We start from the raw sequence: 61,944 nt of genomic DNA on the forward strand, positions 1-61,944 counted from the left end.
ACCTGTTGCTGAGTACCACACCCAGCTGTTCACAGATTGTTTTTTATCACAAGCATCTGTTATAACACTTAATCCATCCTTATTGATGGGCAGCCTTTTGAAGGGGAACCTTGAGATGTTACGCTTACTCTAGGATGGAAGCCAAGTTCTGTCCTCCCTTACACTGAAAACTGGCTGTTCCTAGGAAAGACTGCAGGATTTGCCCCTTAACTTTGTAGCAGGTGCATAATTAACTTGTAACAGAGTTAAGTGACGCTCCCTAGTTTGGGGGTGTAGTCTTTTCCCATCCTTCTTTCATTTCTCTCAGCTGTTAGTACTGCACTGCGTGACACACTCAGTCACTTCATTGCCTTCTCAAGTCTACAGCAGTCAAAGCTAACGGCTCTTCAGCAGCATGAATGGACCCTTTTATCTGGCCTGCATAACCGTATAACCAAAGGGTAGATTCCAGCCCCAAATATTTAAATCGTGTATATGTTCACCATTACTCTTAATTTGTGTTTTCTTTAAATCTTTCATGAAGTTACTTCAGTCATTTAATCCTCAATTTTCAGGTGCACTGTTTGATTTTAAGGGACTAAAAAGCCTCTCTGAAATTGCGCCCACTCTACTTTTGAAGCCAGTTCAGGGACTCTTACCACTTTTCCTTACCACTCAGTATTCCCTCCACTTTACCCATGACAAGGCAGATATATTGATATTAATGCTACATAAGGGAAGTCAAGGGCAAACTACAGAGGCCTGATTTGCCTGAACATGGTTTTTCTGCTACTGGCCTCCGGAAGTCCTGTTAAACTCTGTGGACATTCCATTAATTCCATAAGCATCAGTGTAAGTTTCCTTCCTTCACTAAATTTTATTGAACAAACAAGCCAGCTAGAAAGTTTCATGACCTTTTACGGTATGTTTAGAAACACGTGAAATATAATTGTTGCTTAATGGGCTCATAGTAACTCAAAGTCAAGTCCTTTGACTACCATTCTTGGAGAAATAAGAGTAGTTGACTGGCTTCTTCTGCTGGAATAGACCTGATTCAAATCCTATTGAAGCCAACAGATTTTTTTTTTTCTGACTTGTGGGATATGGCTCACACTCAGCTTATGTGACTCACAAGGATTTCAATTATTTTTATGCTTTTGAAAAATAAGCCCAGTCACAAGTAGTGGCACCTCCTTTAAACCTGAATTTTCCTGGTGATAAAGAAGATTCAGAGAGTGGATGTTGAATGAGTAGGGCCTATCTGCAGCTTAACTCTCACAAGTGCCGAGAGTGATAGCAATGGCATATATTTCCTAAGAACTTTACCCTACAACAGCTAGAGATAACTTATCAGAATAAACACTGATGGGACAAAGTTCCCATCTAGTAAGTCCATGCCAGCCAGGAATCTCGACATCTCTTATAAAGCAGCAAACTTAGTTTTTCACTTCTGCACTTTTGTGCAATAGTTTTAACAAAGGATGCTGGTCGGCTCCCTATGTAAATTCCTTAGAGAATCAAAGTTCATTGTATAACACTGTAAGGAAGGAAAATAGTATTGTAATGTCTTTCTGCAAAATAAGTGGTGGTTAAAATGTACTAGCCAGGGGGTTTTCTTAGAGTCTTTTTTCAGTTTGATTTATGTATCGGCAATGCTGGAGGATTAGGACAGGTTATAATGAAATGTGGTTTAATTTCTCCACTTTCGTTGCGGCATCAATGCTCTAAATGTAACATGCTTTATTAAAAATAACGTGAGTACTGTTATGTGATATTTTAAGTGGAGCAGTAGCTACATGTTCCAGTTTAGCTACGTGCTTTAGAAGCATAAAATAAAAGTCAGACCTGTCACAACACCTGAAAGTGGATATATATGCTTAACCATGCAATTGCAATAATGTCAATAATGTGTATATTGTACACAGATTTAGACATGACCATAACTCATTGCAAGATTCAGACTTAACGTTGGAACAGCAGTAATTTTTTTTTTTTACTTTTACTGCCAGTTTAACAAGCAAAAGCAGAGGGTGGTGGGAAGATTCAAAGGTTATGCTTCATGCATGCTAAGGCCTGATTATGCGTTGCACAACCTAGTGATGATTCCTGTTACATTTGTGGAAATACCTGAAAGAGTCTGCAGAGCTGTTTGGGTAGAAGGAGCTCAGGTATTTATGGAAGCTCCCTGTGTTGGCCTTATGGTGGCTGGGAGAGTTAAACTTTTCCCACAGTGCTTAACTTCTTCCTTACAACCTGCAGGTATTGATTTACGCAATTCAGCGTTGTTGATTCTTGTGATCATGTTGCAAGTTCTTTGATACTTGGTGCTTTTCCTGAAATCCAAGTCCTTCAGGCAGGTGAATCTGTGAGAGTTTCTCTTGGCAGTGCTTTGTGCTGATGGGGGAGGATGGAGTTAAAAAATGTGGCCAAGTACGGCCCCAAAGCCTGAGCCAACAGAACACATAACACTGAGGAACAACGTTCTCATTTAAAAAAGGAAAATCCGTTATGAATACTTTCACCTACAGACTTTGCTTTTTCTAGAGGTGGGGCTTTTTTTAAAAAAAAATTGGTTTGCTTCCTGAATCAGTTACTTTGGTTTTAGTGTGGGTCAAAGGTTTGGCAACCCTTTCCCCTCATTTTTATTTTAATTAGACTGTCCCTGATTTTTATATTCTCTATTAAAAGAATATTAAAACCCTGCAAATTCTGCAAGGCCTACTTTTCTGGTCAGTACAGAGTGCCCTCACATCACATTGCTCTTAATGGAAATTAATTGTATCGCGCCTATAGACCTTGGAGCAATTTTGTAGATATTAGATTCTTAGACATCTGTGGTGTTTTATTATTGATTAAAGAATGAGAGGAAATCTCATGGCTTAAGACCTTGTGCTGGGATTTATGAATTACTTTTTTTGCTATGTGACCCTCGACAGGTCATTGAATCTGTCTTTCAGTTTCCCATCCGTGAAGCAGGGAATAACGATGATTTTCTGCTGCTGCTCTTTGTCCATCATTCCTGCTTAAATAGTTCGCTCTTTGGAACAGGTCTTGTTACTTGCTAGGGCAAAGAAATCTCATTCTGAGTTGGGATCTGGAGCTGTAATACAAATAATTAATATCAGCATTAAACAGTCAAAGGTATTACATCCAAGATGCATTTGGCCTGAGGCCCGCAGAGTTCTTAAAATGATGGATTTTTAATTGATTATTTGGAATGAGACCTTTTCTCAGACTAGCTAAATCGCTTAAGACCCACGCATGCTAGCTATATTTAGAGGCGAGGAGGTGGCAGAGTAATTCTTAAAGTGCTCTGTTTCTAATAACCCAGGTGAGTGACAGTCTGGGAGTGCTGCCTCTTTTCAAACAAACATGACTCACAGCCCCCAGGCAGCAAGCATGTACAGGTTAGAAATTGTATTGAACTGTCCACATTCAAGAAACAATGAAATACAGCCATAATCATAAACATTTAATTTAATAATTTTGGGTTAGGGCAAGAGGGAAGGCATGCTAATGGCTCAGCATCTATAATAGCAAATGCAAAAAGGCCGTGTAAAATCTGTGGTCGGGGTTTAAGGCGAATCTGGAGTAAACAAGGCAATATTTTCATCCCATACCACAGTCCCATGCTTTTAGGAAGCAGAGATGTAACTGGAGTATCAGGCTTTGTTATCAATTTTGCATAAACTACATCTTTACAAGAATAAGATTCTCTCCAGTGTCCCAATGGAAAGCAAAATATAAATGGCCTTTGAGATGTATTGATATTTGATTCTCGTCGAAATAGACACCACACATATGGCTGTTTCCCAGGCATTTCTCATCCCAAACAATTACTAACACCCATGAACGATCTTTGTCTTCCTCAGAAAGCATACATGGTGAAATGAAGCTCTGTCCTTAGAAATTGCCAAGGAAGTGCAGTGGAGGCGCGAGCACCACCCTCGCCTTTCCATATCTCTGACCAAAGCTAAAAACAAGCAGCAAAACAAGGAGAAGCTTGTTTCCCAGTGGGAGAAGAATACTGCTGTCTTCTTGAAAGATGCTTCATGTTCCTTGTGCTCCTGGGGACAATGGGCCCAAGTGATTCTTATTTTGTGTCCTAAGCTTGTCACTGACCTCGGCATCCAGCCACGTTGCGCTGCTTTCTGCGAGATTACCCAAGGCAAGTTCATCTCTGGGAATCTAAGACAGTATTGTCAGGAACTCCCACTGATGCAACAACTTTCTTTCATCACAAGCTGCAAAGTTAAAAGCACGCTTCGGTCTTAACTGCAATAACAACGCTCGGCCAGGCTCTGGAATAGCTGTGCCTTTGTTCCAGCACATTCTCGTTAAAGAAGTTAATGGCCTCACAAAAAATGAGGCCAGTTCTAATTACTTACCTTCTTAAGGTAGTTTCAGTAGAAATTAGATATGGTCCTTCTTGTCTCAAATCATTGCCTCTTTTTTAATAGTTCCAATGTTTCATTTCCAAGAATTTGCATTCAATGAGCATGAAGTGAATTTTGTGTAGTTTGCCAGTTAGTGCAATGCGTGTAACAACACTGAAAACAAGCTAGGTCAAAGATACAACGCAGAGGCTTTGGTTCAGAATTTCCTCACCTCCTTGCTTCCTTGAGAGCAAACACAATATTGATTTTGTATTAGCCTCCTAGTTCTGTTTCTCGGCATTGAACTCGGTGACAGGTGAGAGCTAGGCGTGATTCCTGCTTAACAGCAAGTGCCCGCCCAGCTCTGCTACTGCTTATGAAAACTCCTCATGTCAAAAAATCAGCTAAACATTACTGAGTGTTTTTGCACCAGACTAGGAATGTGTGCGTTTTAAAACATCTTCTTCATGTGGACTTGAGGCAGCCCGACAGCCCTGGAAAATAAAGACCCAGCACCACATAGCAAGGAGCTGGTAGCGGAAGCTGTTCAGCGTCCTCCCACCTATCTGCAAATGTGCCTTCAACTCTGACCCACTTTACTGGGTGGTGTCTTGTGTAATCCTTTGTCTTTTTAAGATTTACATGTGTAAATAACTGTATAATGCTTATATATAATCTCCTCCAGCAATGTAAATAGGCTGCCAAGCTCTGAAACTATCAGGGTGTACTAGGTATAAGGTTCATCTGATTCCTGGAGGTGTTGTACAAGCTAAGATCAACTTAATAAAATTACAGAAAGACTGAGAATTAGTAATATCTGCAATGTGTAGTGCTTTATGTAATATCTCTTTAACTGGCAGTATTTCGTTCAAGTTATTGCCTAACGTTCAGATTCTGTTCTACTTTCTGAAGTTCCTTTATTTCCACACCACTCTAGTTAACTATTTATTTGCAGCTAACCAAATTGAACTGCTTATTGTCTTTGTCAGCTTGGGCAGGTCAGTTTACAGTTGGTAAATATCTGAATATAAAATTTAACATCTTTTCCAAATGTTTGTTCCTGAAAATTAATAATTCTATATGTAATTTTCATTGTCTGCATGAATATCCAGTCCCTTCTTGTATCTTGTCAAGTTCTTGGCTTCCAAGAGAAATTAATTTCAAAGCTCAATTATACGCTGGGTAAAAAGGTATTCTTTTTTCAGGGTTGGTTTCTAGTCTTCCTAATGGCATTGAATTGAATTTGTCTTCTGATTCTGCATTATGAGACAGTGAGAAAATAAGCTCCCTATATCTTAGTTACTGATACACACTTTCAGGATTATCTGTTTTATAAAGGACAGTCTTATTGTGCTTATTTAAATAAGAGACAACAGTTTCAGGGATAGATGCAGTGATTAGCAGATGAATCATACTTACATTTCAAGTTAATGTTCTCAGGGTTTTTTTTCTTCCTTAATATTTCCTATTATCACTACCAACTTCCAAGAAAGGCTTTCCATCTGCTGCCTGTGACCCCCCCACTTTACCTGTTACAGCGAACCCTTCTCTTCTAACCACACTGGCTCCAAAGTCCAATAGAAATAATAGAAGATTCCTATTGATTGCAAAAAGCCTGTAATCAGGTCATGGTGAAGTGCAGTGTTAAAGGGACAGTTTAAATAGATAGAATAGAAATAGAAATAGTTCTCTTTCTTTTTTATTTTTTTGTTTGTTTGTTTGTTTGGGTTTTTTTGTTTTGCCTTCTTACTCAGCCTGGGAAGGTTTGACACCATTTCCAGACTGCTTCAGTCTCTCTGAACAGGATTTACTTTTATTAATGTGTGTAGAAAAAGTATAATATGCAGGGTGACCTTTTCTCCTAAACCTGGGATTCTTTTGGTGCCTGTTTATTCCCTTTAAGTTTCTACTTAATAGGCTGTTGCCCTGAGTTTTAGCTTCTGTTTCCTAACTTGCTTCATTTGTCTGCCCCCATGATACAGGACTTTTCTCCTGAAATCATACCCCATATAAGCCATTAGTCTAATCAGCCCGACTCTTGAGGAAGCTGATAAATCAACAGTAGTCGAACCCCCAGCCTCCCTTGAAGTGCCAGCCTATGTCAAAGGGCTTTGGAGTTCATGCCATTCTGTGTAATGAGCTCTGCCCTGGGAGGACGGAGAAAATACAGCTTGATAGCTGATGAACGTTTGAGGTTCTTTCTCCTTCTGAGCAGGACTGTGATTTTCCTGCATTTCAGTAAAATGCTTAAAAGCTAATTTAGTCAGTGTGTTGGTGGTGGTTAGATGTGGATGCTTGACCACTAAAAACTGAACTGGCAAGCTACACGCTCCTTTCTCCTTAAAGTCACTTAAGAGAAGGGGAAATGATTATCTAGAGTGAGCTGTCAACCTTTATGCCAGCTTTCCTCCTGATATGATTTATAAAACAGCTAAGATAACCTCTGGGGGGGAGCTTTGCAATGGAAATAGCAAGCGATTCTTATTCTAATGAACATAACACTGTCACAAGTTTAAAGTTCAAATCTGAGGTACGAAGGTTTGGGGGAAAAAAAAAGCCCGTAAAATATGAATGTGACAGCATATGTGTTCATTGCCTGCACAGTGTATGAAACAAGAGATATAGGCAAACTTGATTTTTCTAATGAGGTTTAAAATTTTTCTCAGTCTTTATCAGGCAGAAGTTCCTCAATACGGGCTGGGTTTTTGTTGCAGTTTTTTTTTTTCTTCGCTTCACACTCTCCCCTATTGAGACGAGGCATTTTTCTCAGAGCAAGTTGTGCGCCCTTTGGTCCTTCAGCATTGCAAAATGTACTGTCACAGTTGGCACTCATTAAATAAGCCTTTGTTGGTCGCTGCAGCCAACAGGCAGAAGGTTGAATGGACTACAGGAATTTAAACTCCTGGAGGAGGCTTGTCCTGACCAGCATTTAGAAACACCAAATGAGGATTTATTGGAGAATTTATTTTTTTCCCATTCTGTTAAAAAAAAACAAAAACAAAAACAAAAAAAAACCCCAAACTACAAAACAAACAAGGAAAAGAGAGAATCCCATTACTGGGTATCTGACAGCTTTCACTGATATCTAGCTCACTTCAGAACTGCTTTAAAAATAAAAACAGACCCTTTTCTAGAAACTGTTACATGCAAAACAAACCAAAACAAAATTAGGAAGGTTATAAATCAATGGCAGGTTAACCTGCCCCTGAACTTGCCCAGCATATTTCTTATGACGAGAGCTGTATGAATGCAATTTAGATAGTCAGTGAACCATAGTATCTGTAGGTTTGCTGAGGCTGATAGCTTTTCACTGTCCGGTCAGTATCTTTCTGTCTCAAGGCTGGAGTGGCACTAGATCCTTGCTATCACCTGAACTTGAAGGAATCAGCTGAGTAGAAAAGGATGTCATGATAAAACTTTAAAAAAGCTGTGAAAACACTTACAGTAATTCTGCTTAGTAGCCTCGCTTTCTGAAGGTGTATCTCACTTTGAAGCCTTGTATTAGTAGGAAGTTCACATGTTGTACTAGCTCCTGGGTGCACTGCCCAGTTGGAAATGGTGTGGCGGTGTCTCATGGGCTTCAAGAATTCTGTGTTGGTCTCTTCCTCAATGGCCCAGCCACCCCCATCCAGGTACAGAAGGGAACAACGTGCATGTGGCAAACTCCTGCTCAATGGAAGCATGGAACTTTTCAGTGGGACATCAGTTGAATGCTTATGACGTGGAAGCAATATTGAATGTATCAGAAATCAAAAAAAAATCCTTTCTGCTGGTTTGGTACGGTCTGTGAGTTGTACAGAAGGTGTTCACAGCCGGTAGGAATACATGCCACTGCTGTGTACTTGCTTGCAGTGGAGTCCTGCTGTGCTGAAATTCCATAACTAGCAGGAATATTAATTTCATTCCACTTATTTCTCCTTCTCACACGTATGCTATGTACTTACAAATAGGTACTGAATAGCCTGAAGATACAAAGAGTTAAAAATGAGGAAGTGTAGAGATAAATTGTGTTCTCCAGTGTGGCACGTGATTGCAGCTCACTTTATTGTGTTGTGAAAAGTAGAATACAGTCTAAACTACTTTTGGAAAAACCAAAAACGTGCTTGGTCAGTATTTTCTTAAGCCTTATCTGCTTCAGTAACTAACTGGTGGGACAGGTGGTAGATAAAAAAAGCTGGATCTTCAGGAAACTCAAACATCCCCTTTGAATTTTGGGGGAAAAAAAAGAAAATTATCAGATCCTATCGTACTCCAGCTGTTCCCAAATGATAGACACTACCACAGTATTAGGAGGTTTGGATTTACTCTGGGAACCTGGCTGCATGTGGGACATAGCTGACATTCAGGGAGTAGCAGCCAGGTGGCAAGTACCCTGTCCCTCTGTGGCACAAAATGCACACTGAGTGGGGGCAATGTAGCTCAGTATTTCTTCCCACAATAACGTCTCCTGAGATAGGGTCAGCGCAGGTTTGGATTAGGGAATACAAATGCTCAGTATCACTGCTTGTTGAAAAAAATCAGGAAAACACTGGAAATTCTTTCTGTTTGTTTTTCAGTAAAGTTTGAGTTTCCACAGGGGAAATAAAATCAGTAATTCCTGGTAAATACAAAGCTTAGTATCAAAAAACAGCTGGGTAAGGCTTATTTTAATGCCTGATTTTGGAAAAATCAGATTCACTTGAATTAATTGCCTTTTTGCAAGGCAGAGCAATTTAGAGAACATCTGCCTGGGAAAATTCGGTGGGTTCAGGACAGAAGTTATTCTCCCAACGAGACAGACATCAACATAATGCTCAGTACCAGCGACAGAAAGGCTTTACACAGTGTGCCCCACACATCAAGCCCATGGTCTGATGGTCACACTGATATTTTGAGAGGCTTTTTTTTCCCCCTCTCATGTTAAATTTGGAATGGCTTTGATTTCATCCTTATGTGAGTAGAGTCATTATTTAGGACCTTAGTCTCTCTCCTCTGATCTTATTTAGGATTTTTCATTTCTATATTTGGCCCTGCTGTTGATTTGCAAAGGGGCCACAAATTCTCCGTGTCTTAACTGACCCACCTCTAATGTGGCAAATAACATTCCCTGCCTATCTGACAGAAACGTGCCAGACTTAATTAGCAACAGACAACGTTTTCAAAAGTGACTAGTTAGAGACATCCTGTGAAAATTGAGAGTCTTGAAGACTATCAGGTTGAGCCTCTGGATACGCATTCACACTTAAAAATTGACAAATAAATTTTTGAAAAACACTTCGGGCTCTCATAAGGTGCATTTTAAACACACTACTATATATCATAGTGAATATGTTAATCGATACTTTCATACATGTATTCTGAAACCTAACTTTTACTCTTTCCATTATTCAATGCCAAAGACTTGAAATCGTACCACTCTTGGTTGATATATTCCATTTGCTCTCGCAGAGAAGGGCAGACTCTGCCAGGGTTACCTGGAAAACCCAGAGGTGAAACTCACTACGGACTATGAGAAGAAAGAAGTTTTAAAACTTAAGATTCAAGTTTAGATCTGCTCAAGATTTCACAAGCCCATGAAAGCATTCTTGTGTGACTGCCAGAATCCTTCTCTGTGAAAAATATGTATCATGATTTCATCACCAAACTGGAAGCAGCAGCCACTTGCGCAGCACATACAAGTGCTATACAGCTGTTTTCGTGATGGATTTCTTGCTTGCTGACCTGATCTCAACTGGTGTCAACTCAACACAACACTGTAAACTTCTTTGGATGGTTAGGACACATTCCTCTGAAGTATGTGAACAAATGTGAGCTGCAAGCACTGTGTTGGAGATTATCTTACAAATGTAACATCTCTGCAGTGGGACTATATAACTATGCTATTTTTTCTTCCGTCAGCTGCCTGAATATTAACAGTTAGTTGCAATCATATTAAACATCTCGCTAACATTTTTTTTCAGCAGGAAGCCTGATTCTTTTCTCTTGGAGAGAACCAGACCAAGTTATGTGCTCTATGAACAATAAGTAAATGTAAAACACAATCTCAATTCAGTGTTTATTTTGATGTCGTAAGGTATGGTAATCTGGGAGAAATAAATTCATTGCAAGTTTTCCATGGAACATGAACTTGAAATTATGGAAAGGCACTGGAACCAAAGGTGCCTTCCTCATCCCTTGAAACACTTGCCAAATATGCTAAATATCTGTCTGTATTTAGTAACCGCATATTCCTTTGAAATCTTAGTTTGTATGCCCTGGAAGGATTGTTGAACTTGTAGCACCAGCATCTTCAGAAGATTCCCTTTGCACAGGGCATACTCCATCCCCTCCCTGCTCCTAAGCTTGTGCCAGACTGCAGGGAGCAACTACATACATTTTTGCTGGTTTTGGTGCTTCTGGCCATCAGAAGCCACTGGGTCTCTGAGCACTGGAACACGGAGGAGGAAAGTGCCATTTCCCAACTGTCCCTGCTAGCCCCTAGACAGCCTGCAGCGTGCAGAGGACTAAAAGCATAATAATTCAACTTCATGGAGTTAGTCAGTATCTCAAAATTGGTTTTGTGGCAGCTTTGGAAAAATGTCCAAACATTTTTAAGTTCTCATCAATGGAAACACCCATGCTGGTTGGCCTGAGGATTCCAGCCCTGGTAGATGGTTAAAGAGATGTAGGCTCTGGAGCATCTGTCACTCCTGACTTGAAGGCAATCCACAGGCAGCAGGTTGCCATGGGAGTGGCAGACTGTAAGGCAGGCAAGTTTTGCACAAGTCTGGCCTGACAAGCATGAATCTGCTGGATTTTTGCTCATCTGGACCCATGTAGTGTAATTGTTCAATTTTTAAAGAACTGGCATATTCGAAGAAAATAAATTCTCACCAGCTTCTGTTTTTTTACATCTTTCTTTACCTCTCCATCCCCCTCAAAGAAAAGGCAGCATAAGTGTAGAAAAGAAGAAAGAAAAAGGTAGTGATAACAAAAAGGAGTCTGGGAAAGGCTGAAGAGGAATAATGGTACAGAAATCTCAGCTCCTGCTGCTCTCTGCAGAGGAATAATAAGAGTGTGCAGGGATAGAAAAATAAATAAAGGCCAGGTTAAATTGGAGGTAAGTAAAAGTAGCAGGAGGGCAGGGAAATGGAGAGGATGGGGTGGAAATTATAGCAAAAGAAAAAAGGTGGAGACTGGAAGGAAAAGGTGGAAGCCAACCTGATTTCTTTAGCTTAGCACATGAGGTTAGTAGTAGTCCATACCTCTACTTCATCCACTCCACACTTTCCACGGTCTGCAAAAAGTAAAGCTGAGTTTTACAGGGACTCTCATTTCATGGCAATTATCTCCAGAGTAAATCCATCTTGTGCTTTGAGATTATTAACAAATTTTATTTTTTAATTAAAGGCTATTCACAATCCAGGAGAAGAAAAAAAAGACTGAACAGATTTGCACAGGTCATCCGAAGTTTAACGCTTACTATTTTTAAAGTCCTTGTCTTAAACTCTTACTGTTCTCTCAAGTATGTCTGTGGTTTGTTTGGGAAAGGGGACTGAAGGGACTTGTGTATAGCAGGTAGAGACCACCATGGTAGTAAAAACTAAATACAATCTTTACCAAAAGTCTGCAAGGTGCTGAGGTGTTCGTTCCTTTTCATGTGTGCAGGCTGATTTCTTGGGCCACTTCCAGACTTTTTTCTGTTACAACCTGAGGTCTTTCCTGCAAAATTCATGCCCACTGTTACACATGGAGCAAGGCAAGCATTTTGGTGATATGGCTCTATCATTGTTAAGCAGTGTAGCCCGTGTGGTCCCCTTGTGCATCGCTTGGCATGTATGCCTCTCCTTCACCATTCCAACTTGTCCTGAGGACCTGTCTGAGGAAATTAGGGTGTCCCTTTGCTTTTCTTTTCCTGTCAGATTGTGGTGTGATAACCAACACCTGGTTTGCATTCCTCCACCTTCATCTCTTCTGCCACAAGTATAATTACTTGATGTACGGCTCACTAAGAGATTCCATATCTAAGATCTTCAAAAAGTCTGTCAAGGAGAAAGCAATAAGAAGGAAAGCTGAGAAACTCAAATGTGGTTTTAGGTCAATATGTAGTGTGAATGTGACAAAACTTTACTGATGTACAAATGTTTATGTATCTAATTGTAAAATACGAACACCTAATAACAAATTTATTTGTTATTATTCCCTCTCTGTCTTTCTTCTTCAGTTTAGCCTTTCTTCCTGTAACAGTATCAATTATTTTTCAATAGTGTCTTGCATCCCATTCTTTCTCATCTTTTTCAGTACTACCCTTTTCTCTGCTAAATCATCAAAGATATTTTTGTTCTTTTACCTATTGTGGCAGAGTCTGTAAACACAATCCTACAAAGAGAATTTCTAAGTGTAAGCATTTGTGATGCATTTGCACTAAAAGCTTTGAATTGCTGTCTTTGATAAAGCTATTTGGTCCGATTATATTGTTTTAGAATCACACATTCAAGCGCACCTCTCTGAAAAATGAATTTTTCAAAATGTAGTACATTGCATGTCTCAAGATGAGGGAGGGTTATTTTTAAATACCATGTAATCTACGTAATCAATTGTATTTCTATACTGAAATTCGCACACCAGCAATTAAGAGTGAAATTTAAAGACCAGTGTTTAAAAGCCAGCAACTCCCAATCTTAAAGATGCATCAAATATAAACAAAGTTAATAATAATTATTCTGGTATTCATTGTCTTAAATTGCTTCCATGCTTTGAAGACTGCACAGACAGATATTGCAGGCAGTTCTTGTATTGAACACGACAAGCGTTCTGCGTAAGCGCTGAATAGCAGGTGTAACAGCCATTGATGGTTGTAGTATATTTTTTAAGCAGGAATTGAAAACAATATTTCCAAATACAAATTCAGATCTCATAGACTGGAATTTAGGTGGGAGTAACTATACTTCCAGAAATTCAGTGATGTCTTTAAACTGCCGTAAGTAGTTAGGAAAAAGCGTATTCAAGTCATCGAATAGCAGAGGCCCAGAAGCAGAGCTGGCCATAAAGTTACACGATGTGTTGATCTCAGCATTTGAGGCATGGGCAGATGCTCTCTTCATAAACCTTTGTGGTTGAAGGCATCACTATGCTGGGACAGACATCACAACACCCACCAATTCCGTCAGTGGAAAGGATTATGTGAGCCGCCTTTAATCTGTTTCAGTCAAAATCAGTCAGGTTAAACAGTAACTGAAGCTGAAAAAAGTTAATCCGCTATGTTTAAGTTGAAGTTAATTACCAGGTTTTTTGCACCTGCCATATTCAATGTCAAGACATCTAGAAGATTAACTATAGATGCTGCCCACACTTACACGTTAACAAAATATATTTCCTTACTCTCACACGTCATCAGTGCAAGCCATTGAACACCCTCTGAGTTTCATAATGTCTATTGATTTTCAAAAGCACCTTCCTGATGGAGCTGAGCACCCTCTACTGGGATTGTCAGTGGGCCTTTAAAAATCATGTTTCCGAATGATGATTCCTTTGCTATGTTCTACAAAATTAATTTTTTTTTACAGCAATGTCCTGATTTCACTCGCTAGTAAGTCAGTATCTGGTGTCCCTCTCCCTATACTAGGTATTGATGGTTTTAAAACAAGGAACTGAACTGCGCTTAATAAAAAAGCATGCTTTGTTTGAAATGATAGCCAAATCACTCAAAACATGAAACAGATACTAGTCTCTCTTGTCTCCAGTAATAAATATCATACATGCTACCTTATCAACTTTAAAGACAACTCAGGGTGCTTTACTATAAGCTGTACAATGGTTTAACACTGTGTTTTACTCCAGCTAGCCAATGAAAGTCAGAGAGAAAATGAGCGAATCAAGGTTTCCTTCTCTTTTTGCCTATGTATGGCGTACTTAACCTCTCCATTGCATCTCTTTGAAGGCCTGTAGGAAGAAAGTAGTAGGTGGATTCAGTGACAGTATTTTAGTACAGCATGAGTGAAACTCATAAGCAGTCAGCGTCAGCTGAGGAGTTGGGTTGTGTTGAAATCCGGAGGCCTCGGTGCCAGAAGATTGGTGTCTGAGTACATCCTGGCCCTTCCTTAGGCCCCAGGCAGCCATAGCTTTTGTGGGTTGGTGTGAAGACTGGAGGTGCTCAGCACTTCTGATAAAGCAAGCCGTTCTTGCATTGAGACTCATATCTGGACCAAGGATTCTGCCCTTTGCTAAGGTTCCTCTGTGCTACTGGACTAACATTTGGAGGCTCTGAAAAATCCCAGAGGCAGATATGGTGAGAGCTAGGCCTCTGTGCAGCTCCTTTCTCAAACTCCGGTACAAGGGTACTGGGAAACGGAACAAGGAAGAGAAGATGGAGAGTTTATGGCCCATACCACTGACTGAAAATTATGTGCTATCCCAAGCACCGGCTGACTTCCTTGGAAACTGAATAAAGCAGTTTATGTGACCTGCTGCTGCACACAGACTGTGGTTTCAGAAGCTGTGCATGGAATTCCCCAGAATTATTAGCAAAATATTGACTGACTGCCATCTGCATTTGAAAATCAGAGTTCAGAAGAGCTGATTGGAACAAAATGTGTACACGTATGTCTGCAGAACATGCTTCAAATAACCATATGATAAGGGTGGCCTTTAGTCACTTTTGTGGTCTCGCTATGCCATACAGGGAGAAGACAAGCAGAAAGAAGGCTGATTATTAGGATGCATATGCATCTACATCTAAACATGTGGAAATAACATGACACAATCCTCCTTAGCAAGTAGGGAAACTTCTAATGACCTGCCTATTTCAAATTAGGGATGAGTCTCATTCCCAAGGGGTTTAGATTGAGAATTCTTATTCAGGCTCATTTTTCTTCACAAAGGTTTCAAAAGACCAGAGGAAATAAAGTAAGAGCTCAACCTGGATTGTATTGTCTGTAGACCTTTGGTTTCTTATTTCCATAATTAAAAGTACAAGTGCAGCTGCATATTTACCCTTCCTTATGCTGGATTATATCCTAGCAGCAGCATTCAGGGCTCAGATTTGGGGCCAGTTTTGTTTAATTTCTTTATCAATGATCTGGATGAGGGCATTGAGCGCACCGTCAGTAAGTTTGCAGATGACACCAAACTAGGTGGGAGAGTTGATCTGCTTGAGGGTCGGAAGGCTTTACAGAGGGACCTGGACAGGCTGGATCAATGGGCCAAGGCCAACTGTATGAGGTTTAATAAGGTCAAGTGCCGGGTCCTGTATTTCGGTCACAACAATCCCAAGCAACGCTACAGGCTTGGGGAAGAGTGGCTGGAAAGCTGCCCAGCAGAAAAGGACCTGGGGGTGCTGGTGGACGGCCAGCTGAATATGAGCCAGCAGTGTGCCTAGGTAGCCAAGAAGGCCAACAGCATTCTGGCTTGTATCAGGAATAGCGTGGCCAGCAGGAGCAGGGAAGTGATCGTGCCTCTGTACTCGGCACTGGTGAGGCCTCACCTCGAGTGCTGTGTTCAGTTCTGGGCCCCTCTGTACAAGAGGGACATAGAAGTGCTGGAGCGTGTCCAGAGGAGAGCTACCAGGCTGGTGAGGGGTCTGGAGACCAGGTCATATGAGGAGAGGCTGAGGGAGCTGGGCATGTTTAGCTTGGAGAAGAGGGGGCTGAGGGGAGACCTCATCGCCCTCTACAACTACCTGAAAGGAGGTTGTAGAGAGGTGGGTGTTGGCCTCTTCTCCCAGGTTAATAATGACAGGACCAGAGGAAACAGTCTGAAGTTGTGGCAGGGGAAGTTTAGGTTAGATATTAGGAAGAATTACTTTACTGAAAGAGCAGCCTGCCCAGGGAGGTGGTTGAGTCACCATCCCTAGAGGTATTTAAGAAATGTCTAGATTTGGCACTTCAGGGCATGCTCTAGTGGCAGAGACTGTAGGTTGTTTGTGGTTTTTTGGGTTGGTTTTTTCTTTGTGTGTGTATGGTTGGATTCGATGATCTCAAAGGTCCTTTCCAACCATGAAGATGCTATGATTCTATGATTTTCTACTACTTGTAGCTTGCTAATTCGGCGTGCTGGGACACCCGACAGAGGTCATTACAATAGTTAAATGCAGGTGACATGGAGGCCTTAACGTAGCTGTGTGGCAGAGAAAAAAAGAAGCAACATGTGGCTTCCACATTAAATATCAAACATAAGAGAAAGCTTAAAGAAATACCTGTACTTGGGAGATCACATCACGATCCAAACTTGCCCGGACCTGTTCAGAGTTATGGTTTCAGTTCAGATCCACGTCTAGAAGATCTGTCCTGAAACCCTTAGCAAAAAAAAAAATCCTATGTTTGGATTATGCCTCATACAAAATTCTAACCTGTCTGTCTTTACTGCAAGAATAAGAGCTAATTTTGAAACAGTTCTACTGTACATATCCTCAGATTAGGAGTGTAACTTCAGTTTCACTCATTTTAGGCAAATTGCTGACAATAGAGGACATTGTACCCAGTACTCCAGATATCCCCCCAGCAGTGCCCAGCAGTGCCAGATCACCTCCCTCAACCTGCTGGCAATGCTGATACCTTTCATAAAGACTGAAAATTCTACTAAAAACCAATTTTAATGTGAAAATACTGGCTCTTACAAGGAGAAGCATTTTCAATTCTGCCAGTTTTTCCCTCAATCAAGCCGCACAAGATACTGTAGACTGGTTCTGTAGTAACACACACAGTTTTCAGCTTGTGGACACGCCAGTTTGCAGCTGAATAAATAAAGTTATGTTACACTCTTTCCTGCACCAGTTTACAAGGCAGAAATGTGTATGAACCCACGAGGGAAATAACAAAGATTTCAAGATGGCTATCTGAAACTTTCTATTACCAACTTTTATGCGATCATCTGTTCGTGAGAATTTTATGTGGACAGATGATTTGAGTTTCATATGATCATTGACCTATCCCGTGAAAATTTGTGAGATTCCAAATACTATTGTGTGGACAAAACTGAAAACTTTGAAGTATTTCTTTTCCCTGTGTAAAAGGATGCTGTGTTGGCTCCGGCATTCGGGTCTCATTTTCTACCATTCTCCTACATCCAGTGTGCCAAACTGTGCTTTTCTCAGATAGTGCTTCCTCACTCCTGTCTGTTGAGGACTATGTATTTTGGAGCCATAATTAACTATTCATTGACACAGAGCCTTGAATTTGCCTCTCCCCAAATTCCAACAGAGCAGCCCTAATCTGTAGGTTATAAAGTCAGCTTCCCTACAGCTCATAAAGCTTTACACAATGTGTTACAGCTCCAGCAGGAGAGATTAAGAGACTATCTGGGCACTGCAGTGGTTGGAAAGCTCTTCAGTGAGGTGGGAGATCTCCTGTCAATCCCCTGTTCTGATGAATATTTGCTTCTAAAAAAGCTGCTGACATCTTCTCCTGGCTTCTCTGAAACCGGTTACATTGGATCAGGGATGAATTTAGAGCAGAAACTCCACCATCACATAGTACTTATATATGTATTTTAGAATACTAACCACAGTCTACTAAATGGACTTGAATATAAATGAACTGTCACTATGGCAGAATAGTTGAAATCATCTTGGATGTACAGATAATATTGTCTCAACTGTGAACCCTGCTTTAGAATCTCATTTCAGCCTCTACCTAAAAATCTATATGTCAAAAGAAAATATCCTGAGTGCCATCTACGAACTATAACATGACACAAAAAAGCCATCTTTCTATATGATAGAGCTACTTCTAATTTTCCCATTAGACCAAACGACATCATAAAGACTATCTGCCAACAACATGATATAAAACCGTACCATGCATCATGAAAAATAATTGCAATTCAATTACTCCTGAATTATAAAACCGTCAACTAGGCGCAATAAGACAAAAGCCTTAGAACATATGAAAAACTGCTTAGCATAATTATATATGTTTGAACAAAATCCCCAAAATAAAACATGTGCAGTTTGAAGAAACAGGGTAATCATGCCAAAATAATTCTCATTTATGGCAAAGGTTTGAGGATCAGCAAATTTAAAAACCATTTCCCTAAAAAAAAATTTTAAAAGTAAATTAGCAAACCTTTCTCCCTCATAGAGGTCATACCCAGAAAGTGGGCAAGAAACTGTTTTTCTTTCCTTTGTCGTCTTCTCGCTTAGATTCTACTTTGGCAAAGTATTTAGTGTTGCTCCTTAGAATCACAGAATGGGTGAGGTTGGCAATTGTCTAGTCCACCCCACCTACTCAAAGCAGAGTCACTTACAGCAGGTTGCTCAGCACTGTGTCCAGTCGGGCTTTTAATGTCTCCAAGGATGGAGACCCCGCAACCTCTTTGGGCAACCTTCTCCAGTGTTTGACAGCCCCAGAAGTTTTTACTTATGTTCAAATTGAGTTCCTCAGTTTGCACCCATCGCCTCTTGTCCTGAAAAGAGCCTGGCTCCATCCTCTTTTCACCCTCCCTTCAGGTATTTATATATATTAATAAGATCCCCTTGAGCCTTATCTTCTCCACGCTGAATCGTCCCAGCTCTCTCAGCCTCTGCTCATGCGCGAGATGCTTCAGTCCCCTCATCATCTTCATAGCCCTTCACTGGACTCCCTCAAGTATGTCCATGTCTTGTACTTTCTTGTACTTGCACTTGCTTAGGTACTGTGGAAAAAGCTATGGAAGTTTTGCCTCCAGTCAGTTCTGTGCTTTAGCCACACTCCCCGCTTGAACAGGAGAAGGAAAGAGAGAGAAAAAAAATGAAACTGGGGAAAAAATTGGACACGGGGAGTAATGGCTACAGCAGTCTTTCATAGGACAAGCAGAGAAAAGAAAGCTTTTTGCAGAAGAGGCCCTGTCTGTACTCTGCACCGGGACCTCTCGGACATTCTTGAGAGAGGGATTTAATTCTCTTTCTTGGTATGTTACCTTTCGGCAGAGTGAAGAAGAAAATGGCTTTCCCACATAATTTTTAATTATGACTACAAGAGGAAAAAAATATACTTCTTAAAATACAGCCTTTCCCTAACTTAAAAGTCTCACCCTGGGCTTGCACTTTCACAGACAAAAGTTGCCATGGAACAAGACAGACGTTACATCTATCCTGCAGCAAGGCAAAACTGGGCTAAGGTTCTTGGTTACATCTGGCTAAAGTGTGGAAGGTTTTGCAAGAATACTTACCAGAGGGAGAATAAAATTATTCAAACACGGTGTGGTACCATAGTCTCAGAACTTCCCAGACAATTTGTCATATAATCAGTAATTTTAATAACTGGTTATTTCATAGATGTTATTTTTCAGCCTTCAAAGTATACTTTTATAACATTTAATAGACCTTTATAAAATATAAAAGAATTTTATTTGAGTAGATTTGGTAATCTAACAGATTTCACAAATAAGCTTTCTCAACCTCCCGATGACTACTTTTCCTTTACTTAATTGACCTTTAACATCGTTCACAGAGCACGTGGGTTTTGCTTGTATTTGTTCTTCTGGTATGTAGTCAGACAAATATTAGTCAGCATTTTTACCAATGATGATGTAGTTTTTCGGAAGCATCACATACAGGTTTCAAATGCTGTGAACTTCAAAAGAAGCACTGTCACATTCTGTCCCAGGTCTGATTCAAGGCTACCTGCACAGCAGACGGAGTACTCTGAGACTGCAGTGACAGGCAGTGCAGAAATTGCTAAAATGGTTGTCTGAGATAACATTTTAAATAGAATAAGCTTCATTGTTCACCTATAGGGTATAGGACATAGGAAATAAGACATTGTCTGAAGTGACACCTAAAGATGGGGAAAAAAGGGCAAAAAGAATAAAAAAATTGTCAGAAAAAGACAAAGAAAGTTCATACTAGAAGTTAAATCTATTTTTTTTTTAATATGAACCTTTGCTTTATCCCTTCTACAATTAGACTCTGTCCTTACAGCTATTTTGAAGTCTTGTGAAGCACATTCACAAGTGCCAGGTCATCTCCAACCTGTACAAGACCAGAGCTTCTAGTGCCTATTTTTTATGCCTCAAAAGACTGGTAATTTGTATTTGTTGATTTTTTCCCCCTGCTATAGATGTAACTGCAAGGAAGAAAAAAAAAAGCGAGAAGGATATACCTAATATCAGAGTGCCTGACTCTTTCTCTGAGGCCACACGTTGTGTTAGACGAAAGGAGGCATGAGCAGTACCTGCAGAAAGTGATGGTTTAGCTGCCCTTGCAGAAGGGCATCCTGCAGGGATCAAATTTGGGCTGGTAGCTGCTGTTATGTGTTAAATTGGGTATTTCTCATACACATAAGAGAAGTAAATTAAAGGGGTGATTTTGAAAAGCATGAAGTCTAGTCTTAGTCTGTGCTTTTACCGTATCTCTCTTTTTTCTGTCACTAACCTTGTATCTCTTCTAATTAGTCACCTGGAGCTGTAGCAAGACACTCGGTGCCAGAAGCGTTCCTCCAAACTTGCCCGTGCAGTGTTTTCCTGCTTTCTCCCTTTCTTTCATCCAGCTTTGAGCAGTGTTTCTTTACTGTGGCTGCCTGCTCAACCTACCACCTTGGACCTGTGTTTACACCATCAGGCAGCAAACCCCAGGCATGTTTGCCCCTGTTTGGCAGTGCTCTTGGCCGGAGCTTTTGCTCTGACTTTGAAATTGCAGTCCTCAGGTCAGTGGTCGTTGAGCCAACTTCTCAACCCATGCAAGTTAATAGGAACCCTGGTGCTAACTAGAAAGATTTGACCCGTGAAATTTTTTATTTACAGTGTCAAAATTGTTGTGTTGCCTTGTCAATCTGTCCATGTCAGTTATGTTTCCCTCCCAGATATTTAGCAGGAACAACAGCTGCTGCTATGATGGAGGGTAACACCTCTCACATGTTCTTTGAAAGAGTAAGGGTAAAGCTGAATCAGATTTACTAAAAGATTAGAGAGACTGATCCTTCTAGAACATAAACTGAGATTTACAGCACTACTACCTTTTAGCCAGAAAACTGTTGTGCTGGACACTGAAATTCCGTCTCTTCAATTTCAGCACATTGCCCCCATAATAAAAACACTGACAACTGTCACTTGTCAGAGAAATTTAGGAGAAAATTTCAGTTTCAACCTGTCCAACTTAATTCACTTGCCTAACGCTAACTTACAAGTTCCAGTATGAGTAGAAGTAACCTTCAGCCTTGGTCGATAGGCTACCAAGTAGCAACTCTTTTATTAATGGCCAGACCTCTAGTGAGCTGACCCTGTCACGTGAGAGCAAGTATTTTCATAAACCTCTTTCCAAGTTCTGATTGTCCCATTCTGAGAGCTATCCTTTAAAGATTTGTTTAAAAGAATACACAAAGTCCTTACTGCCAGAAGGGCTGGATTTTGAAATAGCAGTTATTTGGTGCAGCTGGTTTCTAGTTGCTTCAGTGTATATAAAGCTCTACATATGTTAATACAAGTAATAAAGTTTTTCATCAGGCATTATGCAGTCCTACTACCTTGTGTATTAAGAGTAAGCCAAGTGAATGCCAGGTGATTCAACTAGAATTCAACTTAAACCATGTCAAGTAATTAGATAGACCACCTATGATTGCTGCGGAAGTGATTAAAAAAAAAAATCAATCATTAAAGATATTGTTATATGAAATTGTATATTCTCTTAGCATTGAGCATGTTAACTCATTTGCTGATTGTGATCTGTCACTGTCATAACCACCACACCTGTATGAGTCGCATGCAAGGGCAATTCCAAAGTGACAATGAAAATCACCCACCTCCTCCTTTCTATGGTATTTATAAGGCTCAGTCAATTATTTCTTTTCCCTAGCTTGTAAATCAAAATTAGGGTAAATGAAACCACATGAGGACTAAGAGACCACCCTCCCAGCTAGTAACCCTGCTGTCTCTACTGGTTCCCATGATATGATTCACTTTGAATTGCTAGCACCCATGACAACAGGTAAACTTTGCGCTTTTTAAAGAAAAGTAATTTGTAGGAAAAGAGACTATTTTACATTGAAATATCTATAGGGGCAAGAGTGTATTTATCCTGATGTTTTCTATCTAATTGTAAAATAGGGTCATATTTCCTTAAAAAAAGGAAAATATAACTTTCTTCATGAACAGGTAGCTAAAAGTATCTTCATGCGACAAAAGATATATGCACCTTTTAGTCAAAATATTATTGTTTTTCCTGTTTTGATTTGGGATTGGCTTCATTAGGCTTTGATGGAGAAGCTAAGCTGAGTTACAAGTGATTTCTAGTTTGAGCTTCTCTGGCTAGTTTGTCCAAATGAAGATCATTTTAGCTATCATAGATCAGAAGACAAATAGTTCTTGGCATGCTACAAGTCACGACTGTTTTCATCCCTAACTAGGCTTATCTGAAAACTCTTAAGTTCTTTGGTGTCTGAGTTCTTTCTTTAGACTTGTACTAGATTAAAAAAAAAATAATAATAATTTGGAATTATTTTAGGGAGCAAATTTAAATTTAAATGATACTTAAATTTAAGCTTCAGAGTTTCTAGGCTCTGAAGCCTAGGCAGGGAAGTAAAGCAGTCAAACTTGACAGCGACATTCGGGGACTTTTCTCTTTTTTCTCTGGAGGTAATCTTGGAATCTATCTTTATCCATGCTGGTTATATACTGTTGTGCATCTGTTTTGGGATGTAGGAGTTCTCATATACTAAACAGATCTGAAGAGGTAAAATTTGAGTAGCTATATGGACAGATGGAAACAAACAGCAGAGCCTATGTCTCAAAAAATGCCATCAGAAGTGTTGAGAGCTTTATTTAGAGAAGCAGGCCTGATTTACCACTGCCTTGTAACATGTGTATGCATTTGTGTAAAATAAATGCAGAATGCTTCTCACTCTTGGTTAGGAGTAATTTGAAGATGTGTTAGTGATCTTAATGCGCGCCACAAAATGGAGAAACTGATCTGGGAAATGTACAAAATTCTCTGTGGATAAGGCAGCAGGAGCTTTATAAAGCACTTTAAGTTTGGCTCTTCCGAATTTCTTTTCGAGCTTTGGTTTTGGTTGATATGAGAGAGCACATCACCTGTGCCCCTGCCCCTTATGAAGCATTATAGCTATGGCTCAATATCTGGCCTAGAGAAACAGGTCTGGTTTAGGTTGCTCTTGGATTGCTTTTTTTTTTTTTTCCTTTGCTAATACATTCAACTCTATTTTAAAATTTGCTTTTCTAACTTAAATTTAGTAGCGTTACTTATTTTTATAATTAACTTTATCTGAATTTCAACAAAAAATAACAAGAAATCTAATAACAATTAGATATTGTTAACCTTAAAAAAATTCTCTTTATCTCTGCTTGCAGTTTTTTACTTGTTGCCTAATTAAAGTATCAGATTATTTTAACCAAATTATTTTCCCAATCTATTACTTGAATTCTGCTGAAAATGTTAGCTTTCCTGTGTATTTCAGCCTTTTATCTGTGACATACAGATAGAGTTACACATACTGTATTGGATTCACATAATTTAATAGGTAATGTAATTCTGGGGAAAACTCCTGTTCACCCCCAAATGGACTAATTAAATAAACAGGTTGAGTTCCTGAGTGTTGCTAAATTCAGAAGCTGAAATGTTGATGTAGCTCTTTGATTTTTTTTTTTTAATTTTTTTTTTATATACTCTTTGATCCTATATGTAATGTCACAAAAGTGACAGGTGCCCTAAGAAATTGTAGTAGTGAAGTGTGGAATTCAAAGCGAGAGTCTTACCAGTTTGCTAATTACAGTGGAGGAGAACAGAAGTATACCTGTAACTTAAGCTGCTCTACTCAGTCGTACTCAAAAAAAGACAAGCATGCCTGGTGCAAACAGAAGAGATATGGAAGAGAAGCAACTTTTGAACCACACTGCTGATAAGGAGCAAAGACCGTTACCTGGGAGAAGCAACCATGCTGGAAACGTGTCTCCCTCTGAGAAGAAGCTCCAAGAGGCTATTTGTGTGCTGCTGGTGGAGCTGTGTGAGAGATTCACGTTCTTTGGCATCGTCTGCAACATGATCCTCTTCTGCACTGTCAAACTCGGCTATCGCAACTACCAGGCAGCTATTGTCAATATGTGCTTTGTAGGCACCTCCATGTTGACGCCAGTACTGGTTGGCTGGCTTGCCGAATGCCTCGTGGGGAGGATCAAGCTTGTGTGCATCTGCATGTTTCTACACTTCCTAGGTAGGTGACACCCTGGTGACTATTTCATGTTTTAGCAGTTCTGTTGCAGAAATGCATTATCAAGCATCGTGTTTGAAACCTAACAATTTTCTCCAACCTCGTGGCCACCTTCTCTAACAGCTGATTGCTTAGGTTCTCCTCTATGAAATGCACTGCAGTATTTTTGTCTACGTGCTTTTGTGAGGAAGTGCTTTGAACAAGACTAAGGAACGCTTGCCTGTGCATCTTGTGGATAGTTGGTGCACAAATTTGACTCCTCTACAGTGGCTTAGCTATTCAGAACACGCTTGCTCAGCTCTTAAAATTGGTCCCTTTAACAAGCATCTAAGGTGTTTGGGGTGACTGTGAGGCTTTAGTGAGAGAGAGAAAGTTTGAGAAAGAATTTGGAAACTGTTTTCTAGCTGTTAGTAGTAAGATTTTATTTTATGTAAAGTTATTTGACAGTTGTATTTGGACAAGAGTGAAAGATGTATTTAAGCACATACCAGTGTAAATAAGCTTTGCTTTAAGTAGAGATGCTGGATCCTAATACTTGTATTGAGAGCCTGTTTTCTGTTTGCACATTCTGAATCTCCCCCTCCTGTTATTCTGAAGATCTTTTATGTAAAAGCACTGTTGAAACTAAGTATGACTGTTCTGTAGCAATTAGCTCAGCTCACAGCTGGTGATTATTCTGTCAATTTAAACCAAGCTGATAGAAATACTTTTCACTTGGACTAGTTGTTGAGCATAAGCAAGTCTGATTTCTGCAATAGCCAGCTGTGTTGTTATTTAGACATGCAACAAAGTAAGGAAAAAATCAGAGTCACTCCTGAAATGTTCTTGAGCTGATTGCAAAAACCATTGTGCAAGCAGCCTATAAAAATGATTGCTATTATGTTCCACTGTGTCTCCCATGGGCTTCTGGTTTGGAATCTCCTTCTGCCACTTGTCCTTTCAATGTGTATCTTAAAGTAGAAGACTGGTGACACAAACAGAGTTTGATGTATTTGGGTATTGTTTTAACTAGAATGGTTTTTTTGGGTTTTTTTTTTTTAGATAATTAAACATTCCTGACTTATTAGGGTTTGATGGACATCGTAGTCTTAGTCATGGCTAATGTTGTCATTGACACATCGATATATTTTGAGTTTAGTCTCCAATTACAACTTGGACAATCTGTAGCTGATTAAATCTGAAAGACTGGCTTTGCAGACTAGAGGTGGTAAATGCAATTCATGGCAGTGCTTCTGTAGGTGAAGTTTCTGAAAAGCATGCCTTTTCCGTAAAGCTGCAGGAGAAAAAAAGAAATTTTTACACAAACGTTTTGAGACTGGATTTATTAAGTTATGGTTCTCATAAAAATTCTGGGGTTTAAAGAAGATGCAAAAAAAGGTGACGCTCCACGATGGGCAGTTTTCTTGGTCGATAGGTGGTTCTTCGGGTGAAGTTACATATTTTAAGTAGTGGCCTCTGGCAAGAGGAGAGCTACTCTACTGCCCTCTACGCACAGGTAATGCGGAAGGCTAGTGAGAGGAGCTACTTTTCCAGAGTGAGCTCTTCAGGTGATTGAAGAACCTGAATCCTTACAAGGATTTCAGAGGAAAATTGCCTTCTTGGAGGCCCTTAGTGGTCTTGCTTTACTCTGTGTAGTATTAGCCAGAAAGATTCTGGCTTTCTACAGAATTAAGACTCTGCCTTTTTGCACTACTGTCTTGTATCTTTCATTTTTCATGTTTCTTTTCAACCTAAGTAAGTGCTTAAAAAAAATAAAAATCTTATTCATCAGTCTGATTCTAATCCACTTCAAATGACAATTTTCTTTCCAATTCTAGGCACGGCCCTACTACCTGTTGTGGCATTCCCCTTTGAAGATATTTACATTGACAGAAGACACATTCTTCATACGCTAACCAAAAGGGAGCAGAAAATAGTATTCTACTTTGCATTACTTACAGCTAGTCTGGGAATAGGAGGCATAAGAGCTATAGTCTGTCCATTAAGTGCATACAACCTTGAGGACTGTGGACCGAAGGAACTTCTTTCTTTTTTCAACTGGTTGGTAACTTAATGTCAGCTAATTATCTGTTGGGGGTGATAGAGTGTAGCCTTGAAATTCACTGCTAATTTACAAGGCAAATTCTACAGATGATGCGTTTCATGGTTTGTTGTTTGTGTTTTTTTTTTTTTAACTGCAAAACACTTAGATTCTGGAATAGATTCCAAGAATTCTGTTTAAACTTTTCCTAACTTTTTCCTTTTGCTAGGACCAGTAGGTGATCATCTATTTTGGCCTCCTATAGATATCTTCAGTCAGAATTAGGATGAGCTGACTTGCCCAAATGCTCAAAGACTTGCCAACCTAGTTGCTGGTAGAACAACATATTCCATTTAGCTTTCTATGTTTAACATGGCTATCCCTTTAGAATATTTTGTTGTTACTCCCTAACTAGCAGTGACAAAATTCAATGATATATTAGAATTTACATCAGAGTAAATTTTTAGCAATGACAGACAGCAGTAGAGTCTGCTGGTTTGCTGGAACTAGGGATTACTAGTAGTCTCTAACTGCTAAGCTCAGTGGTATGGATCTGCTGTATTGTTTCGGCTCTGTTGGTGTGAAGCTTTGGCATCAGGTAAACCACTTGACGTTTGTGTTTTGGTTTCAATATTTTAATTTTTTTTTAAGAAAACTTTGAGGAACAATTGCTTACAAAATAGTTCTTAAAATTCAATGTTTTTTCATATTAATGGTATCTCTCAGTGTGTCAGAGAGGTCATTTTGATTATATGTTTGCCTTTATTTACTACTTCTGTTACACTACACAGAGTGCTATATACATTCACCTGTACTTTGTGGTTAAACGGTGGAGTGAGGATCAAAGAAGTCACTGTGGGAACCTCCAGATTCCTGCTTCAAGGCAGGGTGAAATAAGCCCTAAACTGCCCCCTTTTCTCTCCTTTCCCTATACATGCACAGTTATTAAAATCAAAACTGGGAACATTTGCATATTAACAATGCTATGCTGAAGAATCAATGATCTTAGTGAATCAGTTCTCTCTTCCTTTGGGGATGGCTTTCCTGGCTATTCTTTTTTCCTCCAATTATGTTAATATCAAAGAGTTTTGAATTAAATCCAAACTTCAGTGAATAAGGTAGCTTTACCAAAGGTGGGTGAGACTGTTTAGTTCCTTAGAGCAGCTTCTGCCTCCTTGACCTGCCCATAGGAGAGAAGAAAAAAAAAAAATCCTTCCTTTTTACTCTATTCTGAGTTTTAATCCTTAATTAGCAACATCATTTTGATTAAATAAGACTCTGGGGGATTAAGACTAGAGAGCAATCAGTTGTTCTGAAAGATAGCTCTGGAGAATTTATTGTACTGTGGTCTTAGCCATTCAGAATTGTGTTTAATCAAAGTGACATTTCTCAGTGTTGATTACAAAGGAGATATAATACGAATAAAAAGTTCCTTGGGGGAATCCAAATGGGTCAGTTCTTGGAACTTTGGAAATATCAAGGAAGGCACATGTGCGATTAAAAAAACTTAATAATTTTTGCAGTGGCATCCAAAGAGGGGCTATTTGATTGCAATCTCAAGATTTGAAAAATGAGGGTTTCATTCTAAGCATTCTTAATCTTGTTAAAACTTCTCAGAAAATAATCACTTTTTCTTGGTAGGCTGTTTTCTATTGGTAGGTGCTTGTCACAGGATTGAATTTTAAAATAATATAAAATGAGATGGTTGCATAATCCTGGTGAGTTTGAGTCTGTGATCTTAGTCAAGTTCTATTTAAACAATCAGAATTATTGGATTAAAGATTGGGTTAAAACAGCCTGTAATTACCTGTTGTCTAATTCAATCCTTGAAGAAGATTGCTTTGCACATCTAGGGTCTGGTTCTAATCCCTAGTATGAACTATGACTCGGACCATTTAAGTATGTAGAATATACCAATGCGAAGGGACTTGGATTCTGCTGGACTAAGTTTCCCTAAGGACTTCTGCTTTTCAAAGGTTAAGATTATGGACTGGCACTATTTTTGCAGCAGGAGAAGTAAATTCTGTCTATGCAAGCAGAGAACTAGAGCAAAAGGTACAATCCAGACGAGGGATGAGATTTATTAGTGTTGTCTTGTTTTACTGATGTGCAGTTTAAAAAAAAAAAAAAAAAAGTAGAGAACATGAGACTGGACTATCTTGGTCTGAGTTTGGATAAATCAGCACAAGAAGGACATGGACCTGTTAGAGCAGGTCCAGAGGAGGTCCACGAAGTTGATCAAAAGGCTGGAGCACCTCTCCTATGAGGACAGGCTGAGAGAGTTGGGGTTGTTCAGCCTGGAGAAGAGAAGGCTCCGGGGAGACCTTATAGCAGCCTTCCAGTACCTGAAGGGGGCCTGTAAGAAAGCTGGGGAGGGGCTGTTTGCAAGGGCATGTAGCGATAGGACGAGGGGCAATGGTTTTAAACTAGAGCAGGGTAGGTTTAGATTAGACATCGGGAAGAAGTTCTTTACAGTGAGGGTGGTGAGGCGCTGGCACAGGTTGCCCAGAGAGGCAGTGAGGCCCCGTCCCTGGAGACATTCAAGGCCAGGCTTGAGGAGGCTCTGAGCAACCTGATCTAGTTGAAGATGTCCCTGCTTACTGCAGGGGGGTTGGACTAGATGACATTTGAAGGTCCCTTCCAACCTAACAGATTCCATAATTCTATGAAAACTTAAATTGCAAGAGCTAGGCATGCTTAAAAAATAAAAGCAAATAACATTTCAAGTGACAGGAAATCTACTGAGTCTTCAAAATTAACCCAAAAGTTACAAAAGGTCAATTTTATAATATTTTCATATATTTTAGTTGATCTCAGATTGTTTCATTCAGCAGATTCATCTCAATTTTTACATTCACTAAAAGCTTTTTGAATACTGTATAAACCTAAACAATACTTTTAAATAAGAAGTTACATGGATGTTACTACTTTAAAGTTATCACAATGAATACGTTTCTGTAAAAAGTTATAATAAGATCATTAGGTTTTTATAAGTGTGTCACAATAGCATTTAGACTTCTTTCTGGATGGTGTTCTTAAAATGAACCTCCCAAGTTGGCATTTGGCTCTCAATGTGAGGAAACATCAGAGTTCTGAAACTCCAGAAAGGAACTGTTCCCTGCAAAGTTGGACATGATAATTCGGTTTTATGTATGTAATTAATTCAGCTATGTCCTACTGTAACTTGCAATATGGCTATGGTTTGTCTTGACAATTATGGCAGGCCACCTAGTAGTCATCTTAAATGAATGAAACGGGGTTAAGGAAGTCTCCTAGGTGTCAAGAGAGACTTGCAATTGCCCTCTTAGGATTTTCAGCTCAAAACATTTTTCTGTGATTGTTACGGGGAGCTGCAATGGCGGGCTGATACCTTGCTCCTGCCCTACCTACTCATTTGCAGCTGAGGAGGGATCAAGCTGGAAAGCTTGGGAGTTGGGTTGTTAAGGAGTAACTGGTCTTCTACTACACTTAAGATTTTTCTTTTAATGTGGAGAATGTAATCCTAGACTAGTTAGGAGAAGTAACTACTCAAGTGCAATAGCATACGTGAGGCAGAAGTGACACCAGACAAGAAAGCAAGCTTTGCTTGTTCAAGCAATATGAATTAAGCTATGTACTTATGTATCAATGCATATGTCACCTTGGAGTGAAACTGTCTCACTAAGGTTCCAGCAAAGGGGAAGGAATCTCCTCTTGCAGTTGCTTGCAAAATGTAACCTGTGATATAGTGACGTAGTACTACTACATTATTGATCCTTCTTCTTTGTTTAAAATACAGTTGTTGTCTTTAAAGCCAGCTTGCAACTTAAAACTTTAGTCAAACTTAAAATTCTTAACTTTAAATTTCAAAGGCTACATCTGCAAGCCAGACTCAAATTTGAAGAAAAAATTGCTGAATGATTGACTCTGACTCTTCAAATGAAGTATCATATTGATCCCAATAGTTAGTATTTTTGGAAACTGTGACTTCACCAAAGCAGGTCCTCACTAAATCTGATCTCTCTACACTGAGATGCACAATATTCGAGTCTGCTCTGTAGCCTCAAACCCCTATTTTATGAGAGTTGTGTTTTAAGGGAAACCTTGATTAATGGTCTGCTGAAAGCAAAAAGACAACACAAGTGGCCTGAAGAACAGCATAAGGGGAGCACCTCACAATTTAAAACGAGTTTGAGGGGTTATAACTGAAACATGTGTAACCATGAATGGTAGAGTAAAAATTGGTCAGTCATGTTGTGAGAAGAGGGCTTTGCAACAGAAGAATAAGCAGTTACTTTTATGTTTCACTTTCATGAATACTTATACAGTTGACTAATCAAAAAAGCTGGATTTTAGAGCTGCTGATGTAATGGTTTGTGTAAGTTGGAATCCAATGAAAAAAGTGTGATGACAATATACTCTTAACAGAGCACAGAATCAGAGAATGGTAGGGGTTGGAAGGGACCTCTGGAGATCATCAAGTCCAACCCCCTGCCAGAGCAGGGTCACCTGGAGCAGGCTGCACAGGAATGCGTCCAGGCGGGTTTTGAATGTCTCCAGAGATGGAGACTCCACCACCTTTCTGGGCAGCCTGTTCCAGTGCTCTGCCACCCTCAAAGTTCCTCCTCAAGTTTAGATGTAACTTCCTATGTTCAAGTTTGTGCCCATTACCCCTTGTCCTGTCGCTGAGTACCACTGAAAAAAGGCTGGCCCCATCCTCCTGACGCCCATCCTTTAGGTATTTATAAGTGTTGATAAGATCCGCCCTCAGTCGTCTTTTTTCCGGACTAAAAAGACCCAAATCCTTTAGCCTTTCTTCATAAGGGAGATGTTCTAGTCCCCTAATCATCTTTGTAGCCCTTTGCTGCACTCTCTCCAGCAGTTCCCTGTCCTGCTTGAACTGGGGAGCCCAGAACTGGACACAGTACTCCAGATATAAACTCATTTGCTAGGATAAAGTAAATAAGTAGTCGTCATTTTGCTTATCTTATCAGGGAAATACATTTTATTTTTTGAGTTGCTTTTTGCTATCCTTATAATTCCTTAAAGCATATTTAATATGCTATTGTCAGGGTTTCCAAACTGCAGTAGGCCTATCACTAGTGATACACCATCTGCTTCCAAGAGTATGTGATTTTCATGTGAATATCTTCTGTGCATAGGAGGGGCTCAGCACTTACTTGGGAAGCATTTCTACTGCCAAGGCAGTCTGGGAGCAAATTATGTTGGAGAACCTCCTTATCAAGATATTTCCAGAAGCCAACAAAAACTCAAGCTGACCCTTGCAACTAATGGAAAAGCCATCCTTTCTGATAAATCAAATTCTAATATTTCTTAAACAAGGGATACTGGCATTAAGACATTTCTTTCTTAAGCTTAACGAATGTGATTTTGATGATACTGCATACACAAAACTTATGTTTTCAGATATTAAATGTGTAAATGTTGATGTATTTAATTAGTCTGATCCAGAAGAATATTTCCAGTACTAGACTAATAATTTGTTCAGCTATACTGCCTTAGTACGGTCACTTTAATCCTGCACCTCTTGGAGCTAAGGCATCCAAGTGAAATTTGATGTTAATTGCTGTGTCAACATGTGCGTGGTACTGATGCTGCCTGTGCTTATTATACTTACCATGCCTTTAATTTAATGTTTTAATCTTCTGTAAAAGCCTTACGTTATTCAGCCTCTCCACTCTTCCCTCTCTTTTCTGTGTGTGCTAGGTTTTATTGGCTGATTAGCTTAAATTCAGCAGTTGTCTTTGTCAGCATTTCTTACATCCAGCAATCTGTGGCCAGGAACCTTGGTTTCCTTATCCCATTTGTGTCTGTGCTTATGGCTATGATCACAATTCACATGGTGCGTGGTGAAATGATTTACAAACCCAAAACAGGTAAGAGTCAACTATATCTTAGGAAATATTTTTAGAGATTATTTTTACAGAAGAGATCAACTTGCATATCTAAACATGTTCTTCCACAAAACACTGCCCTGTTTTGTTGGAGATACTTGGGCTTAGCTTTGCAAGGTCTGTGTGTAAGAGACAACATCCATCCTCTGTAAAGACAGACCTGGAGATTCTGGATAGCCTGAAAAAGTGGAAAGCAATCTCTGGTAAACTTATGTACATTTTCTGTCATATCAAGACATGTGTCAAAGCATTTGCCCGTGCAAGAAGGGGTATCATATGCATGCTGCTGGTGGAATTTATTTTGTCATGTTTGGTTCAACCCATGCCCAATGTGTTTCGGTCAGTTGAAGCAAAGTTTATACCTATGCTAAGGCACGAAGCATGCTCGTGTTTTCTCCCTTGAGTGTGCTCCTTTGCCTCACCTGAACTCATATCTGAGCAGCCAAGCAGTCTGGTTAATCAGCTAAAAAGGAATGTGCACTAGTAGCAAAGTTGTTCTGTAATGCCTTTGTCTTGCAGTGTCTGATGCTTATTGTTATTTCAATGTGCTTACTTATACAACATCGAGTGTTTTTACCCATTTGAAAATCACTAGAAATACTGGGTAGCTCTAAATAGTTCATGTGCAGACTGTGGAGATATTTTATAACAGAAGAAGTTCTTCCACTTCTGTGGCCTCACCAGTTAGTACCTGAGCTCTTCATAATCCTTTGGCAACTACCCCTCTCCATTGACCAAGCTCAATAATTTAAGTGGAGTCTAGGTGATTTGAATAAGGCTGTCAGTGCCCAAACCTTGCTATTGTTTTTCCAATAGAACCCAGAAACTGAAAGCAAGTTGTTATTTCAGTCTTCATATTATAAATATAATCTAAGCAAAAATGTATTACCAGTGAGGGAATGAATGCCTAAATCAAGTGCCTGGGAATATCATGGTGAGGATGTCACTAGAGAGGTTTATTCAAAACAAACAGAGCCAAAGAAAGAAATGCGTCCCCTCCACAATACCCCAAAAATATCACGATAATCATCAGCATCAAATTAGCTAGCTTCTTATGGAGAGAATGGTGGCTGTCTGGCTCGCTGGGGCTCACTACAGGTTTTACAACCTGAGATGGTAAAAAGATTCATTAGTATCCAACCCCGAGCTGGACTATTTCATATGGACTAAATATGTAGTTCATCATCTAACTAGTTTAATTCTACTAAGTGGAGTAACATAAATTTATAGATTATGTCTGTCTTGGCCACCAACAAAACTAGCACTATTTTGTATCAAGTGTTTTTTCCCTGAGTGTTGTTTAATTTATCATATATTTTCCAAGTCTTTGGAGAATGCCAGTCTCTACACTGATAGCTGCAGAGTTTTTTATCTCCTCAGTCAAAATAAAAGATAATATACTTTGTATACTTCCAGTGAGATGATGAAATTGGAAATTTTTCAGAACTGTAATTCAAATCCATAGGTGACCTTAAATGATTTTTATATGTGCTGCCTTTTTTTATTTTAAGGTAACTCTTCAAATATGGATCATGCATTCAATTATGTTTAGCTGTCAAGCATGGACTTCATTTGCATTTCGTTCCACTGCTGTAATTTTGAGGACTGGCAGGTGACCAGAGATGAGGAAAAAATGTGTATCTACCATCTAGGGTGCAATGTAGTCTTTTTATTGTAATTAAGTATCATAGATATTCATGATTAGATCAAGGTCAAAGTAGCAGAACATTAGAGCCAAGGGCTGAATATAAAGAAGGAAAATCACTGCTTGAAAGTTGCAATTTAATATCTATATGGATAGATTTTTTTGTTTGTTTGTTTTTTAAGAAAACGTTAGAAATACAAGTATAGAGTATATGCTGTTGATCTACACAGTGTGCACTGATAGAAATATTTGTGCTTTTAAACATGTCTTTTACTAGCTGATCAAATTTATAATCTGAAGAATTCACCACTGTGGAGTTCTGTGGGGTTTACTCCTTTTCTTTTAAAGAAGAGATGAGGTACTTATTCTAACTACATCATTGGCAAAATCCTCTTGATATTGATTAGGTCTATGTATCATTCAAGTTGCTTTTTGAACTACAACTTCAAGCAGCTTTATCTTCCTAGTTCACTAGACTTTATAATCTGCTGGAATTCCATGCTGAGAAACACAGCTAAATAATGTATTTGTCTGTTTTGCCTCATACCAAATGATGCTTCCTAGGTAGTTGACTGAAATTAAATTAAAAAGGGCCTCAGCTGATCCATTAGGAAAGGCAGGGAAATGTCAGGATTTGTTGTCTATTTTAAGCTTTTTCTTTTTTTTTTCCATAAGAGTAAGAAAGAAGTGTCTGGCCAACATCTTCCATTCCGAAGGAGAGGACATGGCCATGACCATCTTTGAGACTAGGTCAGATAAACCAGCTCACAGCCATGTTGTTGCTTTGTTGACCTGTCTGCTGGTCTTGTCATGGGGCACTCTGTGCATCTTCTGATTTTGGCACTGACTGGGTTTAAACCCTTGTAGAGCAGTAACACCACATTACTGCTTTTCATTCCTTCTTTGTGAATGTCCAGCCTCTAGCGTAGGGTGAAGCAAAAGATAATCACTTCTCTGACCTAAAACATGTAATTACTAGCTCTGCCAATGAGTTGAGCTCATACTGACTTTTTTACTACCTTTTTTTTTTTTTCTCTATTTCTGAACATAAGTCTTCTTTGACAAGAGCCCCAAGTCCCACTTGTTTTCTGGTTAGCATCTTAGTCAAGTTGCTCCGGAAATCTGCAGATTTTTCTGTTAATCTTCAGATTTGGTCTTGAAATAGTCTAGATCCTAAACTTAAAAATCACTTATAATGAGTGGTAAGAATAGTCGGCTAATACACTTCTACAGAACAATAAGAACTGTACCAACTGTCTGTGTTTGCAAGCTTCGATATGTTATTTCAGATTCTAGTCAATAGTGCCAACAGTCTACAGGTTAATACTAAGCAGCCAGAGAGTTTTAAATGTTAGTCGTCTAATAAAATGCCCTTTCTCAGTACTCTAGAGCAAGTGCTTCCAATAGGTGTCGATTAATATTTCTAGAAAATCGTTTCCGTACCAGAGATAGTAGGGATACATTTTCCCTCTGCAGTCTTAGTTAAGCCTTGGGTTTTGGAAAGTGTTTATTTACAAATACCCAAGTTATTGTAGTTCTTCCACGCTCTCAGAAAAGCAGAGAAGTGCTGTAAGCCCTAGTTGCATGTGTGGCAACTTACTGAAAACAAACGAATCTGCATTCCCAAGCCTGAAGCTAACAGTTTTGTCCTAGTTTTACTTCCACTTCTTCTGAGTCTGAGAACCAAGTTAGCAATTACTGAACCCAGTAACCAGTGGGCAAGTTTTAATATGCCAAACACTAGATTGGAAACTTCTCCTCTGCCACAGCATGCTATTTGGAAGTCCTGAGATAATATGAAATCTTATGCATCCATGAAAATTCTCTTATCAGCCCTCTTTTGAACTCCCTTTCCTACCCTTCCCTTGCCGCTGGACTTCAGCAGGTATGCAATATTTCAGTACTGTCAAGGATTGAATACTAACCTCATTCAATAAATAGAAAGTGAAAGCAAAGTAATACTTTACCTGCTCAAACACAGCAACAAATTGTTGTGGTGTGTTAAATAACTGGTAGCAAAAAGCACTTTTCTCTTTGGATGTTGGGCTGGATTGCTTTTGTAACAATTAGGTTGTGAACCAACTGGCTTTTCAAAAGGAATGTTTTGGAGCAAATCCAGACTGTTATTGCCGTCCCCCTCCCCAAAAAGACGTGAAGGTGAATATATCAGGTTGTATTTTCCCTCCCAAAGTGTTTTGTTGTGTTTATTTTGGCAGCAAGTAAAATCATACCAATGTCTATTGTCTCTGATTGTTTGCAGACAGTTCCCTGCTGACGACTCTTGGGGTGATTGCTAGTGCACTGAAAACATGTTGTGTGCGATATCGCTACTTTGGCGGAGGCATGACAAACTGGATGGATCATGCCAAGGAAAACTATGGTGGTCAGTACAGTGAGACTCAGGTTGAAAGCACAAAGTCACTTGCCAGGCTCTTCCCGTTGTTTGCTTTCCAAATTCTATACAGAGCGTGTATTATGCAGGTGGGTACACAGCTTTTAAATAAAAGTCTTGAAATATACTGTGACGTATGTTTACTACTGTGTCTCTAGACATGGGTTTTTTTTAACTGTTGCTTTACCTGTGGAGCAACCTTGAAGAGTAGTTTTAATTACCTGAGAATATAACTTGCTATTTCCTATCATCTCATCAAATAAGTAAAAATGACTTCATCAAGACTCATGAAGGAGCTTGTGTGGCTGCTTGCTACTCATTTCTCTGAACACTTACTGGCTTAAACATCTAGTGCTAGAGTCCTGTGCCGTGTTACATTTGTCAGAGACTCAGGCTCAGCATTCTGAAAAAAATGTAATTTTCCAGGTTCTTAAATGTTCATTCACTTTTTGGGAGGTGCAGAAAATCTTTATTTGCGCTTTTGGTTGCGTATTTCTCCTACTGTTTTGACGGGATTATGTGGCTGCTGTACCTACACTGGAAATGGTGGGTTTCTGTTTGTGGGAAGAAGCAATCCTTTCACAGCCTATCAGGCTTCTTTCCACTTCTGAGTCCATGCATGTTATATAAATGTAAATCTGTCAGGAAGCTACTTAAGCTGACATGATTCCTTCAGATTCATTTCTGTCTGGATGATCCTGGCTAAGCAGCAGTTTGCAGTAGCTTACCCTTTAGCAACTAGAATAACGAATTTATGAGCTGGCTTGGAAATTCATTTTTACTTGTTGTTTTTAAAACGCTGCTTAAGGAAATTCTTACAAATATGTAGCATATACTGCTTTATTGCCAGTCCCTCTTGCCATCATCCTACATTCCCATCCATCTGCCTCATTCTTTCTCCTCTTCCCTCCATGCATCACCCAAAAGCACAAAAAATCCCAAGCAAACAAACAAAAAAAACCCACAAACCAAATAACGCACACAAATGGCCGAGGTGATGACCAGATGGAAACAAACCAGATATCATTAACTGGAGTTGTAATAATCAGGTATATATCTAGAAAAGATAAAAGTAGTTGCACTGCTGAAAGAGATGACTTCTATTCCTTTGGCAGAATTTCCAGTAAGTTTAAGGCTTTTTCTTAGACTAGGCAATAGATCAGTATCTTTTTTTGGTAAAGATTAGTAGTATTTTCTCCGTATTAGGTTAACAGCTTTCAGTGCCTGTGATTCATGTTGATGATATTTTAATTCCGATTAAGAAGTCAATTTTGATTTGCAATAGGCAGCGGAAAGAAGGAACTAACAAAATTTGGCTCAATTCTAATCTTTCATAGCGCTGTTGCCATTTATTCACCCTTTTACTATTTATGTCTTCTTTTGGAGGTAGGGTATAGGTGAAAAATATTTTTATTAAGAACTAACATTTGAGTAGTTCTTTAGCACTGAAAAGACTCCCAGTGAGTAGGGTTGAAAATAACCATTGATGAGAAACCCTACATGAGCTGTTACTAACCATACTTTAATTTTGAGACGGCTATACAGCTGCAATATTCTACTTGGATTTGGCATTGCCAGTCATGTTGAAGAGCCTTGCAGAATGTTGGAGGAATCCAGAACTCTCCAAAAACAGAAGCAGAGTAAAGAAACTAGCTCTACATCCAGCTTTGTCATGACTGTACTCTGTGAATTGCTCAAGTTACCTCTCTTTTTCCTATCAGTCAGTAAATTGGAGTGGATTATAACTCCCTGCTGCACAGGAAATTGCAATGCTTAGTGAATCAAGCTTCCTAATAAAAAAAAAAAACACACACACCAAAAAAAAAACCCTGAAAAATCTGTTGGTAGAAGCTATTCTGTTGGTTTTGGTTTGGTTTGTTGTTTGTTTTTTTTTTTTTTTTTTTGATAAACTCAACAGATGTTCTGTAGAGCCTCACACAAGCAGGAGGAATGATTTGCTCTTGAAGTGAAAGACAGTCTTACAAATCTACTTAACTTCATACCCTGATGACTGTCGTTGGTGGGTTCCTCATCTAACGATTCATTTTCCTCTGTTTCCAGTTCCCAGAAGTAAAAGGAAATCCTCTACATAGCTGCTATGGATGTCAGTTACATTAGGCTGGTTCTAAGATGCTGGCCAAATCTTCATTCCCTGTGACTTTTAGAGCTGTGGGCCAGCAAGAGTGTCTTAAAAATTACTCTGACCTTGAGCATGCAATGAGAAGTTCAAAATGTCTCTGCATCTTGCTATTCTAAAATTCTGTTCTGTTAAACACTGTCTATGAGAAGTGACTAAAGTATTAGACAGAACCATTTAGTATATTGGCTGATAGCTCTAACTAGGGATGATCAAATCAGTTCACGGAATGCTGCTTAGATTTGTTGAACTCGTGAGCATGTGACATAGAAGGAAAATGTTACATTCTGGCAGAGAATGAGAATGTCGCCCTTTGAAAGGCTTTCATCGTGAATGATCATTCCTTTTGGCCAGCAGGTATTTATACTGTGACTTCTCCAGAAGGAAAAGAGTTGGTGAAGTTTCCAAATGTAGTAAAAATCTTGTCCATGAAGGGTGCCTGGTATACTAATGGAGAGGGGTCTTATTCTTCAATACAGATCCCTTCAGGATACTATCTCCAAACCATGAATTCCAACTTGCACTTCAGTGGATTTGTCTTGCCAGTTGCAGCAATGAATGTGATGAGCATCGTGCCACTGCTGATTCTTGTTCCTATTTTGGAATGCATTAACTCGTATCTCTTTAGTTCCAAGAACGCTGGACGTTCTCCAACAATTTACATTGGTACGTATAAAGTACATGTGTTTATACAGTTCTGATATATATTCTGGTTTTGAACAAGAAACCACAGTAGGTGATGGATGATCCTATACAGTTATTTCTGACTATAAATATTAAGATGGACTTCTTTGGGGTGAATATTTTTTAAAGGAATTGTTGAAAAGACAGTCCTGAAAAAATATACTACATATAAAGAAAAAATGGATAGCTTTTGTTTAGAATGGAGATCGAGGCCCCTCTGACAAATAAAAAATTTTGAGACACACTCACAAATAACTAGGAATCATCCTAAGGAGCTTGTGAGAGAAACTGTACTAACCATTTATCTTCAGACTTACTCTGACTTAGTTTTCTTCTATATTTTTGTTTATCTATTAACTTTTGGAAAGTTAATGTACTTTGGAAGTCTTTTTTGGGGAATGGTAGAGTCCTTCAATTGCTCTCTGGCAGTGGAGAAATGTTCTGTTGCTCAAAATGATAAGTATGGATTTAAATAATTAGGTTGTGAATAAAGGCTTTGTTTTTCTTCCATTTTTGTGCTATAACTGCATCAACATTTAGGACTGCAGCTTATAAGAGTGAAATTGTATTGTCACCAGTATAGTTACTTCCAGTTTCATCCCAAGTGAAATAAAAATATCTAGTCTAATTCTGTGTCTGCAGTAGGTGTGTTTAGAACTGGTGAGCAAAAGAAAACATGTAGGTGACTACGTAGAACAAATGTATGTGTATCACTGGGCTGCTGTTCCCATTGAGCAGGCTGAACGCTTCACAGGTGGAAGGTTACTTGGAGAGAGGTGCAGTGTTCCTCTCTAGTACTAGAATTTTCATTTGAGTATCTAGTATGCAATAATTGCTCAGGTGTTTAATAATTTTATTTCTTAAAATCCTGAACTGAAATGTGCCATATTGTGCACTCACTTAAAGCAAAGAAAAGAGGGATCTACAGAGGTGAAGTATTATCTCCTTCTCATAGAAGTGGTACAAAGAAGGAAGTCTTCTCTGCTGTGAATCCCAGTGTTTTCAACAGTAAGCATTGTAAACTCGGGCTTGCAGATCAGTGCTCATTTTGAAGAAATTCATAGCCTAGAAGTAACGATGGCTTTAGTAGGGGTTGGGCTGCCTCCTTTTTTTTTTTTTTTTTTTTTTTTTTTTTAAGACAACCCCCCCCAAACCTCTAATGTACTAGGATACGGAGGAATCCTCTGCAACCCTCTTCTGATATCAGCTACATCTAGTACTACCAGAAAAGCAGCTTCCATTCTGCATTCACTTAAAACTATTCCCTTTCGTAGATACTATCATTAAACTTCCTCCAGTTTTTATCTTCCAGCCTGCATTACAAACCTCAGACAAAAATATTTATAAACGACTATTTTCTCAGTGTGCTACTATTAATTCAGTGCCCCATGGCAAGCAGCACAGTGAGTACTGACACATACAGAGGTATTAATCTGACTAAATTAGCCTAATTAAGAGTGTTATTAAGTTTTATACAAACCAGATGCATATAACGCAGCAGGTTGCAATTACCCTAGTTTTTAAAATAACATCTGCATTAAAACACAAAAAGCACATTCAGATAATAATTTTCCTTAAAACCATGGAAATTTCAAGTTAGTATTAATGTTCTATCCTGTTATGTTGAACAGCAGTAGAATATATGCAGTGGTTTATTCTTAATAGCTTCATTTATTAAAATAGCCTCCTGTTAGGGGTGATAAATTACCTGAGGCATAAAAATACCTGTGAGTACAGGCGATGGCTTTAGATATCCAAGTATATGACTGCACCTGCAAATATGGTAGACCTCTAAGTGCCAATATGTTTGCCAACAGTTAATTAGGTTCCAAATTATTTTCAGGAACAAAATTGAAAGCATAAATAGACTGTTGGTGTTAAGCCAGCCTATAACGATATTTTAATTCAAGTCTTGTAAGAGGAAGAAATTTAAATAGTTTTCTGGAAATTTTCAGTACCTTAAGAATAACAGTTCGACGAAGAATAACAGGACGAACCATATAGACAATGTTGAACTGAAATACCTGATTGCTCTGTAATAAGGGTCTACGTGAAAATTGGAATCTATAGTTGTTGGTTTATTTTTAAATGAGGTATGATTAAAAACCATTAAAATCTTAAAGTTAATCTAGATTGTACCCCAAATATATTGAGTATCTGGACCTCTTTATGAAAAATATGAGCATTTGGTAAATTTAGAGGTTTTCCAGTTCCATAATTGTTTTGGTTTGTGGTTTTGTTTGGTTGGGTGTTTTTAATATATTTTATGCTACTTGATTTAGTCAATAGTATAGAAGATTCAGCAGAGAACTGAAAGGGTGTGTCTGGGTAGTTGTCCGTCAGCTACAGGCGAGAGGCGGTAGCTGAAGTATCTGAGCCATAGAAGTTCTTGCTCTAATATTCTTGATGCCTGATTATACTGTAATGTCTTAAATCTGGGATTTTGTCTGTCTTAGAGTGATGTGGGGAATAGCTCTCCGTATAGTATACAAAAGCAAGCCTCCAGACCAATGTCTATTTCAAGTGATTTAGGAGCTGATGATATTTTCTCCCTAAAAGATGCTCTGGTTTGAACCAGTATTAACTTCAGGAAAGCTTTTTGACCTGTTTTACCTGGGATATGAGATCAGGTAATCACAAAGCTCTAATACAACCTTATTCTCTAGATAATATAAACAACCCTGTCCTAGAATCAGCCCCAAGCAGTCCTAAAACAGCCTGCTGTCCTGTAAAATCAAAGCCTCAGATGGTCACTTCAAACTGGTCATTTTAAAGAGGACCAAAGGGAGAAGACGTAAGAGGAAAACCAGGTCTCCAAGGCTCTCAGTTTCTTTTTCTCCCACATAATGTCTTAAAAGAAATATTGCAATTGCTGGGCATTCAGAGATTACTTTTTCTGAAATGTTTTGGCCTTTAGTAAGGAAAATGCTTAAAATATAGCGCTGTGTAGTAATATTGAACTGCTTGAGGTTTCTTTAGTAGTAACATAATTTTTCACTAGGAGAACTCTTGCTTTGGTAGATTACAAGAAGCTCCTTGAGGGCTTTATACCTGGCCTTGATAAGGTGCATTGGCTAGAAAATACTGTTGAATTCCTTCCCATCATCAATTTTCAAGCAATAATTCATTGATGTTCTTATTAAGCACCAGAAGGGCCTTAACATCAAAACAGCTTCCAGGCCTCAGCTTAAGCAGGGGGAGGGTATTTGAAGTCATGAAAATGCAGGAAAACTGCTGGTGGAAGGGTGTGAGAGATGCTGCTGAGAGAAGAAACACAGATGCATGCAAAAACATAACAAGGCTAAAGCTACTTAGCTTTATGACTTCTGCCTCTTCTGCCCTGATATCCAAAGAGACAAACTTCATAAATGTTATAAATATAATATGAAACAAAAGCCTTTGACTGTTGACATCAAATCCAATAAGTGAGGCAAGGTTTTGTAAGACAAGTGGAAAAACATAGTCCAGGCATTTGAGCCAAAGCTGTCAAAAGAAACCCGATTCTCACACCTGTACTTACATTATAGCTTAGAAATGCTGAGGAATCACAAACTTAGTCAAAATCAATGGGAGCTCAAAACAGCAGAAGTATAAATGTTTCAAGTTCAGGAGACTTACTTGAAAACTTTGCATTCTTTGTGTTTTTCTGTTCCGAGAGGCTACAACCATTTCATACTGTCAGCATCAAGAAATATAAAATAATACATTTAAATATTTTACTCCATGCAATGTATGGTGATGTCTGTGGTATTTATAATACATCTGAGTTTATTAGAAGCCTCATGAGGCTAAACATATAGGTTTTTTCCTGCCCTGTGAGCTCATACAGTATTTGTACTTCTGCCTCACCGCTGAGGCAGGTGGTAAGACTCCACACATTGCATGTGCGGTTATATATATATAAATATATATATATATAAAAAAATTGTATTATAGATCCAGTGTAGTATGAATCATGCAGTGATACTTCTTCCAGACAACTGAAGAAGGCAGGAGGCAACTGTGGTCCGATGGCTTATTGTGTAAGCACTTAGAAAGCAGAAGACTATCTCTTACAGTAATGCAGCTCCTCTCATCCTAAAATGTTAAACAGTCTAGCAAATGAACTATCCAACAAAATTTCAAAAGTAGTTTAAGAAAACTCTAAAGTGGAGGGAAAGGGGAAAATGTGGGAATGCTTGGTCTCCTGAGGTGGGATCTGCAGTGGTGATCTTTCTCTCCCACGTGTCGTGGCCTGTACTCTTACTGTTTTACTGTTATACAGTACTTCAACTGGCTGCACTACTTCTTTTTGTATAGAAAACAAATGGGTGAAGCATACAGCGTATGTGTGTATTTCAGAATCATATTGCTACTTGATTAGGAGAATTTTCCCCCTGATTGGTAGTCTTATTCCCACCCAGTCTCTTGTGATACCTGGAAGGGCTGCTGCCTTTTCTTTCTCTCTTCCGTTCTTACCTCTGCCAATGTTCAAAAAAAGTTTCTTCTTTGTGACTTTGCTCTTCAGAAAAGATTTTCCTCTCTCCTTTGTTCTAAAATTTAATTAATCCCTAAATCCTTTCTGTGCTGAGCTGGTGTCCCTCTGCCATATATTTAGAGCTAGGCTTGTGGTGCAGCAAGTACTTTTTGCCCATGTTTGTGTCGAGAGGATGTATTGTGGGGAGGAGGGAGGGAAAGCTTCTTTTGCATCTCCTGGGACTCTGCTTCATCTAAATACACGATAATGCTGTAACTACAGCTTGGTGAATACTCTCTGTGCTCTTTACCCAGTTGTAGGTCAGTTATCTGCTGCGCTTTCCGTGATGGTTGCTGGCTTCTCTGAAATACACCGAAAGCATTTCCCTCAGGTGGAGCAGACTCTTTCCGAGGAGGTTCTCCTGGTCTCCTCTATGCCTTGCTTCCACTTAGCCCCTCAGTACATCCTACTTGGAGTGGCTGAAGCCTTGGTAACTCCCTCCTGTAAGTAAAATCTAATAGGAGAAAGCGAGAGTGTCCTGATTCACAGAGAATGATATCAGCTTCCTAAAAATAATTACCGTCATCTGATATTTTATCCCTGGCTCTCTTCCATGGGCTTAATGAGCAGATCTGTGCTTTACCTGCATCAGAGTAGCATAATTTGTCTTGCTGGCTGTAACTCAGAGTGAGCGTTGTTCCAGATTAACTGGGAGGTGACACAGCCCACGGGTCCCTGGGGTGCATAATCCACTTTTCGGTGGGGGGATGATGAGAGCGGTGGGACTCTGGGCTGGGATGCATGACTGGTCTTGAAGTTGAACCTGCTCCAGGCGGGGGCTGGACTGGATGAGCTCCTGAGGTCCCTTCTGACCTGAACTCTTCGGTGGTGATTTTCTTGAGATGGAACAAATAAGCACATGGCAGATGAGCAGTGGTTATGGTCTACGAGCTCTTTTTAGGCCACAGTTAAAGAAAGGGGAAGCAATTTATCTTACCCTTTTTCATTTGTGGACTCAGCTAATAGAATTATTACGACCTTTTCACTGATACAGAGCATATGTAGGCGAGTAACACGATTCAACTGATAGGCTAACCTGGAGAATATTGTAGGCAGATGCAATATTTTTGTTTGTGCTCCAATCGGGAGTCATGCGAACATGCCTGCACAGAGCATCATGCCTTAGCTTGTGGCATGGAGCCAGAGATAAACACTCCTGTTTTGCAGAGCACAGGCAGAGCTTCGCTCACGCCTGCCACCCATAAATTATGTAGACGCGCTCTTGATTGTGAGTCTGAACCTTCCCTCCCTTCCATAACTCACCTTTCCACAACTACACTGACATTCCCGAGGCTTATTTTCTTCTGAGGAGCATGCAGAGTGCTTACCAGTGTTTCACCTTGCAGTGCTTAAAAAAAACTGTTAGTTTTACAAAAATAATCTAGTCAACATTCACATAGAGACACAGGTAAAGTAATTGACTAGCTGATCTCTGCAGGCATTTAATTCTACAGGTTGAGTGTCTGTTGTTCCAGTACAACCCCAGAAATGTTCAGATTTTTATTTAAGAGCAGGAAATAACTTCAGTATCTCAGCTTCACTCTTACTCTCTAAGACTACTGAAAGCTGTGGGTCACGGTCTGTCACTAAAAAGGTAATTTTCCCTAGTTTTAAATACTTAGCACTTTCATAATGCCTCTTCATCCGATAGCTCTCAAGTACTTAACTGAAACGGGTTTCTAGGCAGGTAACGTGGTTTCTAGGTTACAGGCTAAGTGTAACTGAAAACAGTGACCTTCTCTGTTTAGCTTAACAAAAAAAGAAGGTTAGGAGGTGGCTTGCTTACAGTCTTCTGATGCAGAAGCATGAGAAGAATATTGCTGGTAGAATAAGGCTTATTAATCTAGCACGCTGGGACACAACAGAAGTTCAATGACTTGGAAGATGACATTAGCCTTTAGAAAAGAAATAAAGCTCCATCTTGGGGTGTTTTTCTTTTTTTTTTTTTTTTTTTTTTTGTTTTCGGTCTTTTTAAAGGATTGTGATTAGAATGTCTTAGGAATAAAAGTTGTCTTCCCTATTTAAATAAAGATTAAGCATCCTGCTAAGAGCTGCATTTACAGGTGCTATTCAAGAAGCCAGGTAAATGGGACTAAGTCTGAATTTGAGATTTGCATTTGGAAAACTAAAGGTGGGTACCTAAAATAGTAGGTTACTGCTGTAGTTGATGGGGATGCAGGCCTCCGTTCACTTGCCCACTCATAGGTGTCTGGCACCATTTGTCATGGAGCATCTAGACTCTGCAGGCAGGGCGAGCAGGCTCTTTACGGTACCTGTGTGGCTTCCAGCTGCTGCTGGAGAAGAACATGGTTGTCCTGTCGGTCTTGCACCTTACGGGACAGCCCCGTGTAGATGGCTAAGGTGCACTGGAGCATTTCAGGCAGCACTGGGTGTCTGTATTCAGGCTGCTGAACTGAGCTCTAGGTTTCTACTTGAATTTGAACCGAATTGCTGTTCAGGAACCATTCAGTGTATCTCCCTGAATGGTAATGACAGCCTAGACATTTAAATAGTTGTTTCACCTTTCCTGACATTTTACTGCCTTTGTTATGCAGAAGGTCAAATTCAATTATCATAATAATTTACTTGACCTGAAAGTACATGATCCAAGTTGAAGACAGAAATGTTCACACTTGTAATCAGAGGGAAGAGAGGAGATATCTCATTTCTGAAGTGCTTGGTTAGAGGAGCTAGATTTGGCATATTGAACTCTTTATCTGCGTTTGAGCCCTGATACTTACAATTGTGTTTATACAATATATTTCATTATCTTGTTGATAGGAGTTTTGTGTAATCATCTGCTTCTGGTGGCATGAGCGACTCTTAGAATAATATCAGCATTTAATGTTTGCCTAGCTCCAAGGCAGTCCTTTAAAAATAAAATAAAACAATGATAAAATAATTGCTCTCCTCCACAGTGTTAGAATGTGAGATCTCAGAAGCCTCTGACAGTTTGAATTTTGTAACCCTAGCTTGGTTTAAACTAGGAGATTAATCTTTTAAAGCCCAATGACTTGAAAGAAAAAAAAAAATAAAAAATCCCTCCAAAACCCAAAGAAACCCCCCAAAAATACCGGTAAAAAAACCAAAACAACAACAGCAGCAAAAAAACCAACAAAACCCAAAACAGCTCTGTCCTGTGGGACAATATTAGGTGATATTTTCCCCCACAGTGCATGAAATTGCTGAGGAAGGGAAGCCAGCCTGCTGGCCAGGAGCAGCTGTGTTACGCTGCCAGTGTCCAGGCCGCCTGGTGCACTGTCACCGCTTTGTCCTACAAAGGGTTAGCAGATCTGCAGAGTTTGCTGAAGTGCCGCAAGAATATCATCTGCCCATCAGCATGTCTCAAAGCACTTAGAAATGGGAAGCCTGGTAGCAAACAGCTCTGTTAGTTAAAGGATATATTTGGGATCACTTCACCCACCGATGAAATGCAGTCGTCTCCAGGGTGAAATGCAGCAGCTGTTTAATAGTTCACAGCAGCATCGTGGGAGATGCAAGGAATGGAGTATGCAACTGAAACAGCAGGGGTAATTTAGGTAAGTAGGACGCAATTACCCAAGCTGAATTTGGCCAAGATGCATGTTTTTGCACCCCTGCTTTTAGAAGGGAGGAATAACCAAAAACTTTTTAGACTCTTAGTGATTCAAATTAGCTAGGACACTGGCTGTACGATGTTTCAGACTGTACTGTTGCATCTACAGATGGTGTCCCGGGCTCACCTGCTTTCTCTTGCCCTCGGGCTTCTGGTTCCTATTGTGAATGAGGGGAAAAAAAACTCTGCCCATGGTATTTTTTTCGTTTCCTTAATATGTTTCCAAAGCTCTCATTTGGATATCCAAATTAAAAAGGGTGGAAGATGGTGATTGCAAAGTTTCATTTGTATTCAGAGATGCTTCAGGCAACTCAGCATCCAAATAGGATCCTCTGCTGACAAGTTTCTCAAGCTGGAGGTCATTCAAACTCAGCTAATAAAGCAGGCTGGGAGACACTGGATCTTGGAGAACGAGTGTGGATGAGGGCTCAAGGTGTGAAATTAGGAAATGAGGTTTTGATAACCAGGTAAAGGTACTCAAAAGGAACAGCTATTATAAAGACTTACTGTTACTGTAACCTAGTTTAGCCAAACTACAACTGGTGGGGTTATTTGTAGTCATCTATGCTACAATGGCATGCTGTAGGTCCCCCTCGCCACCGCAGCTGTTGCTTCTTCTGGCAAGAAAGTGAAGAACAATGTCTCTAAAATTAGCCAGTGACTCTGGGAGTTGCTCTGTGGGGAAGAGGAGCATTGTCCATCTTAAAGTTAAAACAAGGTAACTGTCCAAGTCAAAGGTAGAGCTCTGGATTTTGGAAGTATTTGCTAGTGGCCATGCTGCATTGGCTCTGGCATAGCAGGTCCTGCTGTCCTACAGTTAAATATCACATCTGCTGTCTTCACGCTTGCTGACTGTGGTGGTGTTTCTCTTGTCTCGCTATGCCTGAGGCTTTAAAAGGTGAAAGCAACAGTCTGGGTGAAAGATCTTTATGTACCTGTGGAATATTGATAGTTGTATGTGGGATGGTTTCTTACGGAGATTCATTGAAACAATTTAAACGGTGCATACCCTATTAACAAAGGATTAACATGTGTGATTGCCCTTCTGCAGCAATATTCTCTGTGTAAAATATGGAGTGTCCCTATTACAGACACTTTGGAATTTTTTTTTTTTCTGTCTTCTACCATCATTTACTTTTTTGTTTGTTTTTTTTTTTTTTAACCTGTAACTGTATCTGCTTCCTTTCTAAGGTTCCTTACTATCATTCTGGCTTGTGCCAGAAAGAATGAGAGGGATTTCCATGCATTTTTTAACTCTCTTTAATGGAGCTGGCTGCTTTATGGGAGCTTTCTTTGTTCAGACAGCCCACACAGGCACTCAAGGTAAGAATATGCTCATGACTGGTATTCCTGAGCAGTTTTCTAATACTATTGATTTGGAGAATTAGGCAGCAGAATTAAAGGGGATGCCAAAGTTTTATTGATTTGCTCTCACAATTAAGATGGAATTAAGATAGGAAATAGCCTTCCAGCTGTATTCATCCAATTTTAATGAGTCATCCTAGTTTTGATAGGTGGAGTAATTAGAGGACGGCATCTTGCAGGAAGCCCTCACCTCCAATTTCTATACTTCTGTTCTGGAAGACAAGAAAATAAATTGTCTAGGAAGTACCTTTTTATGTTCATAAAGAAGTACATTCATGTTAGCCATGCTTAGGTGGAAGGCTCTGGCCACAAGAGCAAGATTAGTACTTCAAAGAATGAAGAGCATACCTTTCTTTCTGTTCCACGGTGTCATAGGGGAAAGGAGCTTGGGTTAAATCTTTCAAAGCTGTCTAGGAAATTTTTTCCCCAAGACCCATCCCCTCCCTCTTGCCTTCTTTACGCCTCTCCCTTTGCCCAGCTACTGGAAGAACCAGATTCTGTGGCAATACGGTCTCACTCTGGTTTTACCCTTTTGCAGATGAATACTGCAATTCCCAGAGAACTTACCGTTTCAAAAGGAATTATTTCAGATTCAGCCGATTGAGGAATATTTAGTGTAAGTCCTGAAGTGGAGATTTTTCTGGGTTGCTGACTTTCAGGATAGGCCAAGAGTTTCATAAAGTCTTTTCCTTTGCTGATGAATCTTTGTTCAATACAGAAAAGACTTGTTTCATAAGTAAATTTATAAAGCACTTGAGTTCTTGAACCAAAGGACGGGGATCCCTTTGTTCGCATATCTGAAATTGTTCCACTTGCTGAAGCAGTACTTCTAAAGATGCTTTCCATTGATAAGCTTCGTTGTTACTGCATTACAGGGAACTGATCTCTTACAGAGCGCAACTGCTGGCCCTAATGCATGATACCATTGCAGTTACCACGGATGAAGAATTTTGTAACTGCTGCTGGTTAGGTTTTGGGTTCTTTTCTTTCCCACATAAAGAATCATGTAACTTAAAAACAAGGGAAAGTGGGTTTTCTTGAAAGTATGACAAGAAATTTTAATGCCTACTTGCAAGATCTGAACAAACAAATGGGTCTTTGACGCGCAGTGCTGTTTTTAAGTTAACAATTCAATTAAAATTTTATTACAAGGTATAAAAGCATCACCTAGAGGTGGGTAAAAACCAGGGATCCTTACCCAAATGAATCAGGTAAACAACTATTAAGTAATGAGGCATCCAGGGTGGAGAGCAGAGCTCCCTGAATTTCCCCCAATGGAACAGATTTTCTTCATTCAGTAATATGGGTTCAATGAAAATTAACACTTCAAGAAAGACTGTGTTGCTGACTATTTTTCTTCCCCTCCCCCCAAAAGTATGGAAATTATTAATTTTGATAAGGTTGAAAAATTTTGTTTTAGTAGAATTGACATATTTTACTGCAATTTGACTTTGGGTATAATTAAATATTTATAAAATAATTAAGCATAATGTCAACATCAAAACATTTTGACTATGTTGTGCCACTGTATATGTAATTTATTCCTTTGTAGAATATTTTTATACAAAGCAATAGAGGAAATAAATTTTTGCATTTCGTTTGCAATTCAGGAGATTTTTTTTGTCTAATTTTATATCAAGGTGATTTATTTCAATTTTTTTTTTCTGTAAGTCTGTACAAAAACATTTAATTGATTCAAAAAAGAAAATGTTAATTTCTTGCCAGAAAGGCTCTTTTATTAGAGCCTTTAAATTCTTATCCTGGCTGGACCAAAAATTGGAACTCTCCAAACTCTCCGCAGACTGCAGCTGTCACATTCCAACCCTTTTTGTTCAAGATTTTTGAACTCTTATGAAGTTGTATGGCAAAGTTCTCTACTTAGCTTTGCAGAGAAAAAAAAATAAAAAAATACGGTGTAACATGTCTTTACTTACGTTGTCAGACCTGCTTTTCCCGTAGATGGAATTGACCACACCGTTGTCCTGAACGAAAGTCACTCTTACAATTTCCACAGGATTCAGCAACAGTCTGTATTCAGATTAAGGTGCTGTAATGGGATAAGCCCCTAAATAGAGGATGTCTTCTGCAAAACTTGAAAAGCTTTAAAGAAAATACAGTGAAAAACATTTAGCGTTTCCTCAGTTCCTCTAGTTAGCTTTGTTAGATACTAACAAGGAAAGTAGTATCTAAATAACATATTATTGGGCTCTCACATCTTATTTCTAAAAATAATTGGAATCTTACTGGGTATCTCTTTCCCAGTGTTTCCCGCTTGAATGAGATTAATTATTCTAAGTTGTCACAATTCGTGCAACTCACAGCTTGTAAATAATGGAGATATTCCTGTATCTTAATTTGTGTTATAACACTTCAGACTGAAAACTTAGAATATTCCTCTACTCATCCCAGCTAGGCTTTTGTCCTGCTGACTCATAAATCAAAGTTGGCTTGGGATCAGATTTCTGGAGCTGGGTGTAGACTGTAGCAAAGCCAAAGAGGCATTTAGGCTTGGTTTTATTTTTTTTTCCTAGTTTGATAGGAAAAGTTATATATAAAATTCTCTTATTCCACCTGTAGTTTTTCCAAACTCTTCCATTGTGCTTCTTACGGTGTTCTTTGGCGCTTGTGATGAAAAGCGTAAGATCAGCAAAATAATAATTTTTAAATGTATAAAACCTAATGGTTACCGGTTAGCTATTGAACCTTCTAAAGTTGACAGCGCTTCAGAGAATAAAATTGTGACCCCTGTTAAGTCAAATGACACAAATTAAGCTTTCATTACTCGCCCTTGTTATTTTTTTCAGCTCTGTTTAAAGAGCTTGTAAAACATTCGGTATCTGGGCAATTTATGGAACTGGGGGTAACGAAAACCAACTGGAACTTTTTTCCCTAAAAAGCTAAACTAATTTCCCTATATTGGAAGACCAAAATTCTTTCCCTTTTGCTGAAAGGAGATGATGGTGTTTATGCAATGGTTTTGTAAGATTTAAGAAGGCTTAGTGTGCACCTCTCGGGCTACGGGTGCTTTTGTCTTGTCCCATGATTCTTGTTTCACTAAAACCCGAGCCAAGACTATTTCTGTTCTCCCATCTCTAAGCAATGAGACCATGTTTTCCATGAAGCAATTCAGGAGGCAGTGAAGTAGATCCTCCAGTGTGCATTTTGAAGTGATGAAGCACAGAGGGTGTTGACAAAATTTAAACACTTTCATATCCTCTTTCATGTCACTAGTTTAGAATTTTATTTGGGTTTTTATTGGCAAAGTTGATCAGATATCAGTCACAGTCAAAGCTGCATTAATCATTTTTAACGCATCTATGGAGGATGGTGTGAATATGATAAAATAAGACTTTTTTTAAAAATCTGACGAGTGCAAACAGATGACGGGTGACAGTGATATTTTCAGTACAAGCTGGGAAACTGCTTTCTTTTGGATCTCTTACCTCTCCTAACATTTTAACGGAAGAAGATGCAAGACAAAACCTGTCCTCCTATGCCAATCATTTCAGAATACATTTCTCTAAAACTATTAATATAAATACGTAAGAAAGAAAAGGGGGAAAAAAAAAGGTCAGAGGAAGGAAACTGCCCCAGATACAGTTTTCCTATTTGTATTTAGAGAACTGGGGGTTTTTTGTGGGTTTGGGTGTTGTGTTTTTTTTTTTCCAGTTTGGAGCCTTGTGTGATTCTAAATACCAAAGATGATAAAGCTAAAGGATATTTCTTGCAGTCCAGATGGTGGTGTCCACTGGTGCCTACTTAGCTAATAAGGATTAGAGGCAGACTGAGACTTTAATTTGGGTATGATTAAACATTACATAGATGCCCACTAACTTGATGAAATGATGGAAGGTGATAAAATCCGTTTTTAAGATATGAATTACATTTTTCTATAATCAAAGTCTGAGTTGCAGGATAGCTGTAAAAATGTGGGAATCATACAGAATAGACTAACTTCTGGCTTGCGACTGTTTTGCTTTGTCTTCTGTGTTTTCCCAATACTAAAATATGATGGTGTTATTCACTAAACAAACTGAATGCCTGCCTTTGCAACTTTGGGCTTTGTTGTGAATCCCTTGAGAGCTCCAAGGGTGCCGTCATAGTAGCAGATACCTTGTGTACGCTTGTATATGTCAAAGACTGGCTCACAGCCCTTTCCACATCTTTTTTGATAGCTAGTATTGCCAGCAGTTTGTTGTTGTCAGTTATCCACCAGAAGCAGGCCAGGAAAGCATTTCTGTTTGTGTCTTAATCCCTGCTTCACTTACTTGACTGGCTGTGTTGGTGGGGTCAGGTGTTTTCTCTTGGTGTTGTATAATATTCCTCTGTCTTGTACTACCTGAGCATTTTTTGATGCAAAATCGATAGGACTGCAAAATGCCAGTGAAAGTTTACCAGGCACTCTGTTTCAACAATGTATGGTATAGCAGGCTTGAGGAACTGACTCTGCCTAGGCTTAATCTTCTAATTTGTTCTAAATTTACCATGAAATGCATAACCGATTCACCTCTAACCAATAAGAAAAGGCTCTTTAAAATATACACAGCTAAAGGAAACTTCTGATTCTCTGTGGTGATTCATGCTACAAAGTATTTCCATTGTTGGAATAAAAATGGCAATCAGGAGCTTGTTGTAGAAAGTTAATTCCCAGTGAGTAATTATCTATGTGACAAACCAACCTTGTAATTGGCACTTCTGTTGGCAATCTCCATAGAAAAGTAAAGGATTGACAGAACCCAAAGGCAGCGTCTTTTGGGGGAAAATGAATTGTTAGCATATTGCATGCTGATTCAAGGATGAGAAAGTGCTGGACTCTTCAAACACAATAGTGCTCAGGGCGTCTTACTCCAGCAAAACCAAACTGGCCCAGTAAGTTCCTGACGTTCATGGTTGAGAGTAAAATTCCTGAAAGTATCAACCCCAAACCCAGTCAGTGTAGGGTGCTGGAGTCTGCAGGCAGCTTCTGGAAGGTGTTAGCGGGGTAAGGGGTGAAAGCATCTAAAGGGAGTTTTGCTGCCTGAAACACATGGTTGATGTTTTAACACCTACGGCTGTTCTCCCAAGGCTTCCTGCCAGTAGTGCAGTTGTGTAAGTAGAAGTAAATGTAGTCCAGATTTATCCCCTCTTCCATGGAAAACTAACTTCCACCTAAAAAGGAAAAAGAAGAAATTTTTTTTGGCTGAAAATAGGAGATGGTTACATTAATCTTTGCTGTATCCACTGATGAAAATGCATATTGACAGTAGGATAACAGTCTGGATATCTCTAGGACTGCTGCCACCCCTGTCTCTCTGTAGAGAAAGGCACCCCTGAGAAACCTTATTGCGCTTCACTGAAAGGAAAAGAAAGCCTTGCTCCTTCCTCCTGCTTTGCATAGCGCAGTAAACGAGAGAGAGAGAGAACGTGTGCGCTATGGGAGATGGAGTCTTACTGTACCCAATCTAATTTTGGCCCTGCCTACGCTGTTACTCACTTATAATACAGGATTTTCCGAAGGTTTGTGTCGTTGTCCTGGCCTTGCTGTTTAAACACTGGCAATTACTAAAAGAAGTAGAGAGGAGAAAGAGCGATGATCTTTGATCCAGGCCATGGAGGAGACCAGTGGTGAAGTGGGGGCAGAACCCGAATCTGGGTTCTGGGCAACCCTACTTGCCGGGCTGCCCTCCCATGCTGATAAAACCAACCATTCCCACTTTCAGCGCTTCACTATGGTGCCTCTGCTAGTCTTAAGACAGTTTCAAAGGTCCATTTTACTCTGTTTTCTTAGAAGCTGCTAAATTCTTCTTTTTAATTTTTTTTTTTTAAATCGCTCAGTGCTATTTTTAAGTACATATTTTTCCGTTCAGGTTCCATTGTAAATGCCGTTCCATTAGGAAGCTCCCGCTGCTCATATAGTTAGCCTTGCCGATGTAAATAACCTCGCAGACAGTGTGAACTCTGCTTTGACAAGCTGTAGCACCGAGCCCCACGCGCGCTTTCTCTTCCATCAGAGACGCGCGCTCTCGCCGTGACTTCTACTGGCCACTGGGGGATGCGAAATGAAAAACTACCTGATTGTGAATTATGACAGTAAAAGTTTATAAGCTCCTAAAATGAAGCTATAGCACCTAGGAGCTCAGTCAACTGACAATGTTAAATGATACGTTTTAAAGCTCGCTCCGAGCTAATGCTACAAAAGGAACGGCGTGCGCAGGGGTGAGGTGGTGCTGCTCTGTGACAGGCAGGAAGGTAACGTGGCACGGAGCGAACTGCGGAGGAGTTAGGGGAAAACGGCTGCACTTGATGGCAGCTTGTTCTCTGTTAGTCCCAGGAGAGCTAAAGGTAACTGCTTTGGGAAGAAACGTGTTTACAACTCTTAAGATGCGGAGGAAAGGGAAAAATGTAAATATATGGGGAGGCGGGGTGTGTGTGTGTGTAATCCTTTGGCTGCCAGTTCTCCTAGGCTGTGGGACTGCTTTTTCCTCTCTAATGAGAAAATTTTGAGAAGCTAAGTATAGCATTGGATGGCGAAAGATGGCATTAGTGGCCAAAAGATTGGTTAAGGCTGTCAGGTTTGTAGAGCGCAGCTACGGCAAAGGTGGCTGTGTTTCCTCCTCTCCCTTGTAGCTAGTTCAAGTGGTGAATAGTTTCTCCATTTAGATCGGTAGGATTTCATAGCAGACTTTGAAGGAGCAAAGTCAGGCAACTTTGGGCACATTGATGCCGGTGTTTTAGCTCAGATCAGGAGTGTGCTTTTGATCTGAATGTCCTGATCCCCTCTGCTTATTTGTGTGTTGTTTTGCATCACAGAGTGTTCTTGGAGCACAAAAAAACCTGCATTCCTCTTGTATGGAACTAAACAAAAAAAAAAAAGCTCGTGCCTGATGTGTTCCAGCTGTTGGTGGGAACTGGTCTGATGTGAAGCCCCTGCCCTGAGCTGTTTAGAGTGTGGACATCATGTTCTCAGCACCAGCTCTTTCATGCTCTGTGTTTGCTGCTATTGCACTTCACTACTTGCCAATGAAGACAGTCTCTCTCTCTTCTTCAAAGGCATTAAACATCCTGTATTCCCAAATAATGTAAAAGGTTGTTGCAGCACTGTAGAACTCTCTCTGATATTCTCTATCTACTACAATTTCTTTTTCACCTTGATTTTATGCTTTTGCTGTAGTTAATTCTGGGACTCCAGGTACTGACTGTCTTCAAATGCAGACTGACTGGGGCTGGCTTTCTTTTTAAGCATCTTGATTTCCATAGTTATTTACCACCTGTGCTCGTTTGCAGACTGGTTGCAATGGACAACATCAAAAGCGATGCAGTTGCAAACTACAGCACGCAAGATTGCAGGCAGGGAAGACTCTGGGTGTGTGTAGGTGTCACCATCCTCGCTGAATGGAGTTTAAGTTGCCAAAATGTCACAGACACTATGGCCAAAGGCCTTAGTAGAGAAAGGTCTCATTCATGCAAATACATGCCGTGTGCACGACAAGGACACGTCGCAGACTCATGGCTAAAGGCAGCTATAAAGAAACATAAAGTGAAATGTCAGGTAGCATCTCAGTAATGGAGCACCATTCAAGGCACTGAACAAATGCTTTTTATGCTTTTCTTATAGGTTTGGGGTTTTTTATCTGAAGAAGGGCCTTTTAAAAGCATGAGAGATGTGAATGAGGATTTCTACAGACCACCTTAATTCTAGCTCTTCCTAAAATTTTTGCGTTTGACATTCATTTAGCCATGTGCACAGGATAATATAGAAGGGAAGATGGCCCAATCATTACTCTGCACAGTAGTAGCTGTGCAGAGTTAGGTTTTCCAGTACGCTTCAGATTTGTTAGGAAAGTTCTTTAGTTTCTCTAGATCTCTATTGCCTGTCTAGAAAGCAGGAGCAAAATACACCGTAGACTCAAAAAAACCCATAGATGTTGTGAGAATGAAGTCTGTATAAATACCTATGGGGAGCGGGGGGAAATCAAAGCACCTGCTGTGATTGTGTCTTACAAAGCTATCTTTGTGTCTTTCATATGAGCCACGTCTCATCCTGCAAGGTAAACTAATTCTGCTTCAAATGTCTGCTTTGCCAGGCAACTGGTTTCCACACTTGCTGCATGAAGGTAAATTGGAGAGATTCTTCTTCTTCTTGGCTTCCTTAATGGTGGTGAACGCCCTGGGGTTCTGGACCATTGCACACAGGTACATGTGAGAAAATGAAAGCTTGATGTTTCATTTGTACAGGTAGAAATCCTTGAAAAACCTGTAAACTAGTGTGTAATAAAGAATTGGTAGTGATAGATCATATGTTGTCATCCAGGATTCAGACTTTAGCATTTTTCATCTGCCTTGAGCAGAGAGATTTCACAATAAAAAATTATGTGGTAAAGTAAAAAACAAACAAATAAACAAAACGAACCCTGATGTAATTAGCCTTGAATGTTTAAGGGGTCTTATTAATATGAAAATGCCTTGAAGAAAGAACACTATCCTAGTCTTTAGAGAAAGACGTTAACTATGTTGGTATAGAGTTTAGATCACAACACCAAGATATCTTGTTCATGGAACTGACCTCCACTGCACTTGGCTTTGTACCAATATATAAAAAACATTACTCAATGAGCTTACATCTTCAATATAGGATACTAATGCTGTATGTAGTGGTTTCAACAGAATAACCCTGAAATATTTTCTGATACTCTACTGGGCAGTGAGATAAAAGCAACTTTCTGCTGGAGACAATGGAAGCGATTTTATGCCACCTATAGAGCGGCCTAGGTTTAATGCTTGTATATTGTCTGTAAAATGCAAGGAACTCACAACTGCAGTCCCCTTTTACCTGCAGGGTGGTTTAAAAGTTGGCCTGCCTCCTGCATTCTGGAACACTTAATCGCAGTTAACTTTCTGTTGGCAGTGTGTTAAGTAATACTCGTAGTCAAGAACAGGGAGGAAAGCAACCTGTGTCACCACAAGTGGGAAGGGTCACATGCAAGTGGCATTCTCTCTTAGGCATTGGGCTGCAGTTCCATGGAAATCCTTCAGAAACCTTGCTGAAGCACTGATTCAATAATGACTATAATAGAAAACTTCCAAGAGCAGTGTACTTCTAGAACTCTTGACAAAAACACTGCTCTTTCTATTACGTATAGCACTAACTTTGCAGCACCAAAGATTACCATAGTGTCTCGTCAATTATTTCAATGTAACCTGAGACACAAGTGTCCATTTATTCCAGTGGCTGGTTCTCGATTCTCTTCTTTTAAATGTGACCTGAGTCATGATTAGAAATGTTTCTCCTGCGTGTACTTTGTCTTCTTTTTATAAAATGGGATATTATTCTTCTGAGAAGTGAAATTTTCATTTCTGATATGTACTGCTGAAAATTAAAAGTTTTGGTTGTCAAAAAGTAGCCCTAAAATTGGGTTGAACTCGACAAATAATTTGTGGCAAAATTAACATATTTTTATGAGGAAATTTGCTGATGTCCAGTCTTCCAAAAAAAAAAATATTTCAAATTGGTATCTTACTTCAGAATCAAGCTACCTCGTTTTTCAATAAGACAACCAAAACCCACATGAAATATGTTTTTTGAGGTCAAATGTAATTGTTTCATTTTGTGCTGAAGAAGAATTCTCCCAGAGGGGAGAAAAAAAGCGTGAGGACTGTTCAGATAAACACTGATTTAGGGGTGGGAGGAAATCAGGCTTTAAAGCTCTGAATTAGAAAAAGTATACTAACGTTTCTCTGAGGAGAAAAGCGTGTTTCTTTTTTAAATTGGTTAAAATGCCACAGTGCAGCTATTATTAACACCTGCATCCTGGTTGGCACTGCTCATCCCGAAGTTCTGAAAGGTTCTAGGAAAGCACATATCACTAGCCTGGTTTTTTTGGTTGCTTAGTAGTCCAGGACTCAGAAGGCACTATAACTTGCAAAAATATTACCTACTAAACAATAGGTGAAGCTCATCCAAGAAAGGATGACTATTTTAGTATTTTCCATCCCTATTCTCCCTCCCAGATACAACGATCTGAATCAGGAATACACCAAAGAATTCGGAGGATGTCTTCCTGAAGGAAAACTTCTGAAGCATGAAAAAGCCATCACGCATTATGGTGGTGTCCTGGAACGTTCTCCCGTTTTATCTCCTATGGAGAAAACCTGATAAAATGTCACCCTCGTTTGACTAAATTTTGATTGTGTTACTAACCAGCTTTCTCATGACAAATTACCTAGGATACCTAAGTGGAACTACCAGTGTATTTATGAATTCTCTTAGTAACAATAATGTTATTTATAAGTTTACAAAATAGCAGTCGTCATAGGATTTGGCCTTGGAGTTGCTGCACATCGAGGACAAAGAGTTCACTGCTTGACATGGTTGATGACAAAAGGCTTTTAATCTCTATAGGGAAATAGATAGGTATCCACATGTATTAGTACTCAGTAATAGTTCAAAATTAATAAACACATGTATATATTTGTTTAGCAAATTACTTTGTGACAGTATCATTTACAAATGATTTTGGAGTCCGGTATTGGCTGGTTGATACTTGCAAAGGTGGGAGACTTGTGTGCTATTCTTGGCTCTGCTACTTATCTGCTACCCAGCCTTCAGCAAGCTGCTGCTTTACCTTAGTTTCCCTGTCAGTAAAACGGACGCAGCCGTACTAACCTTCTGTCATGGTTTTGGCTGGGGTGCAGCTGACTTTCTTGCTGGCAGCTGGTGTAGTGCTGTGTTTTCCATTTGGGCTGGGGAATACTGTTGATAGTGCACTAATGTTTTTGGTTGTTCCTAAGCAGTCAAGGCCTTTCCTGCTCCTCACACCACCCCGCCAGTGAGTAGGCTGGGAGCGCGCAAAATGTTGGGAGGAGACAGCTGAGCCCAACCGACCAGAGGGATATTCCATGCCATATGATGTCACGTTCAGTATATAAAGTTGGGGGAAGGAGAAGGAAGGAGGGGACATTCGGAGTTATGGTGTTTGTCTTCCCAAGTAACTGTTATGCGAGATGGAGCCCTGCTTTCCTGGAGATGGCAGAAGACTTGCCTGCTGATGGGAAGCAGTGAATGAATTCCTTGTTTTGCTTTGCTTGCATGCACGGCTTTTGCTTTACCTATTCAACTGTCTTTATCTCAACCCGTGAGTTTTCTCACTTTTACTCTTCTAATTCTCTCCCCCATCCCGGCTGGGGGGAGTGAATGAGCGGCTGCGGGGTGCTTAGTTGCTGGCTGGGGTTAAACCATGACACCTTCTTTGCAAATTGCTTTGAGATCTACCAAAAATATTGTAGAACCTATATACCAGTAATAAGTCCATGAAGTATGTTATGAAACATTGACACTAAGGCATGTAGCCTTTTATTTGGCAGAAGCACTGTGAGATTTGTCATTCCTAAAGAAAGATAGACAGAAAATTGCTAGTAGGAGAACTGGAGACTAGAATTCATTTACATCAAAATTACTAATTGTAGCCCAGTTGAAGGGTTTGAAGGGAATAAGGAGAAGATTGGGAAAGGGTAGATGCTGTTGGGAATGGGGGGAAATTATTATTAAAATGCATTCGACTTTAAAAATCTAAACAATGTTAAATACTCCCCAAATTGGATGACTTGGGCATTGTAAGCAATGCTAATTTAGCACTTAACATTTTAATTTTTTTTAAAGCCGCATTACTAAAACGAATGAGGATAGAAGTGGGTTCTTTATGTGATAAGGAAAAATATTGAACACAAAAACAAAAGGAGCACTTTGATATCAAGGTGTTTGTATTGGAAGTGGTAGACAAGCCAGAATGCTTGCTAGATATGAGGAATGCTCTACTGCGGGAAAAACTATATTTGAGGAATATAATGCACTGAAATGACACGGTGGGTGATTTGTGAGCTGAAACTATGAAAGGGTTGTTAAAGGAAATAATCTCTCCATTGTTAACCATTTTTAATGCTGTAGCTTTGGGTTTGACGTTGCAGAAGGGAGAACGAAACGTAATAAAGACATCTAAGAAGCATGAAGGCAGGCAGGCAGGAGCAGTTAGTTTGATCTCACTAGTATTTAAGTTTTGTGATTTTTTTTTTTTTAATTAAAAGAGAATATTTAAAGTCTTGAGATAAAAGGAAAATTGAATAAAATGCAACATATCAAAGGCAGATTTGCCAGATTACCTTAATGTTGGTGTGTAATGAGAATTCATTTTCTAAACAAAACATAGTAGAGATGATCTGCCTTGATTTCAGTAAAGCATTTGACATATGTCCCATGGGAAATAACTTATGAAGATCAGGGTCAGCAGAAGAGCTACGTGGTCGCTGGGGGACCTGTTAAAGCCCATATGGCAACAGATATTGTAGAAAGGGGAGGTACCCATCTGGAAGTGAGTTTTTTGTGGAACTTGTTTAATATCTTCCTTCGCGGTGAAAGAGAATGGGATTCTAGGATGCACTGGTGAAGATGGGAGAAGTATAACTTCATACAAGTTGACCTGAAATGGTCTTCCATGTCAAAGATGTGCTTTCTGACTGGTGTGGGACGTCATGCCTTGATGGCGGAGCTGAGTGCACAATTCCCTGTTTGCCACGTAAGAAGTGGTGTGGGGGGGAAAAAGGCTGCCTGCTTGCCTTGCCCTGGCTCTTGGCCTGCCAGCCAGAGACAGCCTCTTTTTCCTAAAGTGACTGCATAAGCCGGGCTGGTGCTGGGGCTATGAGAGGGAGAGGCAGCAAAAGGCTGAAGGACCTAGTCTCCAAGGGCACCGGAGAGTGAGAGGCAGGCTGATTTCCACATATTTTGAGTAAATCTGTCCATCCCACCTGACAGTTACTTGCTTGTAAGGTATTATTTTCTCAGTGGTATTTCTATTGCAATAAAGCCAGCTTTAAGCCATGGAAGCTCCTAGTTTCTTTCCATAAAGAAAAGGTGAGAAATTCCTGAATGCTTGACTTTTGTTTTGGCACAGAAAAGCTGCAAAGATGCTGGCTGGAGTCTGCTGACAAGAGGTATGTGGTCACTGTCAATGCATTTGAGAGTTATACACAAAAGGAAAAGAACTACGTCATAAAAGGGTAAAATCTAAGATCTGAGGCAGTGAGTATAATTGGGCCAGAGATGTTTTTAACACCTAATGGTAATTTTATAATTATTTTTTTAAACTGCAAAAATAACAACAGTTTGGAACCATTTACATCAAGAACAGGTGAAGAAGAAACCTAACTTTCTTTTAAGATAAAATGTTTCCTCTGGTGCATGCTTAGGCTGAATGATTTCAAAATTCCTAAGACCCTTGACCC

General features: G+C 39.5%; 1 protein-coding gene across 1 annotated transcript; it reads left to right on the forward strand.

Annotated features, from left to right (window-relative positions):
- Positions 1-24,078: 24,078 nt before the first annotated feature.
- Positions 24,079-58,825, forward strand: SLC15A5 (solute carrier family 15 member 5). The gene is made up of 9 exons (XM_054188197.1): positions 24,079-24,448; positions 26,263-26,485; positions 32,172-32,341; positions 36,265-36,485; positions 39,013-39,199; positions 43,988-44,176; positions 48,520-48,651; positions 56,757-56,865; positions 58,681-58,825. The coding sequence occupies exons 1-9, from the start codon at positions 24,079-24,081 to the stop codon at positions 58,823-58,825; spliced, it is 1,746 nt and encodes a 581-aa protein (XP_054044172.1).
- The last annotated feature ends 3,119 nt before the right edge of the window (positions 58,826-61,944 follow it).

The sequence above is a fragment of the Rissa tridactyla genome, chromosome 1 (assembly GCF_028500815.1).
Source record: "Rissa tridactyla isolate bRisTri1 chromosome 1, bRisTri1.patW.cur.20221130, whole genome shotgun sequence".
NCBI lineage: Eukaryota > Metazoa > Chordata > Aves > Charadriiformes > Laridae > Rissa > Rissa tridactyla.

What these genes read in the sequence shown, in the direction of transcription:
- SLC15A5 (XM_054188197.1), top strand. Translation starts at nt 24,079, where the DNA reads ATGCCTGGTGCAAACAGAAGAGATATGGAAGAGAAGCAACTTTTGAAC. An exon ending in AGCCTTGGTAACTCCCTCCT is followed by an intron (nt 44,177 to 48,519) that starts GTAAGTAAAATC and finishes TTCCTTTCTAAG; the next exon opens with GTTCCTTACTATCATTCTGG. An exon ending in TTCTGGACCATTGCACACAG is followed by an intron (nt 56,866 to 58,680) that starts GTACATGTGAGA and finishes TCTCCCTCCCAG; the next exon opens with ATACAACGATCTGAATCAGG.